The sequence below is a fragment of the Panthera pardus genome, unplaced genomic scaffold (assembly GCF_024362965.1).
Source record: "Panthera pardus isolate Hobbes unplaced genomic scaffold, ASM2436296v1 HiC_scaffold_24, whole genome shotgun sequence".
Taxonomy (NCBI): domain Eukaryota; kingdom Metazoa; phylum Chordata; class Mammalia; order Carnivora; family Felidae; genus Panthera; species Panthera pardus.
The window spans coordinates 62,262,713-62,334,801 of record NW_026526810.1 but is presented as its reverse complement, the minus strand read 5'-3'; the positions used below and the strand labels follow the sequence as shown (position 1 = coordinate 62,334,801).

Below are 72,089 nucleotides of genomic sequence, written 5' to 3'. Positions count from 1 at the left end.
AAATGATACTTCCAGGCTTTTTCTATGCTCTACATTTATATTTACCCATGTAAATACATAGGCTCTAGTTCATTTCTTTTCAGTGTTTTATATCTATTTCAGGGTATTGATCAAAGTCCAGACAGGAAGAGATGTCACATTAAAATTGATGGTTGAAGCGAGTTGACTACAGGATTCTATACAAGGCAGAGTTAGAAGAACCAACACTGTAAAGGCACCCAGGGCTGGCAAGAGCAGTGAGCTCTTATCATCCCTGGGGCTACAGAAGATAGGAAAGAAATGGTTTCTAAGACTACAACTAAAATCTGTAGCTGGAGAAGAGGGTGACCCAAAAGCAGCTGTGAAAATAACTGCTTCTGTCACTTACCACAGGCTGTTGAGACATCCTGTAGTTCAGCAGTGTTATCGTTCAAAGGAGTGGTGCCCCAACCAGCATGGTAACTGCACCACAGCAGGTCATTCCACTCCTCTAGCAGTGATGGAGCTTGTAGGTAGACTGACGAGTTCCATATGTATGTGAGTTTAGTATTACACTTCATTTGCTCTAACATGTGTTCCCGGGTTAAGATGCAGTGTTGTATAGATATAGTAATAATAAGGCATGCTATAAATCTGCAAATGACTAGGCTGTCAGACATGTTGAGAATGTATCACTCAAGAGTTTGATCAGAGAAGTGGAACCACTATGAGTGATTTAAAATAACGGATTTCTTGGGGTGCCTGGGTGGTTCAGTCGCATAAGTGTCTGACTCTTGATTTCAGCTCAGGTCATGATATCAGAGTTAATGGGATCAAACCCTACATGGGGCTCTGCACTGACAGCACAGAGCCTGCTTGGGACTCTCATTCTATCTCTCTCTACCCTTCCCCCACTCATGCTCTTTCTTTCTCTCTGTCTCTCAAAAATACAATAGGGGATTTTCTATGGGGATTAGACATTTATGCAATGTGAAAACTGCTAAGCAGTCTTAATTTACTGTTAAGGGAAATTTGTTGCCACTGAATGTCATGCTGGGCCTGAAGCCGGCAGAAACAGCAGTCTGAAAGGGAAAATGAACAGGATGTGAGGAATATCAAGGACAAACTTGAACCCTGTCTCTCACTGTTTCCAATTTTGATGATGCAGGTGACCTGAATAAACTGATGCCCTTCATTATAAAGATTCATTTTCATATGGCCCAGGACTTGGAGAAACTGAAGATGGAGATCCAGTAGGAGCTAAAGGAGCCACAGGCCTAGGTTATTGTCCCACACTAGCAAGGTAAGCCAGCAACATGTGTGAGCTATAATGTTACTCACCCTATACTGTCCTTTAGACCAAAGATGTCTACTTTCCACTTTCCAAATCTCAAAGTTTTCTTGTGGTGAACTCTAACACGGAAACATACCTGGAAGGGAATTCTGGAAACACAGTTCTGCTTTAGCTAGGTTGACAGAGTATGAAGCCATGACAACAGACTAATAAGTCAAATCCATTGTGAAATATGTATCTATTCCTGCTAGGATAAATCACTGCGTCCACGATAAAAAGAAATCCAATGTATTCAGTGTGCCACCAGGCAACTAGCTAATCCCCCCAAGGAATGGTGCCAAATTGATATCAGCCATTGGCAGGTTGGGACCCAACAATGGTAGTAAGATAGATCGCTTTGTTGAAGGGAGGTCCGTGGAAGTGAATCCATGCATAGCCTCCATTTCTGTTACCATAACCATTTTGCACATGAGCCCAGTGAGCAGCCACTGGAGTGGTTAGAGGCAGAGGCTAGCTGAAACCCACTGGATGGGTATCTAATCCAACTAATAATTAAGAGTCTTCACTAAAATGGATATCCTCTACTGGCTTTTATGTGAAAGTGTCTTCATTACGTATAGGCTTTAATTAACCAAATCCAGCAGTCCATTTACAACACTCCAGGTATGTCAATACATTAATATCTGAATACTAAGAGAGTACATCTATAAATAAACTCTACCTGATTTTGTCTCACATTTTGTCTTTTTCAGCCTAATAATCTTAGAATTCACTCACGTACATGTTCCCCAGACTTTTGCCAATATTGGCAAGATCCTACCATTCTTTTAGTGCAAAACTATATATTATCAGAACAGTCCTTGTATTTGTCTCTCAGAATATTTTGGAACCTAACTCTTGTAATGGTCTTAGACACAACAGTTCCAGGTAAAGCCAAAAATTTATTTTTATTCAAGGAAATACTGTTCACTCAATCTTCAATGAAGATATTTCTCTTTGAGGAAAAAGGGTAAGGAGTTGGGAAATCAAGTGACTGTGAAATTTCAAGTGACTGTGACATTTGCTTGTATATGGATTATAGCTTTGCCTTTCACTTAACTTCATTTCATTCAAGCACAAGTGATAATTTGAGTAAATATGTAATTGATAAACTGAGTAAATATATCTTCCTTGTCTGGGGGTATATGTCACATATGATCAAAATCCGATAGGGGAGGCTGGGTAGCTCAGTCGGTTAAGTATCTGACTTTAGCTCAGGTCATGATCTTGTGATTTCATGTGTCGGGCCCCATGTTAGGCTCTGTGCTGACATCTCGGTTTCTGTTTCTGACTCTGTTTCTCCCTCTCTCTGCCCCTCCCCTGCTCGCTCTCTCTCTCTCTCTGTCTTTCTCTCTCAAAAATAAACATTAAAAAAAATTTAATAAAAAAGTCCCATATCCCCCTGACAAGATATACAGGTAGTCCTCTATGTGAGCCAACCATTCCCCATATCCCACTGTGAGAGGCTGTTTCCTGGGACTTCTCTTTATACAGCTACTTGTATTAGGGTTCCACCAAGAAAAAATGTCTCACTCAAATGGAATAAATGGGGAAAATATAATGTACAAGGGAGTCAGCAGTATTAAAGAAAACTAGCAAAAAATGTTAAAGTATCCAGGACTTGTAACTCTAGGATGCCATTGCTATCCCTAAAGCTGATAGGCAATGGGCGGGAACACTACCATAAACCAGAGAAAGAGCTATAGCAATAGAATAAGGCCACCAACAAGAGCTGAGAGCTTTGGTGAAGGAATGCAGTAATTGTCGACACAAAGTTCAGAAGGGAGGAAACTGAGGGAAACCCTGGTTTCACTCTTCATGTCCTCCACATCCTGGCAGTAGCCTCCATTAGCTATTAGCATCCTGGCAATAGCCTCCATTAGCAGAAGCCAAAGGGCACGGCCACTGGTTAATGCAGTCCCTAAAGTTCAGTTTTACAGGGCACAGAGCAGAGTTGACAGAATGAAAATTAGATATGCAAAGACAATTAGAGAATAGCTATCACACAGTTTAACATTTTCACATATGTGAACATCTGGGTTTTACCAAATGTTTGTTTTTACAAAGTAATAACAAATATTGTTATGTATGTTCTTATATATGTGTCCAAGTGGTTCCAAAGGATAAGTAATGAGAAATGGAGTTTCAAGGAAATATTTTATGCACAGTTTCACTTTTAATATATACTTTTGGGTTCCTTGACCACGTGGAAGTCCTAAGACCACAACTATTTAATTGATGAACAGAAAGAATATGTTCAGATATTTAGTAATATGAGAGACTTATCAATTAGGAAAAGGATAAATTATATTAACAATGCACAGAGTTTATTGATGCCATCCCTTCTGCTGGGTTGGTGGACTCATGACCCATAAGGAGTGGAAATACCAGATCAGAGAAGCATTGGGTGTTATCATTATAGGGCTTGGATCCTTTATGAACCCAGAAAAATGTACCAACATCTTAGCCAATAAGCCTACATTCTAACTTCCCTATCACTTGGACCTTGTTTCCAGATTTTAAGACTGGAATCTTTGTGCCACAAAGCTGGGGAAATTCCTACATATGTCCCACACCACATATGGGCTTTCAGCCTAGAGAATCTATTTAATTTGAATTTCCCTAATTAATAATGAAGTTCAGTATTATTGATAATGTTACTTTATTTTAAACTTTTAAAATATTTTAAAATGTAAACTGCTTCTATGTCTTGTATATCAAATACTTACATCAGTTAGGGTCTCACCAGGAGAAAATTCCATATTAAAATGGAGTAAATGAGGAAAATTTAACTTAAAAATGTTTTGTAAATAAGAGGTAATCTGACTCTAGCTTTTTCCCTCGGGTTTGTCTCTTAAAAGAGCTGAAGTGGTCACAGTGCCTCAGCTCATATATATAACACCGGCACAAATCAGAATCATGGAACTGATGAAATCAAGACCTTAAGGATCATTGACAGTGGATGCAGTCTGTCAGAAATGGATTCTATCAAAACCTGATTGGAACCAGTTTACCCCCTTGTGGTTCCCTCATTAGTAACTTCTATAAATAATTGACACACATCACTTTATATGAGTTATGTTTTTAACTTTTTAAAAATTGTACTTTGACCACTCTCAAGGTTCCATTAAGACATCCAAGTGGACTCACTTTCTGGAACCAATAAAGTGGTTCCCAAGGAATGCTCCCCATGGGATGTTTAAGCCAGGTATATCTCTTCTTGATTTGTATAATGAATCCCAACCAGCACTGAAACATTACCTTCACTGACACTCTGATCTTTGTTTTGCTTTTCTGCTTTGGTAGTTTTTATTTGTTTATTGTTGTTTCTTGGCCAAATTTGGTTCCAATCCTTGTTTGTAGAGGGTTGATAGATTATTTTTCGTTGGTTACAACAGAGAATGGGAATTTAGTTTCATGATCTGATCATCTGGTAATCTCTACTGGGATAGTAAGGACCTATTCTCTACCAGATGAGAGATGAAAGATAAAATTTGGTTTGTTAGTTGGCTTTTTTTAAAAAATTTGTTTATCTCCATTTTTTTTCAATCTGTTAGTCTTGTTTCCATTGGATGTAGAATTTTTCTCATTTCCAGTAGAAATAGAAAAAAAGTTCCATTAGATATATAGTATGAGATTTTGTGTATCAACTTATGCTTTTAATTTTTTAGTAAACCTGAGCCTTGATCAATAGCTGAAATTATAGAACTGACCCAGTAGTTTTATATGTGACTATGTTTCTGTAATTGAGGAGCCTTTTCCTCTCATTTTATGATTGTGAAATATTTTTCTACTTGAAGGATATGTTAATAAGTTAAATATAAATGCCTTCTAAAAGAGTTATGTTAGTATTGCTTGTGGAGATTAATAAGTGGTGTCTTAAGTCTACTATTCCCCAAATCCCAAAAAGATAAAGACAGCTGAATTTCTACTTTTCTACTGTTTCATATATGCCATGTTTTTCAGAGAAAAATTCTCATAGAAATTATGACTCTGAACACTTTTTTGTATCTCAGACCATTTTTATATGAGAATCCAAATACAAATAATCAAAATAAATTTTTGAACACATACTGGTTTGATAAGATGCTTTTTAAATAGCTGTGGTCTTTTGTGATTTTATCAGAATGAAGCATAAAGGAAGCATTTAAAATTATTGGAAATGTAAAATCAGTTGTTCAGTCATTTGGGAATACAGTTTTATAATGAGTCTACTGAAATATAATTTCTTTTTTTTTTTTAATTTTTTTAACGTTTATTTACTTTTGAGACAGAGAGAGAGAGAGAGAGCATGAACAGGGGAGGGTCAGAGAAAGAGGGAGACACAGAATCTGAAACAGGCTCCAGGCTCTGAGCTGTCAGCACAGAGCCCAACGCGGGGCTCGAACCCACGGACCGCGAGATCATGACCTGAGCCGAAGTCGGGCGCTCAACCGACGGAGCCACCCAGGCGCCCCTGAAATATAATTTCTAAGATCCTTAGTTGTTTTAAGATTTTGGTTTAGTGTTAGTAAAGTAATTAGTGGGTATTCATTGGGTAATTTTTAAATGAGATTGAGTATTAAAACATTTGTCATGGGGTGTGTGTGTGTGTGTGTGTGTGTTGCTTTACTTATACCTTTATAAGGGTATATCTTTGGATCATGTTAGTAAATGTGTTCATTTTTACTACCCTAAGAATAATGTTTATTACCTTTAACAATGTGTAACTGGATGCTTAGGACAATAGGAGATTAGATTTTGAGCATTCCTGAGCCTTATTAGTCTACTAACATAATAATAATATATGACAGAGAATTGTCAGTTACCCACAAGTTAACAGACTCATCTCATTGATCAAATTTTAGTCAGGCTCCTCAGAGCACTCTTCTCCATTAGGCTTCAACCTGGAGCCCATCCTTGCTGGGCTTGCACAGGCCAATTATAACTAGAATCCTGGTAAGTTAGTTTAGAGAAAACTCCTCACCTTTGATAGCTAGTCAAATTTCTAAACCCCTACTCTCAATATCTTATCACTCTGGCTTGCCTCTAGCAAGAATCCTGTTAGGTCAGTTTAACAAGAAGTCTCCCTATGCTTAATATCTCCTCTTAGTAATTTCTGTCCACCAACCACCCCTCCACATCTGTTCTTCGGCTATAAATCCCCACTTGTTCTAATTGTTTTGGAAGGTGAGTCTGGTTCTATACTGAGGTCTCTTTTCCTCTATTTTAAATGTTCCTTGTTAAAACCAGTTTTTCCCACTTAAACTACTGTCAGGCTCTGGGGTTTTTTTAGTAGAATACTGTCTGTGAAACCAAAGTTAATTAAAGTCATAAAATAGATGATTAAGACTATGAGAAGTATGGGATGTCTGGATGGCTCAGTTGGATAAGCATCTGACTCTTGATTTTGGCTCAGGACATGATCTCATGATTCATAAGAATGAACCTCACATCGGGCTCTGCACTGACAACGCGAAGCCTGCTTGCAATTCTCTGTCTCTCTGTCTGTCTCTCTCTCTCTCTCTCTCTCTCTCTCTCTCTCTCTGCCCCTACCCTGCTTGCACACATGCTCTCCCTCAAAATAAGTAAACATTTTTTAAAAGACTTGTATGAGAAGTAATCATAGCCAAAAAATATGGTTGATTTGCAAGGTAATAGGATCTGGTTTTGTTTATCCAATGGGGGAAATGGATAAATTTATTCTAAGATAGAATGTCTGGTTATTCCAGAATCTGAAAGAGGAAGACACAACCCAATGTAGATTAAAAAAAAAAAACCGTAGAAGATTCAGGAAGTAAATTCTATTTGCCTTGGTTTCATATATTTTTTAAATAATGAGACTGAAAATAAACAATGATATATGTTAATATTTTGGCAACTTGCAAAGCTCAGCTTTAAATAGTTTGTTTTTTAAAACAGGAATGCTTTATGACCAAGTACTATATTGAAACATGGCTAGACTTGGTTTCTCTCTGTTACATGGACCTGATAAATTTCTTTTGGTATATTCATTCTACTCTTGACTAAAGGCAGTAAATGTTATTCTTTACCTTCTGTGTAATCTTCCAATTTAGCAGAGATCCTTTAGCTCATAATAATAACTTTTTGTGTCTTGTCTTTTGGGTTTTTTTCAAGTTTTTATTAAAATTCTAGTTAGTTAACATGAATGGTAAAATTTGTTTTAGGAGTAGGATTTAGTGATTCATCACTTACATATAACACCAAGTGCTCAACATGACAAGGGTCCTCATTGATACCCATCACCCATTTAGCGCATTCCCCACCCACTTTCCTCCATCAACCCTCAGTTTGTTTTCTAAAGTTAAGAGTCTCTTATGGTTTCCTTCCTTCTCTCCTTTTTTGTTCTTTCCCCTATATTCATGTGTTTTATTTCTTAAATTCCATGAATGAGTGAAATCATATGGTATTAGTCTTTCTCTGATTTTTGTTTCTTACATTGACTTTATATGCTCCATCATTTTTAAAAACATAGTTGCCAATGAAAGAGCTTAAATTCTTTCTACTGTTTATTTTAAATACATTTTTGTTCTGATTAATAAGTGGCTATGCTATAACCATTCTCATTCTCAGAACCTCTACTACCTATCCCGCTATTGTGGGTTGTTTTGTGTCCACCAAATATGTAAGTTGAAAGCCTAACCACCAATACCTGTGCATGTGACTGTGTTTGGAAATAGTCCCTGCAGATATAGTTAAGATGAAGTCATACTAAATTAAGGTGGATTGGGAAATAACTCCCCCTGTTGTGAAGGCCTTAAGGAAGTATGCCTCCTTATATTTCTAAAAATTACTTCATATAAATCTTATTCCTTAGGAATTTAGATTTGAGATTACTATAATCATTGTTTTAAAAATACTTCCTGTGTAACTATCTCTTTTTCAAAAGTAAATGTCCCTCCCTCCTGAGTGAAAGAGAAAAATAGACTCAGTACCAGTGTGTATAATCAAAGCAAGGTAAGACAAACAAGAGCTTCTCACTGAGTTTGACCATCAATAATGGACATCAGTAATCAACAAGGGCTCTTCACAACAGCAGACATTCCTTAAGAGATCTTCCTGTAATTCACTAGCTGTCTGCATACTCTCCTCATTGCCACCTGCATTTCTTGGTTCCTGAATGTATAGATGACCGGATTTAGGAAAGGAGTGAGAATAGCATCAAAGATGGCCAGAAACTTATCCAGGTGTATGGAGGGAGATGGCCATGTATAAAAAAAAATCAAAGGACCAAAGAACAAGAATACCACAGTGATGTGAGCTGACAGTGTGGAGAGAGCCCTGGATGAACCAGCCGAAGAGTGTTTCTGAACAGTGAGAATGATGATGATATAGGAAATGATCAGTATGAGGAAGGAGCCAACAGAGATGAATCCACTATTGGCTGTGACCATAAACTCTAGTCGGCCGGTGTCCGTGCAGGCAAGTTTGATGAACCGAGGAAGGTCACAGTAAAAGCTGTCCAACACATTAGGACCACAGAAGGGTAAGTTTACCACAAACGCCAGTTGAACCATGGAGTGGATGAGGCCAGTCATCCAGGCAGCCACTAAAAAGAAGAGGCACATTCTTGGGCTCATGATGGTCAGATAGTGGAGAGGCTTACATATGGCAACATATCTGTCAAAGGCCATGGCGATGAGCAGCACCATCTCCACACCACCAATGACGTGGATAAAGAAGATCTGGGCGATGCAGCCACCAAAGGAGATGACTTTACGTTTTCTGAAAAGATCATAAATCATCTTGGGAGAAGTGACAGAAGAAACTCCCAGGTCAATGAAGGAGAGGTTGGCCAGCAGAAAGTACATGGGGGAGTGTAAGTGAGGGTCAGAGGTCACAGTGAGCATAATGAGGGAGTTTCCCATCACGCTTGCCACATAAAACGTGGAGGAGAACACCAAGAGGAGAAGTTGGATCTCCCAGGAATCGGTGAGTCCCAGGAACACAAACTCTGACACCACAGAGCGATTCACTCCATCCATTGGCGTTGTTGGCACAGCTACCTGAAGAAGGACAATAGGAGAAAATGTAAATGATGATAATTATGTTAATATATTAGGAGAGATGGCCACAATTATGAAAGCCTGTTTCTACTTTAGCATTAGAACTGACCTAATATGCTCATGGCCTCTCGAATGTGATTACCCAGAAAAATCAGTGGCTGTCGTGTGGAGCTGCTCTCTACCACCAAGTTGTCTCTGCATTTGATACCCTCTGCTTCCTCCCAGGGTTGGTGCTGCAATTACTCATGAGCTATAAGATAGTCAACATGAGCCAAAGCTTTTGATTTTGGGTCCCAAACTAATACAATCTGGCCCCAGTCACACAGAACTAATCACTATTGCAATCCCTTCCAAGTCTGTAAAACTTCATGTGACACACAGACCCTCCTTCTCTTCCATCCCAGTCCCCACCTCTGGGAACATACTCATCTTTAATATTACTGAAATGTTAACCACATCCACAGAATCTTGCTTTATTAGTAGTAGCACTTAGTTTACTGTCACTTGTTTATAGTAAACTGAGAACAATCCTAATTCACCCATTCAACTATGAGCTTCTTGAAAGAAGGAGTTATGACTTATTCATAGTTGGACTTCCTGAAGCAGTGGAAAATGTCTGCAGAGTGGGGCTGGTCTATGAACTGTATGTTATCAATTAATATCATATACCAAAATTTCTGAGTATTTAGAAATTTCTCTAGATATTTGATATTAGAGTGATACCCAGTTTTCTAATTGTGTATTTTATAAAAGTGTTAGTCCATTAAAGAAAAAAATTGAGGGGCGCCTGGCTGGTACATTCAGAGGAGCATGTGATTCTTGATCTCATGACCCTGAGATTATTGGGTGTAGAGATTACTTAAATAAATATTTTTTATAGAAAAAAAGATAAAAGCTTAAACTTCAGCACAAGTAATTCAAGCAACACTGCCTTAGTATACTTTATACTTGATGTGAAAAGCTTAAAACTATGAAATGAATCATAATGTGGAAATAATTTTATGAAATCTCTAAAAAACTAATCACATTATAGTATAATTATTTTATTTAGAGATACAGCATGGCTTAGTAGAAAGAATGTGGGTTTTGGATTTTTATTTCGAATATTTATACAAATGTTCAACAACTGGGGGCACCTGGGTGCTCAGTTTAGGAGTTCAACTCTTGATTTCAACTCAAGTCATTATCCCAGGGTAATGGGATCGATCCCTGCAATGGGCTCCATGCTCTCTCTCTCTATCCCTCTCTCAAGCCCTCTGCCCCTCTCCCCTGCTCACACTCTCTCAAAAAACAAAAACAAAAACAAAAACAAACAAAAAAAAAACATGCTCACGACTAATAGGTTGATCTTGGGCAAGTTGCTTAAAGTCTTTGAGCTTCAGTATTCATTTATGAAACAGCAATTAGTAAAATAATTAATGTATCTTAATCATATGGCTATGTTAAGTAATCAGCAATGCTAAGTTTACTTCTCTTTATTTCACTTGCCCATAACAGCACTCAACGAACGCCTGAGACATGATGAATGAATGAATGAATGAGAAAATAAAATACTGTTGACCAATAGGGAGCATCAAACTTCCATATCATAAAATATATTATATTTCAATAATTAATTATTAATATAGTAATCACATTCTCTTAGTGGCAAAAAATAAACTATCTTATACAAATGCAGTTGATTTGCTCTCAAGGAACACTGTTTCTTAATAGTACTTACCATGAAGGTAAATTATTATTTGTTTAATTTATCCTTCCAAACTGGTCTGCAAGCCCCATGAAGTTATGGATCACATCTGTCTTATTCAACCCAATGTATGAAAAATTCAGAATCACTCCAGATACATAACAAAGGCAAATAAATATTTGCTGAAAGGGTGAATAAAATGTACTTGTTTGGGTTAGAGACTGATCATAAGAGTAAAGAAAGAAATTCAGGAAAGTGAAAATTTTGTCTGACAAAAAAAACAAAGTAGGAATATAACTAAAAGGAAACATTCAGTGAAGTCAAAGAGACTGAAACCAGTGAAGTCAACTTTGGGACATACTGATAAAGTGAATATTTCCAATTTAGGAAAGTCTCTAGTCATTATAGATCAGAAAATAAATACCCCAATATGTTAAATTACTTGACCAAAACCATAAATTTACTTAGTGTTAGAGCCTGTATTAGAACCTAGGTCTACTGACTCCAAGATCACCCCTTTTTCCAATTTCCTGCTTTCTTTCATTTATCTGTGACTTACTGAGGATACAGCCTGGGCAAAAACACGTGGCAGGGTGATAGTAGATATTGTTGGAGGAAAGATGAGCCCTTCGTAGCTGATGACTTCCCTTTATTGTCGTGCTGGTAAGTGCTACCTCAGTCTCCATGATTAATCATCCCTGACAACTGTCTGTCAACAAATTAATGTACCTCAGTGTCTTGGAAAGCTTGGCTGTTTTCTAAAGCATTTGTTCTTATTCTAACTGTTCAGGCAAATACTCTTACTTGGAACAAATGTTTTTTTGGATGAACTTATGATATAAAGTGCTAGTTTAACGTGTTCCACTCAACCTTTTCTTCCCTGGAGGGGCTGAGACCCTTGAACAGGGTCCATCATGAGTGAACTACTTAGAAGTTGCCATAATGTTGTCTGTATTCAAGTTCTACCTCCTTCATGAAATCACTCTTGACTCCTCCAACCTGGGTAGCTTTCTGTTCATAGGGTTTCATTTTAACTTCACAAATGAACTATAGGACCACTCTACCTATAATATTTCTTCACAAACCCACAGTACCTACAATAATGCTTGGGGACATAATAGGTCTTCTGTAAAAAGCTTGAGTGTCTCTTTTGAGTCCAAGTGTGATTAAGTTGAGTCCAAGTGATTAAAGTTGATCATCAATCTCAATGTAGATGTTGGGACTCCAGACTTCATCTGCGACTTCATGTTAAATGTAGGCTCTGGGTTTTTTGTTTGTTTTAATATTTATTTATTCTGAGAGAGTGTGTGTGCACAAAAGTGGGGAGGGGCAGAGAGAGAAAGAGAGAATCCCAAGCAGACTCTGCACTCAATGTGGGGCTCAATCTCACCAACTGTGAGATCATGACCTGAGCCAAAGCAAGAGTTGGACACTTAATCCACTCAGCCACCCAGGCACACCAAATATAAGCTCTGTTTATGATTGCATCATTCTTTGAATTCATCTCTGTTTTAGCTCTTAAATTTTATAAGGATTATTTCTATTACTTTTTAAAGAAGCTACATGGGATAATGAAATAGGCCACAATATCTGAAAAACAATATTTCACGTTGTCACCTAATAACTTGGTGACCTTGAATAACATTTCATCTGAGCCCTTTCCCATCTGCAAAATGGAGAAAATTAATGTCTTATAGAACTGAGCATATGAGAAAATACATGTCACCAAATCTAGTTAATTCTTTCTCTTTAATGCCTGTGGTAATGGAAATAACCTATATGTCCATAGTGAGGTCATATATAAGTAAATTCTTGTAAATTAATACAATTGAATGAATTAATTGGAAAATAAGTGAATGAATCAGCTATATATTTGTCACCATGGAAAAATCTCAAAAATATAACATTGAATGAAAAAATAAAATTATAAAATCAAATATATAAAGTGAAATAATTTTTTTAATTCCAAAAACCCTCAATAATTATTACATATTAAATATAAATATATAGGTAGTAGAAATGTAAAAGTTTGAAAAAGAAGGATATCTACCTAAAAACCTCAGAATAGTGTTTTTCTCTGGGGAGGGAAAGGGAGAAATCTGACAACGTGAGTGATTTCAGTTGCTTTTGTAATGATCTGCTCAAAAGAAATCTGATAAAACAACAGATGTTTCTTGCTAAATCTTGAAGTTATATGCCAATCATACAGTTTTGAGTACTTTTCAAAGGGTTGGAGTATGTTTCACAATTTCATTTTTAATTTAACACATCTGCCATGTATTTGCTTCTTTCTCTTCTCACTGCCCCTTCTTTCAACAGTTATCACTAGATCTGCCACGCTGCCTCATCAAGATCCTCTCCTTCAAATGTTTCTGCTCCTCCAATAAAAATCTATCTGCTCTCAACCCTGGTCATAATAGTATTTCATGAGTCCTCTTTTGCCTCTGGGTGAACCACAGACTCCTAATAAAGCATTCAAACTTGTCTGGAGTCTGGGCCTTTCCAACCTCATTTTCTATGTCATTTTCTTACATCCATTCTTGTACCCTATGATCCAGCAATATCTATTTATTATCTGACAATGCCACATAATACATATGCCCCCATGCCTTCAAATATACTGGTTCTTCTTTAACTTACCTTCCACCATTTCCACCCACTGCTCTTCTTTCTGGAAGAACACAATCCATACTTCAAAGTAAACCATGCTATAATGTTTATTTATACTCCTTTCCCCATCACCTCTTCACACATTAAGCAGATATATACCATTCTTGTCCATGTTCCCACTCATAGCACTTTATTCAGGCCCCTAAGCATCATTCACCACCTTACATTACAGTTAGTTTTATATGTAAATGGATTGAGGGGAGGAATTGTGTTTATCCTTTTTTGTAATCTCAACTGCTAACACATGTTAAAATAAAAAAAGATGGAGAGAAATACTAAAGATATTGCCTCTGTCAAAATTGGATAATGGTTCCAATGATGTGAAAACATGACCTAGACATAATAAAGGTGGCCTTCAACATGGGAAAATCAGATTGCAATTGAAATAGTAATAGGTATAGCAGCTTTATATTTGTAACATCACAATTCAACAAACAGAAAGGATAAAACTGGATGATTTTAAAAACATGAAAATATGCCTGATGAAAAGACTGGGAAGAGTTCTGAAGAGACAGAAGAAAATAGAAAATAGATTATAAAGGTTGAAAAAGAATTAAGGAAAAATAAAAAATGATATCAAACTTAACACTAAAATGGAAGAAGAATGAAGGAAAAAAGTGTAGGGGCACCTGAGTGGCTCAGTCAGTTGAGCTTCCCACTCCTGAATTCAGCTCAGATCATGAGCTCATGGTTCATGGGATTGAGCTCTGCATCAGGCTTCATGCTAAGAGCGTGGAGCCTGCTTGGGATTCTCTCTCTCTCTCCCTCCCTCCCTCCCTCTCTGCCCCTACCCAGGTCATGCTCACTCTGTCTCTCACGCTCTCTCTCTCTCTTTCTCAAAAATAAATTAAAAAAATATATATATAATGGCAAAGAGAACACAAGGCACACTTTAAGAGGTAGATTACCAGATAGGATTTATATTACTTTCTCAACACACTCTCCAAAAATTCTGTAATTATAAATGCCTTATAGCATTATGTCTGCAACTGTCTTTTTTAAATGTTTTATTTATTTATTTTGAGCGTGAGGAGGGAGGAGCAGAGAGAGAGAGAGAGAGAGAGAATCCCAAGCAGGCTTCACACTGAGCATGAGTCCTGATAACAGAGCTCGATGTCACCACCATGAGATCATGACCTAGGCTGAAATCAAGAGTTGGACTTTTAACTGACTGAGCCACCCAGTCTGTAGGTGTCTTTTAAATGCTTAGTCTCTTAGAAGACTTTCTCCATGAGTTAGATCAGTTACATACACCTAGCAGTGAATTTATTTGCCTTTTGGCTCTCCAATCCCCTTCCACTACACAAGAACTAGGAATTTGAGGAAAAGTGAATTTAAAGGGGAAGGAGTTATAAATATGGAACCTAATAGGGCAACTCTGAGTGTTCTTTAGTTACCCTCGAATGTGTATTGGGGGAAAAAATAAAAGTCAAAAGTTAGTTTTTACCAGATGTACTAAAAGGAAGAGAAATGCATAAACAAATATCAGAGAATACAGAAATTCACACATCAAAGTTTTAAATCCACTTGAGGCATAGTCAGGATCCAGTTTTCCACCCTGAGCAATAGTCATAGACAGGATTCTAGATGGAAACACCAGCATATGATATTTATTCACTTAGAAGTCATCAAATACCTACAATCAACCTCCGGGTTCATTATATTCTGAAACCAGCTTCTCATAAATTGGCTGTGCTCAAAAGGGCAAGTTTCTAGATTGTTTTTCTCAAATACATTAATTATAACCATCTGTTTTAATTAATTAAATATCCATGATAAAAAAGAAAAGGCATAACTCTTTGCCTTTTATTGTGATTAACCCTTTTTCTTGACCCATACAGAATTTATCAATCATCCAGAAACAGTTTCCCAGATATTGAATCCTTTATAGATGAAAGAAATGTTGGCAGCTGGGGTTCCAAATGATAGAATTATCCAGCTTGAAGGTAGCCACATCTCCTAGGTTTGAAAATCAAAACCATCATTCATATAAATTTCCTTCCCAATCTAAAAATATTGAGAGGTTAAAACCTCCATCAGCTAAAATATCCTGCACTTCATTTTTCAAATTACCACAAAATCCTTTTTAATATCTAAGTAAAAGTATGCTTCTCCTAACTTAAAACAATTTCTTTTACTTTTTATAAGTGTGTGCAATATGAATAGTTTTTTGTGTCCCTTTAACTTTTTTGTATTTCTTATGCTATGCTTTTTATTCCTGCCAATTAACTTTTTATATACATAACTTCAACAAGCTAAGTCACCTGTTAGCTTTCTGAATGTTAAATGAAACAAGCCAGTCAGAAAAAGACAAATACCATATGATTTCACTCAGATGTGGAATTTAAGAAATGAAACAAAAAAGAGACAAACAAACAAACAAACAAACAAAAAAAACTGGTAGTTGCCAGAGGAGAGGGGGATGGAGGGATGGGTGAAATAGGTGAACAGGATTAAGAGGGCATTTATTATGATGATCCCTGAGTAATACATAGAAAGGTTGAATTATTATATTGTATCCCTAAGGCTAGTAAATATAACACTGTAGGGGCACCTGGGTGGCTCAGTTGGTTAAGCGTCTGTCTTCGGCTCAGGTCACAATCTCACAGCTGTTGAGTTCGATGCCCACATCATGCTCTGTGCTGACAGCTCAGAGCCTGGAGCCTGTTTCAAACTCTGTATCTCTCTCTCTTTCTCTCTCTTTCTCTCTCTCTCTCTCTCTCTCTCTGTCTCAAATAAACATTAAAAAAAAAAAACAATGTATATTAGTTACACTTGAAAAAAAATTAATTTTTAAAAACTTAAATCCTTTCATATTTCCCTTTATAATCTTTCTCATCTACTCCCCACTCAAAAAACAAAAAATCACATTTCTCAACTTTCTCTAAACCCTTCCACATTCTACTTACAGTTTATAAAATTAATGTAAAACATTCTAAAATTCTAAAGCACAGAAGACAGCAGAACTAATTTGATCTCCTGGTAGTTTTCATTTTGTTTTTAAATTTTTCACAGCATATTTTAAGATGATATTTACATTGGAAATAATTTGTTTAGCTTTGGGTCTTTGGGTGTCTCCTCTATTTAGTGATTTATGAGACTCTTTTCCATCTTACAAATGTTTCAAGTACTTTATAAATTTGCTTCCCTTTTCACAGAAAATAAGTTTATACTTCAACTTATGTGAAAAGCTAATGGGTAGCACAACAACCCTTGTTTTCTTAGTTATGTGTGTCACCAGTATTTCTTACCTGTTTGTCAAATTGCATGGGATAAGAATCATTTATATAATCATCACTGATAACAGAGAGCTGAATCCTAAACATTATAAAGCCATTTAACTTTTTCTAATATCTTTCACATGATCATATCACTGTGTGATTCTAGTTAAAAGTTAAGGTCAGCTAACCTCCAACATGTCAATACCCTTTGTCACAATTATTCTCCACTACTAGCCAATTAGTTACCCCAGATGCCATCTACTCTGCTTTAGGATAACACTCATGTACTCGAGGATATGACTCATGTTCATAGCAATTCCAACAACATAATCATGTCTGACACTAGAGCTCTCCTTATTATTAAATTTATTATCATCTTTCCATTTTACCTGTATATATAAAAGAGCATTTTCATGGAGTCTTAGACTTTCCTTCATTCTCTAACACAAAATGACACAAAATCCTGCCATGTGTAGAAATAAAGCTAATAGTTCCAGACAACAGTGAGCGAGTGGCACCGCAGGCAGGAATTTAGAAGGAGCCCATGGATCAAGGGACTTTATCCCTAGGGACCTTTGGGTTTGGCCAAAGCAACCAAAGTTTCTAAAAATTTGTAATAAGATACCAAAGAAGAAGAAAAAATATATTTATCAATATAGAAGTATAGAACATACTGTGTTCAAGGTCTTGTTACCTTGATTTATAACTCTCAAATATTTTAACATATGGCTTACAGGCTTCCATTTTTTCTCTTGCCCCAGCCCCCACAAATGTCAAAAGTAAGCTCTTTTCCATCTGCCGGTTCAATGACATAAGGAGCCCAAAGTAGTCAAAGACTAGATTCATCTGTGTTCCCTTTGGAAACTTTCTTTCCTGGAGCCCTGAGACCTCTGAACCTACTAAACCAAAGCCCACAAGAATAAATGTAGGAAGCATACATTTCTCCAATGAATTATTTCATCTTATTACAAGAGTGACTTTTTCCACTTTGGGCTTATATATTCCAGCTTTAAGACAGATAGCAATGTATATATCGGGCAGTGGTTTAAGATGTATACTGCATCAAATAGCTTCTTAAAGTTGCAAGGTTTTACACCAACCTCTTAGTATAAAAGCTAAGCATTCACCAGGCCATTCCACAATTCTATCAGTGAGTTGTTTCTAGGTTATGGAGCATAAGCAAGTCTAGTGAATTCTATAGGTGTGTAAACCCATTGTCACACTTTATTTTCTATAAATGTGTCTCCAGAGCCAATATGGAATAACACATAAGACAGGAAAGGTATTCTATAAATCTATGAATGGTAGTGCTAGCAGAAGCACTATGGGTGGGGAAAAAATCAGAACCCAGAATAAGTTTATATCGCTATGATGACAGGTCTCTAATCCTTCCACAAAAGGTGGACAGTGGGTTTCCTGAGAGTATGGTGAGGTATGGTACCATAGAAAGTATTGAGGCTTTACTTTTACATTGGCAGCTTAAGCACACAGCACTAATGGTACACAGATCACCCTTAGTGAAGAGAAGCTCATGTTGAGTCTACAGAGAGACTTCAACTGTGCTGCTATGGCCACTGTTTGGTGTTTCCTAGGGAAATGGATTCTGAGATGAAGATCAACACACATGGAGTTTGTTAGGGAAGGCTATTAGGATCAATTAATTCCATTTGAAAGTAGGGAATTGAGCAGAGGTGGCAGAGGCAGAAGTTGCCAAACTTGTGGGAGCTCTGCACCTGGAATGAGATTCCAGAATTGTCCCAAGTGGACTGTTAACCTATTATTGACGCATACTAACGCAGAAAGTGAACACAGCCTTGGGTATGTCAGCTCTCTTTTTTTTATTTTTTTTAATTTTTTTTATTTTAGAGAGAGAGCGCATGCAAGTGGGGGAAATAGAGCACACAAGTGGGAAAGGGGTAGAGAGAATCTTAAGCAGGCTCCACACTCAGCATGGAGCCCAACACAGGCCATGAACCCATGACCCTGAAATCATGACCTGAGCTGAAGTCAAGAGTTGGATGCTCAACTGACTGAACCACCAGGTGCCCCACTTTTCTTTCTTCTTTTTTTCAGTTCTCTTTAGTCAAGGGCATTCCCAAAAAGGCAAATTGATGTCAGATAACAACCTTCCAACAGTAGGGAATAAATCTTTCCGTCCTGAATAAATCTTTCTGTCCTGAAGGAAGGGATCTGGGTGGGAGCTCATAACACATGTGCCATCTACTGCTAGGTCACTTGCATCACCTTGATTCATATGAGTTCTAGGAACAGCTCCTTCAGGACTTTGCTGAATCTCTTATCCTATGGGCATCCTACAAAGGGAAAGTTAATGGTGTGAATTAAAACACCTTTGGGGTACATGGTGAAAAATTAGAAATTTTTCTAATTTCATTGTGTATTTCAGTAGTATGATCCAAGCAGTAAGACTCTGCACAGAGCCTGAAACTCATGCAGAAGAACCTTTTCCAGATTTGGGCTCCACTCTGAGCTGACAACTTTCATGTCATCTGGTACATATGTTAGAGTGGTAGTACTGGATGTAAACTATGTTTCCTTCAGAAAGGGAAGAAGCCATAGTATTTTCCATAGAAGCTGCACCATTTTACATTCGCACCAACATCTTTACCAGCTCTTGTTATCTTTTATCTTTTTGCTAATAGCCTTCACAAGGGTGAGAGGTGATCTATCATTTTAGTTTTGATTTGCATTTCTGTGAAAATTAGTGATGTTGATCATCTTTTCATATACCTGTTGCCCATCTGTATGTCTTCTTTGGAGAAATGCCTATTCAAACCTTTTGCCCATTTTTTAATTGGATTGTGTTTTTGTTTTTGTTTTTGTTTTTGCCACTTAATTGAGTTTCTTATATGTTTTGGATATTAACCCCCTTATCAGGTAAATGGTTTGTAAATATTTCCTCCAATTCTATAATTTTTCTTTTGACTCTGTGATTATTTGTTGTCGTTGTTGTTGTTGTTGTTGTTGTTGTTGTTGTTGTTGAGGTTTTTTTGGATGGTGGGAAGTTTTGCTGTACAGGAGTTTTTTTAGTTTGATTTAGTCCAACTTTTCTAATTTTGCTTATGTTGCCTATGCCTTTGGTATCATATCAGAGAAATCATTGCCAAACCCACTGAGGGTATTCTATGTTTCTTCCATGAGTTTTACAGTTCCATTTCCTATATTTAAGTCTTTAATCTATTTTGAGTTGACTTTTATATATGGTGCAAGGATCCAATTCATTCTTTTGCATGTGGATATTCAGTTTCCCAACCCTTTTGTTGAAGAGACTATCCTTTCCCTACTCTGTATTCTTGGCACTCTTGTCAAAATTTAGTTGATCATTTATGTGTGAGTCTATTTCTGGGATCTGTAGTTTGTTCCATTGGTCTGTATGTCTGTCTTATACTAGTACCATAGTGTTTTAACTATTGTAGCTTTGTAAAGTATTTTGAAATCAGGAAATATGATGCCTCTACTTTGTTCTTTCTCAGTATTTCTTTGGCTGTCAGGATCATTTGTGGTTCAATATGAATTTTAGGGTTTTTTTTCTTTTTCCATTAAAAATGGCATTGGAATTTTGATAAGGATTTCATTGAATCTGTGGATCTCATTGGGTAATATGGATGATAACAATATTCCAATCTGTGATCATGTTCTTCCATTTATTTTCATCTACTTTAATTTCTTACATCAATGATTTGTAGTTCTCAGTGTAGGAGTCTTCTACCTCCTTGGTTTTACTCTTTTTGATGCTATTATAACTGTGACTGTTTTATTAATTTATGTTTTAGATAAGTCACTGCTATCATTTGGAAACACAATAGAATTACCATATGATCCAGCAATTTCACTTCATGGTATGTAGTCAAAAGTATTTAAATCAGGATCTCAAATAAATATATGCACTCCTATGTTCATTGCAGCATCATTCACAATAGTCAAGATGTGGCAACAACCTAAATATCCATCAAAAGATGAATGGATAGAAAAAAAATTGGTATATACATGCAATGAAATATTATTCAGGCTTTAAAGAAAGGAAATCCTATAATATGTGACAACATGATGAATCTTGAGTACATCGTGCTAAGGTGAATCCAACTAGTTACAAAACAACAAATACTGCATGAAAAATCTTATATGATAACACAGTCAAACTTACAGAAAAAGAAAGCAGGGTGGTGGTTTCTGGGGCTGTAGGGAGGGGGAAATGGGAAGGTATTAGTCAAAGAGTACAGAGTTTCAGTTCAACAAAATGGTAAGTCTTAGAGATCTAATGTACAGCATAGAGCCCATGGTTAACAATACTGTATTGCATACTTAAAATTTTGCTAAGAGGGTAGATCTTATGTTAAGTGTTTTTGTCACATAAATACATAAACGTAAGGAAGGAGGAACTTCTGGAAGTGATAGCTTTGTTTATAGAATAGATTATAGTGATGGTTTCATGACTATATACGTAACTCTGAATTCATCAAGTTATATATTTTAAATATGTTCAGCTTTTTGTAAGTCAGTCATACCTCAATAAAGTAGTTTTTTAATTTTTTTAATGTTTATTTATTTTTGAGAGACAGAAAGATACAGAGCACGAGTGGGGAAGGGGCAGAGAGAGAGAGAGAGAGAGAGACACAGACACCAGAATCCGAAGCAGACTCCAGGCTTTGAGCTGTCAGCACAGAGCCCGACGCAGGGCTCAAACTCACAAACTGCAAGATCATGACCTGAGCCGAAGTCGGATGCTCAAGTGACTGAGCCACCCAGGAACCCCAAGTAAAATAGAAAGAGTAAACCATTTGGAAATGATGAGTTGAAGTAGCCATGGCTTTAGTCCCTTATATAAGCAGAATCCACAGAATGATATTACAATTCACTTTTTGTAGGAAGGAAATAAAGCAATAGATCAATGTTTAGGGCCATTCAGATAAAAATTTGTAATCTTCTACTTCCTAATACTAGTCTGGTGTTGCTAACAAATGATTAGCTTAACTTGGAGTTACTGGGACATAAGAAAATTTGCAGAAAAGTGTATCAATCTGATTATCCTAGAAATTTCTCCACTTGTTTATTCTCCAAAAGAAGGGTAGAAAGAGCTCCAGACACTACTCAGAATAGCAGAAAGACATATAGGTATGAGCATGGGAGCTACACGTTCCCAAAGTAGCTGTTTTTACTGCTATCAATGCAGCAAGGCTTGTAGAAGACTGTTGTTGCTAGGACTTAAATAAAATTTTGCTAGTGACTATGAAATTCTTTCCCTTTAGAGTTAGGAAACCAAGGTACAGGAAAGATAAATGGCATTGCTGAAGCTAAGGAACAAGTTGGTGGTAAATCCAGAATTAATACCTTTGACCCTTGGTTTCCATTCAGTCCAGGTTATTTCTACTACAACATGCTTCTTTTTCTATGATGGTTCAATCATTGCATCTAGTCTGTGGCCCAGAAAATCATAATATATCAAAGCTAGTTTCTTCAGATTGTCCAAATTCTTCACATTTACTCCACTAGACTCAAATCTTCTGCTCTTACTTTATACTTCATCTGGAGATCAACATTTAAAACATCTGTGCAGTTCCAGTGAATAACTTTTCCAATATGGAACATGAAGTCATGATTTGACTCCACTTATCCTGCTGTCTTCTATATTTATTTTGGTTGTGAGTTATATGTTCCAATTCCCCTATTTAATTACAGAATTGATTCATTTCCAATTCATTAGATTCCTCTCTCTCTTCTCTATTTCTTCATGGAAGAGTTTACATCCATGTAACCTACCTGGACCACTATCCAAACCATAATGGAGTCGAAAGACCACAGAATCCAGAACTCTTACTTTTAGAGTATTATTAACATGTATCATAAAAAAGACAGCTGAGTAGCAGCACTGAAATATATACACGATTTCATTTTTAATATATACTGCTAAATGGTCCTGTATGGACGTCTCATGATCACAATGTTTATTTGAAAGAATACATTTAAATATTTACTCTTATTAGATACTTATTGATTAGACCAAAGGGTATTACATCACTGAATGGACACAGCTTACTAATGCCTTCTTTCAATGATCAGTGGACTCATGATGAGTTAAGGAATGGAATTACCATAACTGAGAAGCACTGGGTGTATCATTCCACATATGAATGAAATCATATGGTATTTGTCTTTCTCTGACTGACTTGTTTCGCTTAGCATAATACACTGTAAGGGGCGCCTGAGTGGCTCAGTCAGTTAAACATAATACATTCTAGTTTCATCCATATCATTAGAAATGGCAAGATTTCATTCTTTTTGATCACTGAGTAGTATTTTATTGTGTGTGTGTGTGTATGTATATGTGTACATGTGTGTGTATACACACACACACACACACACACACACACCCCATATCTTTTTATCCATTCATCAGCCAATGGACAATTGGGGTCTTTCCATAATTTGGCTATTGTTGATAGCACTCTATAAACATTGAGGTGCATGTATACCTTTGAATCAGCACTTTTGTATCCTTTGGATAAATACCTAGTAGTGTACTTGCTGGATCATAGGATAACTCTATCTTTAATTTTGAAGAGCCTCCATACTGTTTTCCAGAGTGGCTGCACCAGTTTGCATTCCCACCAACAGTGCAAAAGGGTTCCCCTTTCTCTACATCCTTGCGAACATTTGTTGTTTGCTGAGTTGTTAATTTTAGCCATTCTGATAGGTGTGAGATGGTATCTCACTGTGGTTTTGATTTGTATTTCCCTGATGATGATTGATGTTGAGACCTTTTCATGTGTCTGTTAGTCATCTGAATACCTTCTTTGGAAAAGTGTCTATTCATGTCTTCTTCCCATTTCTTCACTGGATTGTTTTTTGGGTGTTGAGTTTGATAAGTTCTTTGTAGATTTTGGATATTAACCTTTTATCTGATATGTCATTTGCAAATATCTTCTCCCAGTCTGTCAATTGCCTTTTAGTTTGTTGATTGTTTACTTGGCTGTGCAGAAACTTTTTGTCTTGATGAAGTCCCAATGGTTCATTTTTGCTTTTGTTTCCCTTGCCTCCAGAGACATGTCTAGTAAGAAGTTGCTACAGCTGAGGTCAAAGAGGTTGCTGCCTGTTTTTCCCTCTAGGATTTTAATGGTTTCCTATCTTTTTTCCACTGAATATTCTTTCCTGCTTTGTCAAAAATTAGTTGGCCATATGTTTGTGGGTCCAACTCTGGGTTCTCTATTCTATTCCATTGATCTAAGTGTCTTTTTTGTGCCTGTACCATACTGTCTTGATGGTTACAGCTTTATGATACAGCTTGAAGTCTGAAATTGTGATGCCTCCAGCTTTGGTTGTCTTTTTCAACATTGCTTTGGCTATTCAGGGTCTTTTCTGGTTCCATACAAACTTTAGGATTGTTTATTCTAGCTCTGTGAAGAATGCTAGTGTTATTTTGATAGGGATTGCATCGAATATTTGGACTGCTTTGGGTAGTATCAACGTTTTAACAATATTTGTTCTTCCAATTCATGAGCATGGAATGTTTTCCGTTTCTTTGTGTCTTCTTCAATTTCTTTCATAAGCTTTCTATAGTTTTCAGACAACAGATCTTTTGCCTTTTGGGTTGGGTTTATTCCTAGGTATCTTATGGCTTTTGGTGCAGTTGTAAATTGTATTGACTCCTTGATTTCTCTTTCTACTACTTCTTTGTTGGTGTATTGAAATGCAGCCGATTTCTGTATATTGAGTTTATGCCCTGCGACTTTGCTGAATTCACGTATCAATTCTAGCAGTCTTTTGTTGGAGTCTTTCGGGTTTATCATGTGGATTATCATGTCATCTGCAAAGAGTGAAAGTTTGACTTCTTCTTTGCCAATTTGTATGCCTTTTATTTCTTTTTGTTGTCTGATTCCTGAGGCTAGGACTTCCAGTACTATGTTGAACAGCAGTGGTGACATTGGACATCCCTGTCATGTTCCTGACCTTAAGGGGAAAGCTCTCAGTTTTTTCCCCATTGAGAATGATGTTAGCTGTGAGCCTGTCATATATGGCCTTTATGATGTTGAGTTATGTTCCTTCTATCCCTTCTTTCTTGAAGGTTTTTATCAAGAAAGGATGTATTTTGTCAAATACTTTTTCTGCATTTATGAGAGGATCAATCCTTTCTTTTATTAATGTGGTGTATCACATTGATTTATTTGTAAATATTGAACCACTCCTGCAGCCCAGGAATAAATCCCACTTGTTCATGGTGAATAATTCTTTTAATGTACTGTTGAATTTGATTTGCTAGTATCTTTTCGAGAATTTTTGCATCCAGATTCATTGTGGATATTGGCCTGTAATTCTCCTTTTTAGCAGGGTCTTTGGTTTTGGAATCAAGGTAATGCTGGCTTCATAGGATGAGTTTGGAAATTTTTCTTCCATTTCTATTTTTGGACTGGTTTGAGAATGAGTATTAACTCTTCTTTAAATGGCTGATAGAATTCCCCTGGGAAGCCATCTGGCCCAAGACCCTGAACAGATACAAAAAGATCAAGATCATACCATGCATATTTTTCAGATCACAATGCTATGAAACTTGAAATCAACCACAAGAAAAACTTGGAAAGACTTCAAATACATGGAAGTTCAAAAATATTCTATTAAAGAATTAATGAGTAAACCAGGAAATTAAAGAAGAAAAAAAAGAATTCATGGAAGTAAATGATAATGAAAACACAACAGTCCAAACCCTTGAGGATGCAGCAAAGACAGTCCTAAGAGGAAACTACATTGCAATACAGGCCTATCTCAAGAAGCAAGAAAGGTCTCAATTACATAACCTAACCTTACACCTAAAGGAACTAGAAGAGGAGCAGCAAATGAAGCCTAAAGGCAGCAGAAAAGAGAAAATAACACAGATTAGAGCAGAAATAAATGATATAGAAACAAAACCAGTAGAACAGATTAATAAAACTCAAAGCTGTTTTTTTTTTATTTTTTTAGTTTATTTTTGAAAGAGACAGAGCGCGAGTGGGGGAGGGGCAGAGAGAGGGAGACACAGAATCCCAAGCAGGCTCCAGGCTCTGAGCTGTCAGCAGGTGCTCGAACTCACAAACCACAAGATCATGACCTGAACCAAAGTCTGATGTTTAACTTACTGAGCCACCCAAGTGCCCCTAAAAGCTAGTTTTTTTTTAAATAAATAAAATTGATCAAGACTTATCAAAAAGAAAGAGGATTCAAATAGATAAAATCATGAACAAAAGAGGGGAGATCACAACCAACAAACACCACAGAAATGCAAACAGTTATGAGAGAATACTATGAAAAATTATATGCCAAGAAACTGGGCAATATGGAAGAAGTGGAAAAATTCCTAGAAACTCACATACTACCAAAACTAAAACAGGAAGAAATAGAAAATTTGATCAGGCCCATAACCAACAAAAAATTGAATCAGTTATCAAGAATTTTCCTTGGGTTTGGCTTCTTAAAATTCTAAGGTCACTGTGCTTCACCTCAATTATGGCATAGATCGGAATCATGGAAATGGTGAAGTTGAGAATTATGAAGACCATTTACAGGGGGATTCATTCAGTCTTAGGAATTAATTCCATCAAAATTTGATTGAAGCCAGCTTACCATCTTGTCTTCTCATTCGTGAGATAATACTTCATACATGATCATTTTATATATCAATCATGTTCTTAACTTTTTGAAAATTATACTTTGACAGTTTTGGAGATCCACCAAGATATTCAAGTGGACTCACCTTCTGGGGACAATAAACTGTGTTTTCTGAGCTATGCACTTCATAAGACATTTAGACTTAGTTACGTCTCTTCTGGGTTCTTACCTTCACTAACATTTTGATCTCTGTTTTATTTTTCTGCTTTGGTAGTTTTTGTTTGTTAGTTGGTTTGTTTCTGGTTATGCCAAGTTTGTTTCCAGTGCTGGTTTTGCACATGACTAATAAGTTGTTCCTCATTGGTGACAACAGAGATTGTGAATTTGGTTACATGATTTAATAATTTGGCAGTCTCTATTAGGATAGTGAGGATCCATCATGGGTTGAATTCTGTACCCCCCATCAAGATTCATGTTGAAGTCCTAACGCCTGGTAATTCAGAATGTGAATTTAGTTTGGAAATAAGGCCATTACAAGTGTAATGAGTTAAGAGTAGGGTGAGCCCAAATCCAATATGACTAGTGTCCTTTTAAAGGGGGGAAATTTGGACACAAACAGACATGCCTGGAAGAAAACTAATGGGGGCGGGGGGGAGGGAGACAGAGAGAAGATAGCCATCTACAAGTCAAGGAGAAAGACCTGGAACTGATCCTTCCCTCACAGCTCTTAGAAGGAACCAATCCTGTGACCACCTTAATTTTGAACTTCTGGTTTCCAGAACTGTGAGGTAATAATTTCTGTTTCTGATACCTAGTCTGTGGTGCCTTCGTTGCAGCAACTTTAGCAAACCAATACAGGACCTATTCGCTATCAAATGAGAAATGAGGAGAATTTGGTTTGTTTGTCTGGGTTTTTTTATCTATTTCTGTAAAAATATGTCTTGTTTCTGATGGAAACAAAGTTTCTTTGAGCTCCTATGTCTGTATGTGTCTCTACTTTTGATGTCTTGGTAGATAGGAATCTACCTTTGATCTGTAGGTAAGGTTGTAAAACTGAATCTAGGAGCTTTATGATGCCTTTGTTTCTGTAATTGATAAAACTTTTACTCATTGTATGACTATGAAATATTTTTCTACCTCAAGGAGCTACTAATAACGTTTATACAAAGCCTCCGAAAATAAAGGTTTTGTAAGAATTGGTTTATAGAAGTTAACAAGTGCTGACATGAATCTAGCATATCCTTTATCCCAAAAAAAGTTTTAAAAAATGAACTTCTATATTAAATATGCTAGTTTTTTTTCAGAAAAAAAAATTCTTATAAAATTTATTAACTCAGAAGCATTTTTATACAATATTCTAAAATCACATAATCTAAATAAATTCTTGGACAATTCAGACTAATTTGATAATATGTCTTACAGAACAGCTACAGATCTCCCTGATCTTCACAGTACAGACCATAAAACAAGCACTTAAAATTAGAAAAGATGTAAAATTCTATGTTCAACTAGTTTATTATACTTCTGACAGTTCTGTAGTGTGTCCACTTAAACATAATATCTAATATCCTTAGCAATTTTAAGACCTTGATTTAGTGTTAAATAAAGTAATTATAGGATATTGTTTGCAAATTGTTAAAACAAGATTAAATAGTGGAGCACCTGGGTGGTCCAGTTGGTTGGGCGTCTGACTTCGGCTCAGGTCATGATCTCACGGTCTGTGAGTTTGAGCCCTGTGTTGGCCTCTGTGCTGACAGCTCAGAGTCTGGAGCCTGTTTCGGATTCTCTGTCTCCCTCTCTCACTGCCCCTCCCCTGCTCACATTCTGCCTCTCTCTCTCTCTCAAAAATAAATAAACATTAAAAATTTTTAAAATAAGATTAAATAGTGAACCATTGGTCACAGTGTGTGTGTGTGTGAGAGACAGAGACAGAGACAGAGAGACAGAGAGAGAGATTTATGTCTTTGTAGAGTATCTATATCTTTTGATCAAGTTAGTGAATGTGCTCATTTAAGAATAACATTTATTGGGGCGCCTGGGTGGCGCAGTCGGCTAAGCATCCGACTTCAGCCAGGTCACGATCTCGCGGTCCGTGACTTCGAGCCCCGCGTCAGGCTCTGGGCTGATGGCTCAGAGCCTGGAGCCTGTTTCCGATTCTGTGTCTCCCTCTCTCTCTGCCCCTCCCCCGTTCATGCTCTGTCTCTCTCTGTGCCAAAAATAAACAAAAAACGTTGAAAAAAAAAATTTTTAAAAAAAAAAAAAAAGAATAACATTTATTGCCTATAAGAAAGTGTAAGAAGGATATGTGTGGCTGCTGGGCATTATATTTAGTGTGTTCATAAGCTTGCTAGTTTACTAAAATGATCATATATGACAGACAATTCTCAATTCCTTCAAAAACACAGTGAAGTAGAAATTAGTTGTGTTGGTTAAAAGTTATCATTGGGGCACCTGGGTGACTCAGTCCATTGAGTTTCCAACTCTTGATCTCAGCTCAGGTCTTGATCTCAGGTCATGACTTCAATCCCTACATTGGGCTCCAAGCTGGGAGTGAAGCCTACTTTAAAAAAAAATTATAATTAATATGGGTGACTGAGAATATACCAGAAGTAACATGACCAAAAAGTATCACTGACTATGCAAGTAATAGAATCTGGTTTGTTTATCAAGGAAAAAAAAATACATTTACCTTAAGATAAAATGTTATTCCTGAATTGGAAAGGAATAGTAAAAGATAAAACCAAATGGATACAAAAAAAAAAAAACAAACAAAAAAAAACAAACCTTCAGGAAGTAAATTTTATTTGCTTTAGTTATATATATATATATATATATATATATATATATATATGTATATATCTTTATTTTTTAATTTAACTCTAATTCAATGGGTTACATATGTCCTGATGTTTATAGCAGGATTATCAACAATTGCTAAATTATGGAAAGAGCCCAAATATCCATCAACTGATGAATGGTTAGAGAAGATGTGGTATATATACAAAATGGAGTATTATTCAGCCATAAAAAAAAAAAATGAAAATCTTGCCATTGGCAATGACCTGGACAGAGCCAAAGAGTATTATGCTGAGTGAAATAAGTCAATCAGAGAAAGACAAATACCATATGAATTCATTCAAATGTAGAATTTAACAAACAAAACAACTGAACATGGGGGAGAAAAAAAGAGAAAAATCATGAAACAGAGCCTTAACTGTAGAGAACAAACTGATGGTTATCAGAATGTTGGTGGGTGGGGGGTGTGTTAAATAGCTGATGGGAGTTAAGGAGGACACTTGTTGTGATGAATACTAGTGTTATATGGAAGCGTTGCATCACTATATTGTATACCTGAAACTAGTATTACACTGTGTGTTAACTAACTGGAATGTAAATTTAAAAACTTGAAAGTAAACTATATATGTGTGTATGTGTATACATATATGTGTGTATATACATATGTGTGTATACACACACACATATATATATAACTTTAAATAATGAGTCTGAAAAGAAGCAATGACAGATGTGAAAATTTTGGCAAATTTTGCACAGCTCAGCTTTGATAGGCTTATTTGAATAAACTTAGAAATGCTTTGCTATCAAATACTACATTAAAGCAAGACTAGATTTGTTTTTGCTATTAGAATTACATAACATTTATCTTGTTTTATTCATTCTTCTCCTAACTAGAAGCAGTACATGTAATTCTTTGTCTTCTGTGTAATTTTCTTAGTATGCAAAGCTTCAGTGGTTCACAAAGTAGGTTGTGAACAAGTTTTTAATAGAAGACAAAAGGAAAGGTAAGGAAAGAGAAAAGAAACTTTCATCAAAAGTAAATAACATTTGTGAAACTTTGGTTCAGTTCTTTATGGAGATGGGGCAGGATATATACTGTAATATATACTCTAGGTCAGTATCAAAAAGCGTGAAAGCCATTGCTCTGGGTGACTCTACCCTTGCCATTTAGCTATTCTCCTCTCATTGACATTCTATGGCTGAGCTGCTTTGGCCAAAACAAGTCATTCAAGACATGAAACCTGTGGAGGAGGCAATTTATACATTCATAATCGAGAAATAGAAATTTAAAGGAGACAGCAGTAATGTATGGTGACAGATGTTAGATAACTTTATTGTGGTGATAATTTTGCAATATATACAAATATCGAATCATTTGGTACACCTGAACCTGGCATAATGTTAAGTTTCAATTATACATCAATTAAAAAAAGATAAATTAATTAATAGGACAGCAGTAAGGGAAGTTAGAAGGGGACAGAGCTGCAAGTGAAAGGAAGTGAGAAAAGAAGGAGGAATGGTGGCACAGGGAGAAGGAGAAGTAAGGAAGCTGAAAAATGAGAGGGAAGGGGGCTAGAGATCTTCATAACCCAGAGACCATATGTGACTGAGGAAAAATGAAGAGGAAGAAGCAGAAGGGAAAAGGGAATGAAGATTTAATGGGTTTGAATAACATAATACTAATCAAGGAGAAAGATCCTGGTGTTTTCCCAGTTCTTTATATTCTGAGAATACATGGCTTCTACCCAGACATGTACCCATTGGGATTGTATATGTGTGTTCTTAAAGATTGTGTGTGCTCTCAAAAACACTTCCGTCCTTGCACAGGCCTGACAGAGACCCACAGAAGGGGTAGAATATGGACAAGCTGCAGCATACAATAAGAAGACTTCATTCATTTCTGTCAGCAAACCCCAACTGAGTACCAGTAGGAATTCCTTTCTGTGAGACAGACTCCTGTCAAAAAAAGGAGACAGCTCTCCCTGTTCTGAAGGCCTTAACGAAGTCTACCGTCTTTTGTATTTCCAACAATTACTTCATATAAATATTATTCCTTAGGAATTGAGGCTCAAAATTATTGTAATCTTAAGTTTGAAACACTTCATATGTAACTCCTCTCTTTTCAAAAGTAAATGTCCCTCCCTCCTGAGTGAAAGAGAAAAATAGACTCAGTACCAGTGTGTATAATCAAAGCAAGGTAAGACAAACAAGAGCTTCTCCCTGAGTTTGACCATCAATAATGGACATCAGTAATCAACAAGGGCTCTTCACAACAGCAGACATTCCTTAAGAGATCTTCCTGTAATTCACTAGCTGTCTGCATACTCTCCTCATTGCCACCTGCATTTCTTGGTTCCTGAATGTATAGATAACTGGATTTAGGAAAGGAGTGAGAATAGCATCAAAGATGGCCAGAAACTTATCCAGGTGTATGGAGGGAGATGGCCATGTATAGACAAATATCAAAGGACCAAAGAACAAGAATACCACAGTGATGTGAGCTGACAGTGTGGACAGAGCCCTGGATGAACCAGCTGAAGAGTGTTTCTGAACAGTGAGAATGATGATGATATAGGAAATGATCAGTATGAGGAAGGAGCCAACAGAAATGAATCCACTATTGGCTGTGACCATAAACTCTAGTCGGCCGGTGTCCGTGCAGGCAAGTTTGATGAACCGAGGAAGGTCACAGTAAAAGCTGTCCAACACATTAGGACCACAGAAGGGTAAGTTTACCACAAACGCCAGTTGAACCATGGAGTGGATGAGGCCAGTCATCCAGGCAGCCACTAAAAAGAAGAGGCACATTCTTGGGCTCATGATGGTCAGATAGTGGAGAGGCTTACATATGGCAACATATCTGTCAAAGGCCATGGCGATGAGCAGCACCATCTCCACACCACCAATGACGTGGATAAAGAAGATCTGGGCAATGCAGCCTCCAAAGGAGATGACTTTACACTTTCTGAAAAGATCATAAATCATCTTGGGAGAAGTGACAGAAGAAACTCCCAGGTCAATGAAGGAGAGGTTGGCCAGCAGAAAGTACATGGGGGAGTGTAAGTGAGGGTCAGAGGTCACAGTGAGCATAATGAGGGAGTTTCCCATCACGCTTGCCACATAAAACGTGGAGGAGAACACCAAGAGGAGAAGTTGGATCTCCCAGGAATCGGTGAGTCCCAGGAACACAAACTCTGACACCACAGAGTGATTCACTCCATCCATTGGCGTTGTTGGCACAGCTACCTGAAGAAGGACAATAGGAGAAAATGTAAATGATGATAATTATGTTAATATATTAGGAGAGATGGCCACAATTATGAAAGCCTGTTTCTACTTTAGCATTAGAACTGACCTAATATGCTCATGGCCTCTCGAATGTGATTACCCAGAAAAATCAGTGGCTGTCGTGTGGAGCTGCTCTCTACCACCAAGTTGTCTCTGCATTTGATACCCTCTGCTTCCTCCCAGGGTTGGTGCTGCAATTACTCATGAGCTATAAGATAGTCAACATGAGCCAAAGCTTTTGATTTTGGGTCCCAAACTAATACAATCTGGCCCCAGTCACACAGAACTAATCACTATTGCAATCCCTTCCAAGTCTGTAAAACTTCATGTGACACACAGACCCTCCTTCTCTTCCATCCCAGTCCCCACCTCTGGGAACATATTCATCTTTAATATTACTGAAATGCTTAACACATTTACAAAGTCTTGCTTTATTATTACTAGCATGAACACCAAGCTTTCTTTGCATTTAATACCACTCTGCTTCCTCCCAGGGTAGATACTATGATGTTTTTCATGAGATACAAGATTGGTCAACTTGAGTAATAAGAATTCAACCACCAAATTCTTTTGATTTTTGTTTCAAGACCAATATAACCTGGCTCCAGTCATATAAACTTCACCACTCCTCAGCTATTTCATTCACTTCCAAGAATACAAGACTTATTCTGACAAACAGACCCTTCCTCCTAACTCCCCACCTCTGGAACATATTTATCTTTAAGGCTTATTAAATTTTAACCACATCTGTGAGGTCTTGCTTTATATCGCTAGCATTTATTTTGCTATGTCTTGTGTTTTAATGAACTAAGTACAACTTCTAACTCACCAAAATACTGTAAGCTCCTTGAAGGCAGAGATTATGATTTATTCATATTTGGATTCCCTGAAGTAATGAAGAAGTGGTCCACACAGAGGTGCAGGTCCATAAATTCTCTGTTCGGAGTTTGCATCATGCTAAGTGCAGAAATTGAGAGTGCTTAGAAACTTCTCCAGCAATCTTACATCACAGCCAAATCGATAAGTAGGAACTTATATTTTCTAGAGTGTCAATCCATGAAGGATTGTTGGGGGGGTGGGGGGAAGGAGAGCAGGGGAACCTACTCCTTCACCATTTAAGAAGCACTGCCATAGAATACAGGACATATGATCCGAGAGGCCTAAACCATGAAGGGCATCATGGTATGGTGAAAAGTATTTTGTTCAAACCTCCATATAAATTACCTTGTAATTTTAGTTTTATTTAGAGAAGCAACATAACATAGTGGAAAGAATATGGATACTGGATTCACAAAATCAAGACTTATACTCTGGTTTACCCACTAAGTAGATATTGAGTAAGTTAATTAAATTCTTGAACCTCAGTTTATCTATAAAATTGCAATTAATAATACTAATTTTTCTAAGTTGTAGAAATAAAGTTTTTCATCATGTATTCAATATGTAAATATTTGGCAAATATTGATAGCAAATATTGATTTAGCAAATATTGATTCCCCTTTATTTTGCTCATCCTTAATAGTGTTCAATACATGAGATAAATGAATGAATAAGAAAATTAAATGGCATTGGCCAACACAGAGCATCAAAATTTCTTTATTAATTAATTTGTTTTTTTTTTATTTAAATCCAAGTTAGTTAACATATAGTGTAATGATGATTTTAGGAATAGAATTATTAAGGATTCACCACTTCCACGTAACACCCAGTGCTCATTCCAAAAAGTATCCTCCTTGATACCCATCGCCCATTTAGCCCATCTGCCTCCCCAACCAGCAACCCCACCAGCAACCCACAGTTTGTTCTCTGTATTTAAGAGCCTCTGATGGTTTGTCTGCCTCTGTTTTTATCTTATTTTTATTTCCCTTCCCCTGTGTTCATCTGTTTTGTTTCTTAATTCCACATATGAGTAAAATCATATGATATCTGTCTTTCTCTGACTTATTTTGCATAGCATAGTACACTCTAGTTCCATCCACATTGTTGGAAATAGCAAGATTTCATTCTTTGTGATCTCCAAGTAATATTCCAGTGTGTGTGTGTATGTACACACATACACACACACACACCACATCCTCTTTATCCATTCATCAGGCTATGGACATTTGGGCTCTTTCCATACTTTGGCTTTGTCAATAGTGCTGCTATAAATATTGGGATATATGTGCCCCTTTGAATCAGCACTCCTGTATCCTTTGCATAAATACCTAGTAGGATCATCAAATTTTCATGTCTCAAAGATCTTTCAGCAATACATTATAATCATCTCCTTCCACATAACACAATATTCATAATATTTTAGCAGTCAAAATAAATACCACCTTATGTAGCTTAAATATATTTCCTCTCACAACTCACTGTATTTCTTCATAGTACTTACGACAAATGTAATTTATTGATTTTTTTCTTTGTTCTCCTTCCTGATGTACTGCAACCTCCACGCAGTGAAGAACTACATCTGTCATGTTATCCAGTGTATCCTAAAACTTAGAATCACACCAGGTACAGAATAGAGATATGTAAATATATCAGGAAATAAGTATTTGCTGAAATAAGAGGATATATTTAGATGATTAAAAATATGTTTAATTAGATAGGGAAGGTGGCAGCATAGGAGGATGCTGGCCTCACTGCATCCTGCTGATTGCTTAGATTCCACCCACATCAGCCTAAATAACCCAGAAAACTGCCACAAGACTAGCAGAACGGACTCTGGGAGCCAAGCATAGACAAGAGGCCCACAGAAGAGGGTAGGAAAGGCGGAGAGGCCGTGCACGCTAAACGCACTGGTGGGAAGGAGCCGGGGCAGAGGGGCAGCCTGCCTGGCAAGGCAGAGTCCCTGACTCTGGCTTGCAAAAGTGGAGGGGCTGGACTGTATGAGCTCTGACAGCCAGTGGGACTTAACATCTGAAAGGTTAAAAGTCAACAGCTCTGCTCCTAGAGAGCGGAGAGGGTGAGAGGACATTGGGAGGGAGAGTTGTTGAGCCCTGAGAGACAGAGCTCAGCTCAGCGAGGAACAAAGTCGCTGGACAGCGCCATCTCCCTCTCCCATCCAAAACCCCAAAGGGAACCAGTTCACTGAACTTGCTTGCACCTTACAAACACCCAACACTGTGCTTCTGTGAATCCATCCCTCCGACAGGTCTGCCTCCCTCCTGGTGCTGCAGGGCCCCTCCCGCAGGGGACCACCTATGGCAAAGCGAGCTGAGGCTACTCCTCCCACCCCTGTGCACCTTGCGGATCCACCCCAGCTAATATGCCAGATCCCATTGAAGCAGCACCCCAAGCCTGGCAGTGTGCAAGTAGCCCAGACAGGGGCCACACCACTCCACAGTGAGTACTGCCCCCAGGAGAGGGGAAGATAAGGTACACACCAGTCTGAATGTGGCCCCAGTGGTGGGCTGGGGACAGACATCAGGTCTGACTGTGGCCCGCCCACCAACACAAATTAACTCCAGACAGCACAGCGGAAGTGCCCTGCAGTTCCGTGCCACCCCAGGGACTATCCAAAATGATGAAATGGAAGAATTCTCCTCAAAAGAAACTCCAGGAAGTAGTGACAGCTAAGGAATCGATGAAAAACAATTTAAGCAATATAATGGAACAAGAATTTAGAATAATAGTCATAAAATTAATTGCTGGGCTTGAAAAAAGTGTAGAGGACAGCAGAGAATCTATTGCTACAGAGATCAAGGGACTAAGAAATAGTCATGAGGAGCTAAAAAATGCTATAAATGAGGTGCAAAATAAAATGGAGGCGACCACAGCCCAGATTGAAGAGGCAGAGGAGAGAATAGGTGAATTAGAAGATAAAATTATGTAAAGAGAGGAAGCTGAGAAAAAGATTTAAAAAATCCAGGAGTATGAGGGGAAAATTAGAGAACTAAGTGATACAGTCAAACGGAATAATATGTGTATAATAGGAATTCCAGAAGAAGAGAAAGAAAAAGGTACTGAAGGTATACTTGAACAAATCATAGCTGAGGACTTCCCTGAACTGGGGAAGGAAAAAGGCACTGAAATCCAAGAGGCACAGAGAACTCCTTTCATACATAACTTGAATCGATCTTCTGCATGACATATCATAGTGAAACTGGCAAAATACAAGGATAAAGAGAAAATTCTGAAAGCAGCTAGGGATAAACAGGCTCTAACTTACAAAGGGAGACCCATAAGACTAGTGGCAGACCTGTCTACTGAAACTTGGCAGGCCAGAAAGGAATGGCAGGAAATCTTCAATGTTATGAGCAGAAAAAATATGCAGCTGAGAATCCTTTATCCAGCAAGTCTGTCATTCAGAAGAGAAGGAGACATAAAGGTCTTCCCAAACAAAAACTGGAGGAATTCATCACCACTAAACCAGCCCTACAAGAGATCCTAAGGGTGATTCTGTGAGTTAAATGTTGCAAGGACCTCAAAGTACCAGACATATCACTACGAGCATGAAACGTAGAGACATCACAGTGACTCTAAACCCATATCTTTCTATAATAACACTGAATGTAAATGGACTAATTTATATGGTTAGTATAATGGTTATATATATATATAATGGTTATATATATCAGATATATATCTGAAGGTCTATCCTTCAGGAATAGCTAACAATTATAAATGTCTATGCACCAAATACAGAAGCCCCCAAATATATAAAACAATCACAAACAGAAGCAACCTTTTTAATAAGAATGTGGTCATTGCAGGGGACTTTAATACTCCACTTACGACAATGGATAAATCATTTAGACACAGTATCAATAAAGAAACAAGGGCCCTGAATGATACATTGGATCAGATGGACTTGACAGATATATTTAGAATTCTGCATCCCAAGCAACAGAATATACTTTCTTCTCGAGTGCACATGGAACATTCTCCAAGATAGATCACATACTGGGTCATAAAACAGCCCTTCATAAGTATACAAGAATTGAGATCATACCATGCACACTTTCAGACCACAATGCTATGAAGATTGAAATCAACCACAGGAAAAAGTCTGGAAAACCTCCAAAAGCATGGAGGTTAAAGAACACCCTACTAACGAATGAGTGGGTCAACCAGGCAATTAGAGAAGAAATTAAAAAATATATGGAAACAAACGAAAATGAAAATACAACAATCCAAACGCTTTGGGGTGCAGCGAAGGCAGTCCTGATAGGAAAATACATTGCAATCCAGGCCTATCTCAAGAAACAAGAAAAATCCCAAATACAAAATCTAACAGCACACCTAAAGGAAATAGAAGCAGAACAGCAAAGGCAGCCTAAACCCAGCAGAAGAAGAGAAATAATAAAGATCAGAGCAGAAATAAACAATATAGAATCTAAAACAACAGTAGAGTGGGTCAACGAAACCAAGACTTGGTTTTTTGAAAAATAAACAAAACTGACAAACCTCTAGCCAGGCTTCTCAAAAAGAAAAGGGAGATGACCCAAATAGATAAAATCATGAATGAAAATGGAATTATTACAACCAATCGCTCAGACATAAAAGCAATTATCAGGGAATACTATAAAAAATTATATGCCATCAAATTGGACAACCTTGAAGAAATGGACAAATTCCTAAACACCCACACGCTTCCAAAACTCAATCAGGAGGAAATAGCTTGAACAGACCCATAAGCAGCGAAGAAATTGAATCGGTTATCAAAAATCTCCCAACAAATAAGAGTCCAGGACCAGATGGCTTCCCAGGGGAGTTCTACCAGACGTTTAAAGCAGAGATAATACCTATCCTTCTGAAGCTTTTCCAAGAAATAGAAAGGGAAGGAAAACTTCCAGACTCATTCTATGAAGCCAGTATTACTTTGATTGCTAAACCAGACAGAAACCCAGTAAAAAAAGACAACTACAGGCCAATATCCCTGATGAATATGGATGCAAAAATTCTCAATAAGATACTAGCAAATCGAATTCAACAGCATATAAAAAGAATTATTCACCATGATCAAGTGGGATTCATTCCTGGGACGCAGGGCTGGTTCAACATTCGCAAATCAATCAACGTGATACATCACATTAATAAAAGAAAAGATAGGAACCATATGATCCTGTCAATCCATGCAGAAAAGGCCTTTGACAAAATTCAGCACCGTTTCTTAATAAAAACCCTTGAGAAAGTAGGGATAGAAGGAACATACTTAAACATCATAAAAGGCATTTATGAAAAGCCCACAGCTAACATCAACCTCAATGGGGAAAAACTGAGAATTTTCCCTGAGATCAGGAACACGACAGGGATGCCCACTCTCACCGCTGTTGTTTAACATAGTGTTGGAAGTGCTAGCATCAGCAATCAGACAACAAAAGGAAATCAAAGGCATTAAAATTGGCAAAGATGAAGTTAAGCTTTCACTTTTTGCAGATGACATGATATTATACATGGAAAACCCGATAGACTCCACCAGAAGTCTGCTAGAACTGATACATGAATTCAGCAAAGTTGCAGGACACAAAATCAATGTACATAAATCAGTTGCATTCTTATACACTAACAATGAAGCAACAGAAAGACAAATAAAGAAACTGATCCAATTCACAATTGCACCAAGAAGCATAAAATACCAGGAATAAACCTAACCAAAGATAAAAGATCTGTATGCTGAAAACTATAGAAAGCTTATGAAGGAAATTGAAGATGATATAAAGAAATGGAAAGACATTCTGTGCTCATGGGTTGGAAGAATAAATATTGTCAAAATGTCAATACTACCCAAAGCTATCTACACATTCAATGCAATCCCAATCAAATTGCACCAGCATTCTTCTCGAAACTAGAACAAGCGATCCTAAAATTCATATGGAACCACAAAAGGCCCCGAATAGCCAAAATAATTTTGAAGAAGACCAAAGCAGGAGGCATCACAATCCCAGACTTTAGCCTCTACTACAAAGCTGTCATCATCAGACAGCATGATATTGGCACAAAAACAGACACATAGACCAATGGAATAGAATAGAAACCCTAGAACTAGACCCACAAATGTATGGCCAAGTAATCTTTGACAAAGCAGGAAAGAATAACCAATGGAAAAAAGACAGTCTCTTTAACAAATGGTGCTGGGAGAACTGGACAGCAACATGCAGAAGGTTGAAACTAGACCGCTTTCTGACATCATTCACAAAAATAAACTCTAAATGGATAAAGGACCTGAATGTGAGACAGGAAACCATCAAAACCCTAGAGGAGAAAGCAGGAAAACACCTCTCTGACCTCAGCCGTAACAATCTCTTACTCGACACATCCCCAAAGGCAAGAGAATTAAAAGCAAAAATGAATTACTGGGACCTTATGAAGATAAAAAGCTTCTGCACAGCAAAGGACACAACCAACAAAACTAAAAGGCAACCAACGGAATGGGAAAAAATATTTGCAAATGACATATCGGGCAAAGGGCTAGTATCCAAAATCTATAAAGAGCTCACCAAACTCCACACCCGAAAAACAAATAATTCAGTGAAGAAATGGGCAGAAAACATGAATAGACACTTCTCTAAAGAAGACATCCGGATGGCCAACAGGCACATGAAAAGATGTTCAACATCGCTCCTTCTCAGGGAAATACAAATCAAAACCACACTCAGATATCACCTCACGCCAGTCAGAGTGGCCAAAATGAACAAATCAGGAGACTATAGATGCTGAAGAGGATGTGGAGAAACAGGAACCCTCTTGCACTGTTGGTGGGAATGCAAATTGGTGCAGCCACTCTGAAAAACAGTGTGGAGGTTCCTCAAAAAATTAAAAATAGACCTACCCTATGACCCAGCAATAGCACTGCTAGGAATTTACCCAAGGGATACAGGAGTACTGATGCATAGGGGCACTTATACCCCAATGTTTACAGCAGCACTCTCAACAATAGCCAAATTATGGAAAGAGCCTAAATGTTCATCAACTGATGAATGGATAAAGAAATTGTGGTTTATAGACACAATGGAGTACTATGTGGCAATGAGAAAGAATGAAATATGGCCCTTTGTAGCAACGTGGATGGAACTGGAGAGTGTGATGCTAAGTGAAATAAGCCATACAGAGAGAGACAGATACCATATGTTTTCACTCTTATGTGGATCCTGAGAAACTTAACAGAAACCCATGGAGGAGGGGAAGGAAAAAAAAAAAAAGAGGTTAGAGTGGGAGAGAGCCAAAGCATAAGAGACTGTTAAAAACTGAGAACAAACTGAGGGTTGATGTGGGGTGGGAGTGAGTGGAGGGTGGGTGATGGGTATTGAGGAGGGCACCTTTTGGGATGAGCACTGGGTGTTGTATGGAAACCAATTTGAAAATAAATTTCATATATTGAAAAATAAAAGAAAAAAAAAGAAAAGAGAGAGGACCCAAATAGATAAATCATGAATGAAAATGGAATCATTACAACCAATCCCTCAGAAATACAAGCAATTATCAGGGAATACTATGAAAAATTATATGCCAACACACTGGACAACCTGGAAGAAATGGACAAATTCCTAAGCACCCACACACTTCCAAAACTCAAACAGGAAGAAATAGAAATTTTAAAAAGACCCATAACCAGCAAAGAAATTGAATCAGTTATCAAAAATCTCCCAACAAATAAGAGTCCAGGACCAGATGGCTTCCCAGGGGAGTTCTACCAGACATTTGAAGTAGAGATAATACCTATCCTTCTCAAGCTGTTCCAAAAAATAGAAAGGGAAGGAAAACCTCCAGACTCATTCTATGAAGCCAGCATTACTTTTATTCCTAAACCAGATAGAGACCCAGTAAAAAAAAGAGAGCTACAGGCCAATATCCCTGATGAATATGGATGCAAAAATTCTCAAGAAGATACTAGCAAATCGAATTCAACAGCATATAAAAAGAATTATTCACCATGATCAAGTGGGATTCATTCCTCGGCTGCAAGTCTGGTTCAACATTCGCAAATCAATCAATGTGATACATCATATTAATAAAAAAAAAAAAAAGAACCATATGATCCTGTCAATTGATGCAGAAAAGGCCTTTGACAAAATTCAGCATCTTTCTTAATAAAAACCCTCAAGAAAGTTGGGATAGACAGAACATACCTAAACATCTTAAAGCCATTTATGAAAAGCCCACAGCTAACATCAACCTCAATGGGGAAAAACTGAGAGCTTTCCCCCTGATATCAGGACACAACAGGGATGTCCACTCTCACCCCTGTTGTTTAACATAGTGTTGGAAGTGCTAGCATCAGCAATCAGACAACAAAAGGAAATTAAAGGCATCAAAATTGGCAAAGATGAAGTCAAGCTTTCACTTTTTGCAGATGACATGATATTATACATGGAAAACCCGATAGACTCCACCAGAAGTCTGCTAGAACTGATACATGAATTCAGCAAAGTTGCAGGACACAAAATCAATGTACATAAATCAGTTGCATTCTTATACACTAACAATGAAGCAACAGAAAGACAAATAAAGAAACTGATCCCATTCACAATTGCACCAAGAAGCATAAAATACCTAGGAATAAACCTAACCAAAGATGTAAAAGATCTGTATGCTGAAAACTATAGAAAGCTTATGAAGGAAATTGAAGATGATATAAAGAAATGGAAAGACATTCCCTGCTCATGGATTGGAAGAATAATTATTGTTAAAATGTCAATATTACCCAAAGCTATCTACACATTCAATGCAATCCCAATCAAAATTGCACCAGCATTCTTCTCGAAGCTAGAACAAGCAATCCTAAAATTCATATGGAACCACAAAAGACCCCGAATAGCCAAAGTAATTTTGAAGAAGAAGACCAAAGCAGGAGGCATCACAATCCCAGACTTTAGCCTCTACTACAAAGCTGTAATCATCAAGACAGCATGGTATTGGCACAAAAACAGACACATAGACCAATGGAATAGAATAGAAACCCTAGAACTAGACCCACAAATGTATGGCCAAGTAATCTTTGACAAAGCAGGAAAGAACATCCAATGGAAAAAAGACAGTCTCTTTAACAAATGGTGCTGGGAGAACTGGACAGCAACATGCAGAAGGTTGAAACTAGACCGCTTTCTGACATCATTCACAAAAATAAACTCTAAATGGATAAAGGACCTGAATGTGAGACAGGAAACCATCAAAACCCTAGAGGAGAAAGCAGGAAAACACCTCTCTGACCTCAGCCGTAACAATCTCTTACTTGACACATCCCCAAAGGCAAGAGAATTAAAAGCAAAAATGAACTATTGGGAGCTCATGAAGATAAAACCTTCTGCACTGCCAAGGAAACAATCAACAAAACTAGAAGGCAGCCAACAGAATGTGAAAAGATATTTGCAAATGACATATTGGACAAAGGGCTAGTATCGAAAATCTATAAAGAGCTCACCAAACTCCACACCCGAAAAACAAATAATTCAGTGAAGAAATGGGCAGAAAACATGAATAGACACTTCTCTAAAGAAGACATCCAGATGGCCAACAGGCACATGAAAAGATGCTCAACGTCGCTCCTCATCAGGGAAATACAAATCAAAACCACACTCAGATATCACCTCACGCCAGTCAGAGTGGCTAAAATGAACAAATCAGGAGACTATAGTTGCTGAAGAGGATGTGGAGAAACAGGAACCCTCTTGCACTGTTGGTGGGAATGCAAACTGGTGCAGCCGCTCAGAAACAGTGTGGAGGTTCCTCAGATAATTAAAAATAGACCTACCCTATGACCCAGCATTAGCACTGCTAGGAATTTACCCAAGGGATACAGGGATGCTGATGCATAGGGGCACTTGTACCCCAATGTTTATAGCAGCACTTTCGACAATAGCCAAATTATGGAAAAAGCCTAAATGTCCATCAACTGATGAATGGATAAAGAAATTGTGGTTACATACACAATGGAATACTACATGGCAATGAGAAAGAATGAAATATGGCCTTTCATAGCAACGTGGATGGAACTGGAGAGTGTGATGCTAAGTGAAATAAGCCATACAGAGAAAGACAGATACCGTATGTGTTCACTCTTATGTGGATCCTGAGAAACTTAACAGAAGACCAGGGTGAGGGGAAGGAAAAAAAAAAAAAAAAGAGAGAGAGGGAGGGAGCCAAACCATAACAGATTCTTGAAAACTGAGAACAAACTAAGGGTTGATTGGGGGGTGGGAGGGAGGGGAGAGTGGTGATGGGTATTGAGGAGGGCACCTGTTGGGGTGAGCCCTGGATGTTGTATGGAAACCAATTTGACAATAAATTTCATATAAAAAATATGTCTAATTAGGAGCATCTGTGTGGCTCAGTCAGTTAAGTGTCCAACTTCAGCTCAGGTCATGATCTCACAGTTCGTGATTTCAAGCCCCGCGTCGGGCTCCATGCTGACAGCTCCGAGCCTAGAGCCTGCTTCAGATTCTGTGTCTCCCTCTTACTCTGCCCCTCCCCCCCTCACACTCTGTCTCTTTCTCTCAAAAAATAAACATTAAAAAAATCTGTTTTAATATATCCAATTATATAATTAAGATAGGTAAAGAGTTTGTGCATAGTTCCTAAGCAACAGAGAAAAACAGAAAATAAAGGATTGTGAAAGTGAAGAAGAGTTAGGAAAAAGAGAAGAAATAAACAAGATTAAAAGGGAAATCTAAAAAGGTTGAAGGAATTAGGAAAATATATACATAACAAAGAAAAGAAGAATAAAGCTTACTTTAAATTAAATAAAGATAGTTTATGAGGTATGATTTGCAATACTTTCTGGACCCATTCTTGACAAATTCTGTAATCACAAATATAGTATTATATCTCCAGGTGTCTTTTAGGTGCTAAGGCTCTTGGGAAAGTGTCTCAAAAGCCTTTATCAGCTATGCACATAGAGCTGTGAATTTATTTGTCTTTTGGCTCTCCAATATCCATCAACTGGGTAAGAACTGAGAATTTTAGGGAAAATGACTTTAAAGCCAAACAAGCTATGAATATGGAATTAGATGTGCTCAGAGGATAAAAATATATTCATTCAAATATCAGCGAATACAGAAACTTGAAAAGTTTAGGTCATCAGAGTTTTAAAGTGACTTGAGACAGGGTCACATCCAAATCTCAGTCCAGAACAAAAGTCATAAAGAGGTTTTTAGATAGAGACACAAGGATATGTTTATTCACCTAGAAGTCATCAAATACCCATAGGGAAAAACTCCTAAGTGATGATGTTCTGAAATCATCTTCTCTTATTTATTTTCTCTTCTTTGAAATAAATTTTCTTAACCACATTAATTATAGCCATAATTTTATAACTAATTAAACATCCATGATGCAAAAGACAAGGCCCAACTCTGTCTTCTTTTTTGTGATTAATCCTTTTTCTTGGTCCATATGGAAATGATTAATCCTCCGGACAAATCTCCATATATTTAATCCTGTATAGGTGAAGGAAATATTGGTAACTATTCTAGTTCTAAAGATCTAAATAATAGAGTTATCAAGTTAGAAGAGATCTACAGACAGCTGTTAGGTTTGAAAATAGTGCTAATCTAAATCATCATCCATATAAATTTTCTCAATATAAAAATATTGTGAGTTTAACATCTCCCTAAGCTCATACTTTCTATATTTATATCTTTCAAACTATCACCAAACCTTCCTTATACTCAAGTAAAATATTCCTCTGCTTTTACTTTTTATTACTCTAGGAAAAATAAATCTTTGTCCTTTTCAAATAACCTTCTCTCTACCCAAATGCAACAAAATCAGTCACCCCTAAGCTTTTTGTTTGCAAGATTCAACAAACTCAGTATTTTTTATATTTCCTCTTAAGACCTTTTTCTCACTCCCAACCAAAAAATTCTCATTTGTCAACCTTCTTTAAGCCTTTCTTCATTCTACTTACAACTTAGAGATAAAATTCATGTAAAACACTCTAATTCTAAACCATTTAAGGGACCATAAAACTTAGTTCAATCCCCTAGTAGCTTTATAGGTTTTTTTTAGTAGTCCACATTGCATTTTAAAATGACATTACATGGGAAATTATTTATTCAGCTTTGGAGTTTCTGGTCTCCATGTCTTTTATTTTTATTGAAATGTCTATGCAGTCCTTTTCCATCTTATAAACTTAACAAGTTCCTAATAAATTTGCTTTCCTTTTCACAGAAGATGATCAGTTTATACCCATCTATTTTGAAAAGCTAATGGAGAGACAAATACAATTAGTCTTGTTTTTTTGTACCTTCATGTGCCATCAGTCTTTCTCATCTGTTAGTCAAGTGGCAGAGGGTTTAGGATCATTCATGTAATCAGCATTAGGAAAAGAGTGATTAATTGAAATCTATGCTGATCACAAATTTAGAAAACAATTTGACCATTTCTAATGTCTTTCACATTACCCAAGGTACAATGTGATTCTAGCTAAAAGTCAAGGTCCATTAACCTTTTCTAAAATGTCAACCAAATTTTTCACAATTATTCTTCTATACTGTTCAGTTCCTTATTCTAGACACTATCTGCTTGAGGATAACACTCATAAACGAGGATATGACTTGTATTCATAGCAATTCTAACAACAAAATCGTGTCTAAAATTAAAGGCACTTTTTTGCATTGCTAAATTTATTTCCAGCCTTCCAGTTTACCTGTACAAAGGGAACAGCATCTTCAGGGAGTCTGAAATTTTCCTGTGCTTTCTAACACAAAGTGCCATATAAAATCCTGCCATTAGAAGAAATAAAGCTAATTACAGCTCAAGAATACAGTAACCAAGTGACACTGCAAAAACATGATAGTTTAGAAGGATCTCCTGGATCAGGGGACTTTACCCCTAGAGAGCTATTTGGTTTGACCAGACCAACCAATGATCTAAAACTCATAATAAGACACTAGCGAGGAAGAAGCAAATAAGAGTGGAATATTTTTGTTTAATATTTATGCTATTTCATTGGAAATTTTATAAATATTTATGATTACCCATTAGAATTAACCTCTGAAAATAGGTAAATATTAACTCAAAAAAACCCCCACAAAACTATGGTCATCTTAATCATCTCCAAAAAAGGCACTGTGCTTATTTTTTCAGTATAATTTAAATAGAAAAATATACACTCAACTTCATTTTTATGTAACCTTTATATTGAGTAATTATGGATGTATACAAATATATGAAACTATACAGAAATTTAAGCTCTTAAATTTGAGCTTAAAAGTGAATGAAACAGGGACCACTGGGTGGCTCAGTCAGTTGAGCATCTGACGGCTGATTTCCATTCAGTTCATGATCCCAGTGTCATGGAATCAAGCCCCCCATTGGACTCCATGCTAAACATGGAGCCTGCTTGGGATTCTTTCTCTCCCTCTGCTCCTCTCCCCTGCACTCACTCTCTCTCTCTCTCTCTCTCTAAAATATATATAGATACATATATACACATACATACATAAATGCATAAAAGAAGTTTTTAAAAAAGAAAGAAACAGCTGAAACATGTATCAACTGATGATAAATTAAAGATATTATGATATATCCATACAAATTCTCTGGTGCCATTGAAAAGCAAGTTCAAAGTTTACGTAATTAAAGACACCCATAACACACTGTTGAATGAAATTCTGGGTAGCAAAACAGCATATATAGTGTGTTGTTGTGCATATAAATAGATATACGTATCTGAACAAATAGACAATAAACTTTTAAAAATAAATACCTCAGGACAGTGGTATTGTTAGATGAGAAACCAAGGATTTTGATTTTCAGTTTCGTGTACTTGTATCAGTCAGGATCCTGCCCAGGCAAAAAATGTCACACCCAAATTAGGTAACTGGAAAAGAACTTAATAAATGCACAGAGTCACCTGCAGAAGAGTTGAGTGGAGGGACACCTGGGTGGCTCAGTCAGTTAAGCATCAGACTTCAGCTCAGGTCATGATCTCACAGTTTGTGAGTTCGAGCCCCGCATCGAGGCTCTGTGCTGAGAGCTCACAGCCTGGAGCCTGCTTCAGACTCTGTGTCTTCTCTCTCTGTCCCTCTCCCACTCATGTTCGTTCTCTCTCTCTCTCTCTCTCTCTTTCTCTCTCTCTCTCTCTCTCTCTCTCTCCCCCATCTCTCTCAAAAATAAACATTAAAAAAAATTTTTAATAAAAAAATAATTTAAAAAAATAGAAGAGCTGAGTGGAACTGAAGGGGCAAATGGAAGCTATTCTTTTACTCTCTGAATCCACTCTTGTCTTTTATCCAGGGGACAAACAGAATAGGGAAGATAATATTAGGACAGAGAGTGATTGGGGGAGGGGCAGAGAGAAAGGGAGACACAGAATCTGAAGCAGGCTCCAGGCTCTGAGCTGTCAGCACAGAGCCCAACGCGGGGCTCGAACTCACCAACCGTGAGATCATGACCTGAGCCAAAGTTGGATGCTTAATGGACTGGGCCACCCAGGTGCCCCCTGGCAGGTCATCTTACTCAAGTACAGTGAATAACCTCAATTATGCTCTTATATTGGCATGAATACTGTCATTCTCTGTGCTTTTCTGAGAAGTCCAGCTATGTACCTCTCCCTAGAATTCCATGCTAATGATTTTATAAGCTCATTTCTTAGTTTCTCAAAAAGCCAAATAATTAGGCCTGCCACAAAATGGCAAGATTTGTGCCATAATCTATTGTTTCCTTCCAAGGGAAGCATATAACGAAAGGTATTCCTTGAAGTTCTTTCTATTATAAGGGTTTTCCTTTACCACTATCCTTCAAGGCAATCTCTGAGTAGTTTAAATCTTTATTTATTTTTGAGAGAGAGAGAGAGAGACAGAGTGTGAGTGGGGGAGGAGCAGAGAGAGAGGGAGACACGGAATCCGAAGCAGGCTCCAGGCTCTGAGCTGTCAGCACAGAGCCTGACGCGGGGCTCGAACTCACAAACTGTGAGATCATGGCCTGAGCCAAAGTCAGACGCTTAACTGACTGAGCCACCCAGGTGCCCCCAATCTCTGAGTAGTTTAATGCAATGGCCGTTTACTTACAGCTGATGCTAATACAACGTGCATAACTATTCATAAACCAGTCTGTTTCTTCTCATCCATTGTTAATTGGTCATAGAGAATTTCCAATATCCTAAGAGAAATATGGTGAAAAGAATAGGAGAATCTGGAAGTCTGAGCTTCCTGCTCAGGCCTCAAAAGGCTACTTGTGCCTTCCAGACTGTCTATCAAGCTTTTTCTTGCTCCAGACACAACTCAAATTTTCCCAATATATAGACTGAAGCAACATGTTCAAATATGGTATATGTTTCCTCCAAATGTAAAGAAATTCACCAAGGATTGGGCTTCTTTCTCTGGTGGGTATCAGAAGGTGAAGATACTCTAGAAGAGATATTCTGGTATACTCCAAACCACTTGGAGATATCACTGATGTTGAAGGTCCCTGAAATTTTTATGTATTTTTCTCATCATTTGACATACATGTGTCTTACAAAAACATCTAGGGTACCTACTACTTGTAGTTCACAAAGTCTAATTAGCATGATGTCATTAGAGTCATGGACAAACATAATATTCCATATATACTGAAACCATCAGCTACCTTCTCTGACACGTATCTGAGAAGGATCAGGAAAATTATGTCAAAATTTAGGTTCCCGGGGAAACAGATGTTGAGATAAAGATCAACACACAGGAAGCTTTTTAGGGAATGCTATTAGCATGAGTTAATTCCATTTGAAAGTAGGGAATTAAGGGGCACCTTGGAGGCTCTGTCAGTTAAGCATCCAACTCTTGATTTTGACTCAGGGCATGCTCTCACAGTTCGTGAGTTGAAGCCCCGCATGGGCTCTGCGCTGGTGGCCTGCACAGAGCCTGCTTGGGATTCTCTCTCTCTCCCTCTCTCTGCCCCTGCCCCTCTCTCTCTCATTCTCTCTCTCTCTCAAAATAAATAAACCTTAAAAAGAAAAGAAAGTAGGGAATTGAGCAGTAGGTGGCAGAGGGAAAATGTGCCAAACTTGTGGGAGCTCTGCACCTGGGATGAGATTCCAGAATTGTCCCAAGTAGACTGTTAATCAATCATTAAATGCAAACTAACCCAGAAAAGTGAGCATGTTCACAGGTATGTCAGCTCTCTTTAGTCAAGGGAATTCCCAAAAAAGGGCAAATGGATGCAAGACGTCAGATAACGTCTTCCCCAACAGTGGGGAATAAATATTTCTGTCCTGAATAAATCTTTCTGTCCTGAAGGAAGGGATCTGGGTAGCAGGTCATAACACATGTGACATCCACCCCTAGGTCACTTGCATCTCCTTGATTCATTTCAGTTCTAGACACAGCTCCTTCAGAACTTTGCTGAACTTCTTATCCTGCAGTCACTTGAGAGGAAACTTAAGGGGATGAATTGTAACACCTGCTCCTGAAGTGAATCATGAGCCCACAACTGGTACTCCTATCCCTCCTCTGCTATGTAGTCTAGAGTTCTTGGTTAGCAACTCTGCTGGCCTAAATGCCTCTTCTGATAAGGTGACCTAAGTCTTTATGCATAAACGTTCCAAAACCCTGTTTATTGTGTTCTTCTCAGGCTATGAATGTTGCATTTGTCTATTTACCATTAAAATTGGTTGAGGGAGTTCTAAAAGACACCCATATGAATCACCTGGTGCCAAACTGTATCCTTCCTACTCTCACGTATAACAGCAGCCTTACTTCTTCCTAAAGATCAATTACCCCTGCCAGGGTAGTGATTCCTCTTCTTGTCTGTTTATTCTTAGTGCAAAAAGCCTGAATTTCCTGGGCAATAGCCACAAACCAAACTTTAATGGAACTCTTTTGTTGTGTCTCTGATGGAAGTGTTTCGTCTTGTTATAGAAACCAGGACTTCTAAACACATAGTGCCCAGAGTTCCAAGATGGGAAGCTCAAATTTCCCAATCGTATCATGTATGCTGCCTAATGGGGACACAACACTCAATAATAATTATTTATTGTATGTGTAGTATATATCTCAAAATATCAAGTCCATGCTGGTACATCAGCTGTACCTGCAGTAAGCCATTCCAGTTCCTCTATTAGACCAGCAGATTCTGGTTGGTACAGTTTGATGGGACTAATAGATCCAACGTTCATGTGCCAATTCCCGCACCTGCTTTTCTTTAACGTGGATCCTTGCTTGGTATAATGTGATAATTTGTGTTATAATATGTCTATATTTCAATTACACTGTAATCCTTAGGGGAGATAGTTTGTCCAGAGCTATAAAGAATTGTGTTGTGATTATTTCAATTGATACTTGCTATAAACTTCACATCTTTTCTTTTTTCACTACCAATTTTTCTAATACTACAGGGTACGCCAAATAGGATTGTCTAAGTACAGGGTTATTTGCATAAAGTCTGGAATGCCACAAAAAAAAAAAAACTTTTCCAGATCTATACCCTTTCACATCTTTTAATATATAAGTTTGAGTGCTATTCCTGTTGTTGAATGTTTCCTCCAGAAATAGGAGAAATCTACCAGACGTTGTGCTTCCTTATTAGTAATAGAGGGTACAAGATTCAATAGTTTTCCTTTACTTTGAGAGGATCTCCAGACATGCTCAGACCATTAAACTCCTAGTTTTTTTCAAACTTGATTGAGGATAATTGACAAACAAAACTGTCTATATTTAAAGTTTATAATGTGATGACCTAATACCTACATGTATTGTGCAATGATTGCCAAGTTAACACATCCACCACCTCACATAGGTAACTCTCGGGTGTGTGTGTGTGTCTCTGTGTCTTTGTGTCATAAAAATGCTTTAGATCTACTTTTAGCAACTTTCAAGTACACAATACCATATTATTAACTATAGTCACCACACTGTACATTAGATCTTATGAACCTATTTTCCTATAACTGAAAGTTTATACCCTTTGACCTATATCTCCCCATTTCCACCTCCCCCAAACTTCTTGAAACCACCATTCTATTCTCTGTGTCTGTAAAATCAGATTCTTTTTGTAAAAGAAATTATCCCACATATAAGTGATAATGTACATTATTTGTCTTTCTCTATCTGGCTTTTATCAGTTAGAATAATGCCCTCCAGGCTCATCGATGTTATCGCAAATGGCAGGATTTGCCTTTTATGGCTAAAGATTCCATTTGCATATATACCCCATTTTATTTATTCAACGTGCACTGAAAGAAATTTACATTGTTTCCATATCCTAGCTACTGTAATAATGCTAAAGTGAAGACGGGTATGCAGATACCTCTTCAAGATACTGATTTCATTTCCTTTCAATATCCACGCAGAAGCAGAATTGCTGGATCATGTGGTAGTTCTGTATTCAGTTTTTTGATGAACCATCATATTGTTCTTTGTAAACTTTCATAATGCTCACTATAAATGAGCAGCTGTACCAATTTGCTTGTCATCAGAAGTGCAGAAGGGTTCCCTTTTCTCCACGTCCTTGCTAGCATTTGTCTCTTTTTTTGTAATAGCCATAATAACAGGTGTGAAGTGATATCTCATTGTGGTTTTGATGTGCATTTCCCTGATGATTAGTGAGGGTGAGCACCTTTTCATACACATATTGTACATTTATATGTCTTTTTTGGGGGAAAAATGTCTTTTCAGGTCCTATACCCTTTTTTAAATTGGATTAATTACTTTTTGCTATTACTTATATGACTTTCTCATTATTTTGTATAATAACCCCTTATCAAATATATGATTTGCAAGCATTTTCTGCCATTCTGTAAGTTGCCTTTTCAATTTATTGTTTCCTTTGCTGTGCAGAAGCTCTTTAGATTTGTTTCTTCTCAATCGTTTATTTTAGCTTTTGTTGCCTGTGTATTTGGTGTCTTACCCAAGAAATTATTGCCAAGACCAGTGTCAAAGACCATTTGCCCTGTGTTTTCTTCTACATTTGAGTCTTTGATCCATATCTTGAAATCCTAAAATTTTAATGATGTGAAATTTCCTCATTCTTTACACAACTTATTCTCTCCCTTGACAACACATACATATTACCAATGGATGAATGTACTTGCCATTTCCTCCTTATCTGGTTTGATGGCATGATGTCATTAATATAATAGACAATTATGATGACATATAAAATATCCAGTTGGCCTGGATCTCTTCAACTATAAGATAAAGGGTAAAACTGTAAATATATACTTATGACCATTTCATAAAAATGCTGTTTCTAATCTCCTTTCTGAAAGATATGGGGAAAAAAATGGACGAGATCAATGATCACATATCATATGGCCAAGGCTGTGTTAATCTGCTCTTGCAAAGTTACCACCCTTGGTAAAGCAACTGCAGTTAGGTCTGTTACAAGGGTGAGTTTACAATAGTCCATTGTCATTTTTCAGGATCTGCCTGACTTTTGTAGGAGTCACAGTGGCGAATTAAATGGACAGAGGATGGGGATCACCATTCCAATATTTTTTGGGTATTTTATTGCCACCACTGTCCCTACAGAATATAATGTACTTTTTGAAATACTGTCTGGATGTGTGTATGTGACAGTCTCAGCGCCTCACCCTCTACGATAGCTGAAACCCACAGGGCACGGAAACAGTGTGGGGGTTGTATCAACTACCAAGTACCTTCATTCAAATCATACATCAAGGAAGTGGTGCAGTGATCATGGGATGGGAGGGGGTATCATCTGGTGGACACACTATGCATTGCTCTAGACTAGGAGTCTGTATATAGTTAACTCCCACATGCCTTCATTCAAACAAAAGGGCCACAGTGACCCTTTAGGAATTTGAGTATGGTCATGGTAGAATCTAAGAAAAGACTTAGAAATGATAAGGAAGTGCTCAATGTTGATGACTATTTACCAGTAAAAAAAAAGGAATACATAAGAGATATAAACCTCTTTCTTTAAATAGATCTATAGGAAATAACTGGAAGAGTAGAATTTGTTCAGAAATTCAAATGCAAAATTGATTTGAAAGTGATGGGCCAGTGACATGGCAACCAAGGACATAGTTTCTGGTGCCTGGCTCTCTGGTAATTTCTGTCCTGCTCCTGGGCCAATTGCAGTCACCCCTCATTTCTTGGGTTACAGCTAGGGCACCAGGAGGATCAGAAGCAGTGATGTTGGTAATTCAGTCTAGCTTTAACTTCTACCATTCTAACATAGAATTAGCAATTTTATACACTGCCATATAGAGGAGCCTGATAAGGACACCAAGGAAGCAGAAAATGGAGAAATAAGAATCAAACAAAGTAGAAACAAAGAAAATTGAAATTGAGACTTAAAATTGTAAGCAGAAGGAAGATAAAATAAATCTTGGTTATTCAATTATGTGGCATGCTCCTAACCATGTAGGTGACAAAGCACATATGATTTGGTTTTTGACACTTTGATGTATAGACTATCAAAGAATAACATCGCTTCTAAATTAATGGTGAAATCGATATCATAATATCATAGATAGTACTTTTCTAGGCATATAACATCTTAAGTGTTGAGTATTTTCCTGAAATTGTAAAATGTCTTTTCTACAACCAGCATGAGGGAGAATCTATGATTTCATATCTTCATAGCCAGCAGTTCACGAGATCGTCCGGTAATGCACAACATGACTGCACAATCTCCTCATTGCCGCTTTCATCTCTTTGTTCCTGAATGTATAGATGACTGGATTCAGAAAAGGAGTGATAAATGCATCAAAAATAGCAAGATACTTATCCAGGTTGGATGTGGGAGAAGGCCATGTGTAGAAAAACATCAGTGGCCCAAAGAACAAAACTACCACAGTGATATGAGCTGACAGTGTAGAGATAGCCTTGGATGAGCCACCAGAGGAATGTTTCCAAACAGTAAACAAAATGAAGATGTATGAAATGACCAGCACGATAAAGGAGCCCACAGAAATGAGCCCACTATTCACAGTAACCATGAACTCCAGTTCTTGGGTGTTTGTGCAGGCAAGTCTGAGGAGCCGGGGAAGGTCACAATAAAAACTGTCCAACACGTTAGGGCCACAAAAAGGCAAGTCTACCACAAAAACTACTTGAATCAATGAATGGATGAAGCCAATGACCCAGGAAGTGACTACAAAGTATAGACACATCCTGGGACTCATGACGGTCAAGTAGTGCAGAGACTTACATATGGCCACATATCTGTCGAAGGCCATGGCTATAAGCAGCACCATCTCAGTGCCCCCGACAGCATGGCTAAAGAAGATCTGGGTAAAGCATCCAAGAAAGAGATGGATTTGCGCTTCTTGAAAATATCACAAATCATTTTAGGGGCTATGATTGAGCAAAACAACATATCAATGACTGAGAGGTTAGCCAGGAGGAAATACATAGGGAAGTGCAAATGAGCATCCAAGGTTACAGTGAACACAATGATAAGGTTTCCCATCATGCTTGCCAAGTAGAACAAAAAAGAGAAAACAGAAAGGAGAAGTTGGATCTCCCATGAATTAGTGAGTCCCAGGAGCACAAACTCTGATACTGTCGACTGATTCCTTCTATCCATTGCCTCAGATACCAGGATCAGTTTTCATGTTACCTAAAGGAAGAAAGAAAATAAAAAACAATTGCCTAGCCAAGTATTAGTGTTTACATAAGGAAGCCTACAGTCCATAAAAACAGTTATCCTATTAGCAGTTCACACAGCCAAATAAGCTTCATCTGATTTATATTGGTCTTCTACCTGGAGGAGGCAAGAGGTGCCCAATGCCAGTGTGGATCCAAAACTGCTACAACTAAATGAATTCCACCTCTGGACCTGTTTCCCTTCTGGTTTCTGGTTTCTTCTACTCTCACTCTTATTATTTCTTCCTGCCCTGCATTCTACCTCAGTAACATACAGGGTCAACTTCAAATACTTTTGACTATGATTTCTTATAAATGGATAGGATTTCAGCCACTCGTGTGAGCCACCTAACAATTCCTCATGCACAGCAAAGAACTTTCAAAGTCTCTGTTATTCCTGTTGCTTAATTAGACTTTAAACATTTTCCTTCTTTCCACTTTCAAAATTTCTCATTCTGTTCTCTAATGTCCCAATTTTCAGTGTCCCAGCTCAAATATCCCTCCCTGTGAAATCTTCCAAACCTGCCTAAGTCTCTCTACTCTGTACTGTTAGCATTTATTTCACTCTATCTCTCATGATTATATCCATTTCCATCTCTCAAGTTAACCAGTGTAGTCTCTTGGGTACAGGAATAATTTTAGTTCATATGGGTATCCCCTACCTCCATTAAAAACACCAGAGGTAACTAACACAAGTAGTTATTTAATGAGTGCATCACACTGATTGAATGAAGGGAAAAAATTAAAGGCAGTAAAGAATGACCCTGGAGTCAAGAGAGTCCATCATAATTCACTAAAGTTCATATTAATAGTATATTTTATGGTACAAGTCAGGAGTTATCACAGGATCCCAAGCTTCATTCACACAGTTGTCTAACTACACAAAATAATTATTTCAGAAAAGAATTCTATCATCAAGTGAAATATGGGATCTCAATTATTAATTTAAAATAGTTGATAGAGGGGCACCTGGGTGGCTCAATGCGTTAAGCATCCAACTTCAGCTTAGGTCATGATCCTCACAGTTCGTGAGTTCGAGCCCCGTGTCAGGATCTGTGCTTACAGCTCAGAGCCTGGAGTCTGCTTCGGATTCTCTCTCTCTCTCTCTCTCTCTCTCTCTCTCTCTCTCTCTCTCCACCCCTCTCCTGCTTGTGCTTTGTCTCTCTCTGCCTCTCAAAAATAAATAAATGTCAAAAAAATTTTAAATAGTTGATAGAAGTTCTTTGATATGTTTCAACTGGAAAAAATCATTTTATCTTTTAATGATACTCACTTTGAGAAAAAATTTTCAATTTTTAACATAATACATGTAATGACCTGAGGCAAATAATCTCCTCTGGTAGTAGACACACAAACAGAAATAGAGATGTGGGCACCTGGATGGCTCAGTAGGTTCGGTATCTGACTTGGGCTCAGGTCATGATCTCATGGTTCCTGAGTTCGGGCCCCTCATCAAACTCTGCACTGACATTGTGGAACCAGCCTGGGATTCTCTCTGTCTCCCTCTCTCTCTGTCCCTGCCCCATTTGCATGTGCATGCTCCTTCTCTCTTTCTCAAAATGAATAAACTTAAAAAGAAAGAAAGAAAGAAAGAAAGAAAGAAAGAAAGAAAGAAAGAAAGAAAGAAAGAAATAGAGATGGGGCACCTGGGTGGCTCAGTCAGTTGGGTGTCCAGCTTCAACTCAGGTCATGGTCTCACAGCTTGTGGGTTCAAGCCTGCATCGGGCTGTGTGCTAACAGCTCAGAACCTAGAGCCTGCTTCGGATTCTGTGTCCCTCTCTCACTCTGCCCCTCCCACACTCATGCTCTGTCTCTGTCTGTCTGTTTGTCTGTCTCTGTCTCTTTCTCATAAATAAAAAACACTAAATAAAGTAAAAAACAAAAAATTTAAAAAAAAGAAATAGAGATACATCCTCATTGAATACCCAAAGATAAGAACTCTGCCACATAAAAGCAGTCTCTTTTCTTTTCAAAATACATCTGGAATGGATAAAAGAATAACAGGAAAAGAACTGGGTGAAAACAGCCAGCCAATATATGAGTCTTCAATGAGAGAGGGTCATAACTGAGTTATAGAGATAAAGGGCAGGAAAAGAACTAAGGGACAATAGCAAGATCGGAGCATGGAAACGTAGGAGACAATTACAGTTCTTTTTTTTTTTCAATATATGAAATTTATTGTCAAATTGGTTTCCATACAACACCCAGTGCTCATCCCAAAAGGTGCCCTACTCAATACCCATCACCCACCCTCCCCTCCCTCCCTCAGTTTGTTCTCAGTTTTTAAGAGTCTCTTATACTTTGCCTCTCTCCCACTCTAACCTCTTTTTTTTCCCTTCCCCTCCCCCATGGGTTTCTGTTAAGTTTCTCAGGATCCACAATTACAGTTCTTTAAAGATGAAAATCTGCCCGAAATAAATTATCAGAGGTCCAACTCAGTGGTGGTTTTTGACTGAGTACAACTTCATGTTACACCAGTGAAACAATTTACATACAAAGAGATATACCTGAGGACTTGCTCACTCTCACAAAGTTAACTGGTGGGAGGGTCCACAGAGGATCAAGAACACCTGGCTCCATTGAAAGTTATTTGCCTTAAATAGAACTTTGTATTTGTTCTATATGTATTCATTATCTATTTCTGCAATAACAAATTACTGGAAACCTGGTAGTTTTAAAACACACCAATGTGACATCTCACAGTTCTGCAGATGAGAAGGCCAAAATGGGTCTTCCGAGCTAGAATCAAGGTGTCGGCAGAGCTGCATTCCTTCCAGAAGACCTAGGAGAGAATTCATGGCCCTCCTTCTTCCAAGGATGCCTGCATTCTTTGCTTCATGACCCCTCCCTCCCTCTTCATGGTACAGCACTCCAAACTCAGCAACTGTCATCACCTCTCCTCTCTGACTCTGTCCATCCTGCCTTCCCCTTGTAAGGTATATTCCGTGTGATTACATGGGGCTGACTCAGATAATCCAGGATAATTTGCCCATCTCAAAATTCTTAATCACATCGACAAAGTCCCTTGTGCCACGTAAAGTAACATATATTCACAGTCTCGGGGATTAAGACATGGACGCCTTCAAGACTATTATTCTGTACACTTCTCACAAGTGAACAAATAATTTTAGTGGGAAAAGGAAGACCTTATCACTAACCAGTGAATCAGATGGAGGAAATTTCAGAGAGCCTATCAAGAACATGGAAGAGATATTAAAGGATGAAGGACAGATGGTGCATCCAGACCTTTCCTCTGAAACTACACATAAGACACTTCTGACTCCAAACACATCTAGGACCAAGTCTGACCAACTAATATCCACCAATAATAAGGAACCTATCCTGGGATTATCCCAAGATAATCAGCCAACCAACGTGTTCTGGAAAAACTGGGTATATACTTTAGTCCTGAGTGGTTCTCTGAATGACTTTGAGATGATTTTCAGTCATGAATTTAGTAAATATTTTTGAGGACCCACAATGCCAAGCACCATTCCACACATTGAGGTTACAGCATAGGCAAGATTTTCTGCTTCTGTGAAGTTGATATTCATGTCATAAAATTCAATTTTGGTCTGTTACATACAGAGTCTTTTCTCTAGAAAGGATAAGAACCCTTGAAGAAACACTGTAATTCATCAAATACTGGGGAGTCTCAAACACTCTGCTTCCTTCTAGTTCAATGTCCACATTCACAGAATCTCTTCTCAGTATCCTGACTTTTTATATGAATTTTTACATCTTTGATATCTATCACACTAATTTTTCAGTGACTTTCTAATAAACATACATGGATTTTACCTCCCCAAATATATTGTAAGACACTTGGAGCAAGTTTTGTGTATCACAGTTGTTTGTACTGACTGAAGAGCAGCTCAGAAATTATGTTGGCTGTATTTCGTAACTTACACATTCATTCATTCAACAAGTATTTTTGTATCAGTTATCAGGACAATTTTAAGTAACAGTCACTTAAACCATTAAATGATTTGACTTAAAACCAAACCTCGATATCACGAACTATGAACTTACTAATAAAATTTTTTTCTATGGAGTGAGCAGAAAAATAAGGCAAAAAACATTCCTTATGATCACTAAGTAAAACAGTGTGTTAGCCAAAACTTTTCTGAGTCTTCTTTGGAAGGAGGAGTATGAAATAGGAATGCAATGAGAATATACTATGAGACAAAAATATAAGTGGTGCTTCCTCCAAATTGTAATGTGAACAGCAAAAAAAAATAACAAGTGAGAAGATAAAAGAAATACTGCTAAACCTGCCTATTAATAAAAATTTAAGGAATAGGGTTAGCAAAATCAGCAAAGGATTTATTGGGTCATTCAGGAAAAAAAACTATGTGATCTTTGTAAAGTTTACATAAATAGAGAGTCTAGCACAAGGGCAAAAAGGACAATTTTGGAGAAAAAGAAACTTACATTTTAAAAATCAGAAATTGATAGAAATGACAACAAGGAAGGCAATGGGAAATTGGGTTTTTGAATGCAGCAAGAATTCGAGATGGTCAATTAGATGGGAAAATATGTTAAACAGTAAGAAATGGCAGACTGGGAGCTTGTTCAGATATACAGTCTCAAAAGCCCCAATGCTCAGAATTCCTTCCTACTAGCACCTAGCATTAGAGTCGCGTTCTTTTTGACTAACATACTGCATCCCCTAGTTTTACTTACATTGCTAAGGGAAAGGTGCTGCATTAAGGTATTAGAGACAAACAAGGAAGTTACCAGATGGCTTTCCTCAGCTGAGATATTGTGTATGCAAGAAGTAAGTTTTCACAGTGAAGAAATAACAGATTCATTTATGCCTCATTCAACACCAAAGAAGGATGAGCTTAGATAGGTTGCTGCAGAAGTCAGGGAAAAACACAGATGAGCTCAGGAGGAGAGGGCCAGACCCCAGGAATGAGAGCTAACGCTGAGAAAAGAAGGATAAACGGGTTCAAAGACAAAATGTACCTACTTTACATCGCTTAAAGAACAAAAAAGAAAAATTACTACAAATAACAAATAGGAAATCTGGAAACTTACTCAGCTCCTGTCTTCAAGTATTCAGATTTCTTGAGTATCTCTCCAGTGGCTCTGAGATACAGTCTCTGAATGGCCTTTAGAGGAAGGTCCTAGGTTCAGTCACTTTGAGATATCACAGGCCTTCCATGGAAACAGGGCTGCTCCTCTAAGGCCATTGCCATTAGAAGATATTCCACTTTGCGTTCTCTACTTGTGGTCTACCTATTTCTCTCAAGAATCATGACAAGAATTACAGCCATCATTTCATTTAGACTATGTAAATGATCATGGTATGCAGTAAATTCAGATTCTGCAGCATTTAATGGAATCATCATCTAATGTCTTGATTTATATGGAATTAGAATTGGGCAACCTCTTAGAATAGACTCATGGGAATTTTACATTTTAAATTTTTGTGGGGAAGAAAAACAGAGAGATGCTCATTATGCCCAATGAATAAAATCACTCAGTTGGAAGAGATCTAAAAATGTGTTCTGACCCAGTTCTTTTCTTCGGTTTCTCCACCCAGGACATGGCGGTTTCTCTACAGTTTACCTGGTTTGAAAATTCATTTTCTTCCTTGGTGTCCCACTTTTTATTAACATAGCAATCCAAAGATTCATCCTTACAAAAAGAAAACCTCTCATTCTTTCAAGTAAACCGATGTCCACTTGATTCTTTCTCTGTGAATAGAAAGACATTGTCAGCACTCTCTCAGATAAATGTTTATTATCCTTGATCTTGGGAGAAGCAAATAAACATCACTCGTCTGTACCCTCTAGATTACCCACCTCCAGTCCTTTAGTCTTCCTTCATAGGATCATCTTCTATCCCTTCATCTTTGGCGCTATTTCACCACGAAATCACTGCCATTTCACCATAAAACATCTCACTGGAGGGACCTAGAAAAAAATTCTAACAAAAGTTTAAAGAATATAAACAAAAACGGGAGGATCGATTACTGGTTGTTAAAGATGATACATTTAGTTTCCTACTTTTTTCTCCATCCTTCCACCACCTAGTTTTAACCTACACTACATTAGTTTAGTTTAAGGTGAGTTAGATGCCTAGATACTTTTCTTCTAAGCAGGTTTTCTATTATCCTTTCTCCATCTTGATTCTATGAACTTGGGGGTGTGTTTAATGTCACTTATCACTTCTACCTAATGAACTTTCTCTCATATTTGAGTTCCCTGAAGATAAAGGTAAAGCAAGCTTGTTATCACGACCGCACACATATTTGTATTTACTTTGCGTACTAATAACTCTCCCTAAAGACCCCTTGGTACAGTTAACAATTCAGCCTGAATCCTGGGCCTGACCACAGTGTGGATTCCAGACTCTGCAGTGTATCTGCATTCTCACCCCCTGAATCTCCAAGTCATTTCCAAGTCCTTATTAAAACTTAAGGTTAATTCAGTTTTTCATGTTGACAACCATTCATGTTTATTTCCTGCTCTACTCATCATCTCCCCACCACTAACACATGTTTCTTTCTGCCTCTGGGCAAAAGCTAATTGAAATACACAAAAGCAAACCCTTACCTGAGTTTTCCTCCTGATTGAAGTTTACCTAGTTTGATCTTTCTCCTGTTGTCTATTTCATTCCATCCTTCCCTTGGAGCTATTCTCAGACTATAATCTCAAGCACACAGGAGGTGTATAAATGTATCTATATATGGAACACATAGCTAATTAACTGAACTGAAGGATAGTGACCAACTAATGTTATCCTGACCTGGGATTGCAAAACTAAAGTCAATTAGTCAAGGAAATTGCCTCCTAAAAAATATATTCATTGTGATCCAAGCAACAAAGGGAAGTGTTATAAATGAGTCAGGCGAGGGGCAAATGACACTAGATTATTTAAGAAGATCATCTCTGTTATATGGTTTGCTACTTTAAATCCTATCATCAATAATAAAAGCTTACTTAGGTAATTTGATAATATTCACCTTCTGAGAATGTTATGCAAATTGCATAGAACAGCTTGATAAATATCAATTTCCCTGCATTTAAATGAACTAGGGAACTGAAAGAAAAGGTGAAAATTTTTAAGTAAAAAAATAGCTACACAAGTAACATCTCACTTCTTTTTCATTAGGATCACATAATAAAGCAACTGAGCAAGTTTAACATCACTAGGGATGACGTGTATATTACGTACCCCTGGTATGATTTATAGTATTCTTTTCAAAAACCCAGAATCCCAGTCAAATTATGAAGAAAAAATTCAGACAAACCCAAATTGAGAGGACATTCTACAAAATATCTGACCAATATTCCTGAAAGCTGTCAACACCATGGAAAACCAGGTAAGACTATGAAACTCAAGAAACCAGAGATTGCTAAGGAATCATGACAGCTAAATGTCTTGTTTCCTTGATTGAACTCTAGAAAAGAAAAGGGTAAAATGAAAAAACTGGTGAAATCTGAATAACGTCTATCATTAGTTAATAGGCACGTACCACTGTTGATCTCTCCGTGTACCACAGAAATGTAAGATGATAACATTAGAAGAAACTGAAACTGATACTGGGTGAAGGCCATATGGGAACTCCCCGGACAACCTTTGCAACTTCTCTGTAAATCTAAAATTCTCCCAAAGTAAAAGCTCTATTTAAATGAACCAAAGAGGGTACCTGGATGGCTCAGTCTGTTAAGCGTCTTAACTCTTGATTTTGGCTCAGGTCACAATCTCACAGTTCCTAGGTTCAAGCCCTGCTTGGAAACGTGCATTGAGCTCTAAATGGGGTTCTGTACTTAACAGAGCAGAGCTGCTTGGGATTCTCTCTCTCCCTCTTTCTGCTCCTTCCCCAATCTCTCACTCTCTCTCAATAAATAAACTTTAAAAAATAAATAAGTGAAACAAAAGATCAAAAAAGAAACGTAAAATTGGGGCCAAATATATTTATTAAGTGAAAATCATTCAGGAATGTTGAAGCTCTGACAAACAGACATTCAAGATACAAAGTGAAAGATATACTGGTACACATTAGTGAAAACTCAACAGTCCAATGGAGATGTAAGACTTAGCAAATGAGGACACAAGATCTAAAATGATAGATGGCAACAAAAGACAAGGAGCCTGGCAACTTAAACTCGGAATTTAGATCTTCCATATAGTCCCTTTATGGTCTTGAACTAATTAACTAATTTTCCAGTACCTGAAACTTTTTAAAATAGGGAGAATCTATGAGATGATGTTTACTTTACTTGAAAAATTTAACAACCGTGCGACCCTCCCAAGTTGAATTTTAATAATTTTCCATGTTACTGCATGTGCTATACAAGCAATCTTTCAGCTCTGAGGTATCTTTCTATACTCTGTTAGGATGCAGGCACTGAGGCTCTGCAAACTCCTTTCTTTCTTGCCAGCTCTGCCCTTAGAGGGCACTAGAGGGCGACTGCAAGGCTAGAAACGGAACAGAGGACTTCTTTGCTCGCTCCTCTTTGCTGCCTGTAGGCTTCCTCTCTGCTCACTGTGCCTGTGAGCATCGCCCAACGCCCTGTTCACCTCAGCAACCCTGATTTCTTTCCAAGGCAGCAGCGGTGTTCCAGCCTTAGAGGTGCTCACTTCATCACACCCTCCTCAGGAACACCTGTGTTGGCCACCAGCACCCTTTCCTCAGAGGTGGTGACCCTGCCTTCCTCTGAGCTCAGAGACACAAGCAGCAGCCCCTCCTCAGATATTTGAGTTTCAACTCCACAGGTCCTTCCTCCAAGATCTTAATGGCTTTTTTCTTCCAAGTGTACTTATTCTAACTGCTACCCTTTATTTTCCATCCCTAGGGGTGAGAGCTACTTCGTACAAATGCTATGTCTGTGGTATCTCAGGGTTTATTCTTTTTCAAATAACTAGTTAACAGCTTTATATTTAGTTAACCATTCTTTATACCAACATTTTCCCTCATGATAACTGCTTTGGTTATTATCTCCTTGCTGGGCCCTGAAAAATCCAGATTAGCAATAGAATAATGAGGAAGGCTGACAGATAAGGAGCTGAAAATATAGAAAATCAATCAGCTGTATAATAAGAAACATAACATGAAGGAAAAATTAACATTTATCCTTAAACTGAGATAGTATGTTTACTGTGGGAAAAATAGGAAATGAGCAACACAGGGGTGACTTGGTGGCTCAGTTGGTTAGCTGTTCAACTCTTGATCTCTGCTCAGGTAATTATCTTGCAGGTTTGTGAAATTGAGCCCAATGTCAGGCTCCATACTGGGCTTAGAGCCTGCCTGGGATTCTCTCTCTCCCTCTCTCTCCACCCCTCCTCCCGCTTGTACGTGCACTGTCTCCCAAAATAAATAAACACTTTTTAAAAAATGAACAATAAACTACATATTGCCTTTCAAAGGGGATTGATTAACATTTATACTAATTGTGTTTGCCACCATCTACAGGTATGACCCCTGGTGAGATAAGAAATCCATGACCTGTAAGTCTCTTCTATAACCAGAGTCCAGGGAATGACATCACAGTTCAATCCTCCACATGTTTAAAAGACATTAACTTACAAACTGAGAGCAGAGGCTCCTCATTGCCACCTTCATATCTCTATTCCTAAAAGTATAGGTGACTGGATTCAGAAAAGGATCGTGATAACTGCATCAAAGATGGCAAGGAATTTCTCCAGATGAGATGTGGGAAATGGCCACACATAGAACAAGATTAATGGCCCAAAGAACAAAACAACCACAGTGACATGAGCTGACAAAGTGGAGAGGGCCTTGGACATACTACCTGAAGATTTTCTGAACAGTCACCAAAACAAAGACGTAAGAGATGATTAGAAGTAAACGGGAGGCCACAGAAATAAAGACACTGTTGGCAGTAACCATGAATCCCAATGTGTTTGTCTCTCTGCAAGCAAGCTTGATGAACTGAGGAAGGTCACAAAAAAAGCTGTCTAATTCATTAGGCCCACAGAAAGGCAAGTCTACAACAAAACCCCGTTGAGTCACTGAATGAATAAGGCCAATGATCCAGGAAGTGACTAGAAATAAAATGCACCTCCATGGGGGTCATGATGGTCAGGCAGTGCAGAGGCTTACATATGGCAACATATCTGTCAGAGGCCATGGCGATGAGAGCACCATGTCAATGCCCCCAACTGCACGGATAAAGAAGATCTGAACTACACAGCACCCAAAAGAGATGGTTTTGCATTATCTTAAAACATCATAAATCATCTTGGGAGCTGTGCAACAGCAAAATATCATGTCGGTGATGGAAAGGTTGGCCAGCAGGAAGTATGTGGGGGACTGTAAACCAGGGACAGAGGTCACACTTAGCGCAATGAGGAGGTTTCCCACTGGGCTCGCCACATAGAACACACAGGAAAAGAGGGAGAGAAAGAGCTGGATGTCCCCTGAGGTGGAGAGTCCCAGGAACACAAACTGCAGCACCGCCGAGTGATTGGCCTCCTCCATTGCCTCTGTCAGCAGTGACACCTCTCATGCCACCTGAAAGAGGAGGGTAAGGAGAAACTGATTCAGGAGAAATGGCACTGATCTTAATCCTGGGCCATAATATCATTGTCAGAAAACCTGACGAAGACTGATGTGTGCTCCTGCAGACCATTTCAGTCACAACGCAATTCAGATATCCTTGTAGTATACTGCGTCACAAAAAAGTACTGCAAAAAATAAGGATACCTGTACTTATTTTTATGGGTAGTTCTGTTGTATTTTTTCTGTCGTTTCAGAGATATCTCGTATATGACCACAAGTTAATAGACTTTTGTAAATTGCTCAACTCCATGAAATAATCAAGTGATGTAAATTTCATAATTTGGACATCTCACAGTATAAGATACCATATCCATGGTCACATTGGCAAGTTCTAGGAAAATCATTATGAGCTTTCTTTGAAGACCTGATATGTATATTTCTCATATCTATAAGTTAGCAAGAAAAAATGAGTTAGAGGAAGGAAGGAAAGAGAGGTGTGCAGGATGCCAGAGCGTGGCACTCACCACCCCATCGAAGGATAAGGGCTAGAGAGTGACACAGTTATGGGTTTGTGGAGGACATTCTGCCTAGGTATCATCATACTGTATCTTCCAAGTTATAGCAAAGATGAACACCATACCTGTGGTAACTCTGTTACTACACTCCTCCCTATACCTCCCAGTCTTAGCTGAACTGCCTCTTCTTCCCTGGACAGGCATCGAATGGTATTTACCCCTGCCTCACACACACACTCAAATGTTCCAGGCCACGGCTCCCCTCCACATTCTTCGTCCAGCCTGCAATGCCTGGGCCTTCGTTACATCTCTCTACTTCTTCCCATTCCTCAACAGCACACTCTGCACAACTCCTTACTCTATCAAGTCCTTTCTCATACTCTTCCTTGACATTTGTGAGGTGAAGGCAAATTTTTCTTACATTGTGGTGACAAAACCAAAAACACTAACACTAATAGTGCCCTGTTCCTACTCTAACTTTAAATTTGTTAACGTTTGTCTATGTTTGAGAGACAGAGCATGAATGGGAGAGGGGCGGGCAGAGAGAGGAAGAAGACAGAATCTGAAGCAGGTCCCGGGCTCCGAGCTCTCAGCACAGAGCCCAACACGGGGCTTGAACTCACAAACCCTGAGATCATGACCTGGGCTGAAGTCTGACATGTGTGACTGCTCTAACAAAGACCACTATTTAATTCTCTGTTGCTTGACATAAACGTTCTTATATATGTGTTTTAAATGTCTTTTTAGACTTTTTCTTGACGATGATATAGATGATATTCACATTAATAAAAAGCAGCTCATCTTGGTAGCAGTTAGATTCCTTTCCTAGGGATTATCACCAGTAACCTCCCCATGGATACAATTCATCCAAGCAAATGATTGATTCTAAATTACCCTCCTTGAAGCTGACAGTTATTCCATCCATGCTTTCCACATACCAGTCAATCTAAACTTTTTTTAGTTTTTACACAAGACCTTATTTTCTCTTCCACACAAAAATGGATATTTTTCATGCATCTGCTTAGCTCAGATTTAAATAGTAGTTAACTCCTAGTGTTGGTAAAAAGTTGGAAAACAGGATGGTACACTCGTGGATGACACTGCTTCCTAGCCAGTCTTTCACTTTCTGCCTATACTGAAAGGTTGTTAGAGGCCATACTTGGTATCAGTTTCCACTTTTTTTAATGTTTTTATTTATTTTTGAGGGAGAGAGAGAGAGTGGGAGAGGGGCAAAGAGAGAGGGAGACAGAGGATCTGAAGCAGGCTCTGAGCTGATAGCAGTTACTCTGATGCTGGGCTCAAACTCACGAACCGTAAGATCATCACCTGAGCCCAATTCAGCCGCTCAACCAACTGACCAACCCAGGTGCCCCCAGTTTCCACTTTAAAAAAATTTTTTTAACAGACACATAGACCAATGGAATAGAATAAAAACCCCAGAACTAGACCCACAAACGTATGGCCAACTCATCTTTGACAAAGCAGGAAAGAACATCCAGTGGAAAAAAGACAGTCTCTTGAACAAATGGTGCTGGGAGAACTGGACAGCAACATGCAGAAGGTTGAAACTAGACCACTTTCTGACACCATTCACAAAAATAAACTCAAAATGGATAAAGGACCTCAATGTGAGACAGGAAACCATCAAAACCCTAGAGGAGAAAGCAGGAAAACACCTCTCTGACCTCAGCCGCAGCAATTTCTTACTTGACACATTCCCCAAAGGCAAGGGAATTAAAAGTAAAAATGAACTATTGGGACCTCATGAAGATAAAATGCTTCTGCACAGCAAAGGAAACAATCAACAAAACTAAAAGGCAACCAACGGAATGGGAAAAGATATTTGCAAATGACATATCGGGCAAAGGGCTAGTATCCAAAATCTATAAAGAGCCCACCAAACTCCACGCCCAAAAAACAAATAATCCAGTGAAGACATGGGCAGAAAACATGAATAGACACTTCTCTAAAGAAGACATCCAGATGGCCAACAGGCACATGAAAAGATGCTCAACGTCGCTCCTCATCAGGGAAATACAAATCAAAACCACACTCAGATATCACCTCACGCCAGTCAGAGTGGCCAAAATGAACAAATCAGGAGACTATAAATGCTGGCGAGGATGTGGAGAAACGGGAACCCTCTTGCACTGTTGGTGGGAATGCAAACTGGTACAGCCGCTCTGGAAAACAGTGTGGAGGTTCCTCCAAAAATTAAAAATAGACCTACCCTATGACCCAGCAATAGCACTGCTAGGAATTTACCCAAGGGATACAGGAATACTGATGCATAGGGGCACTTGTACCCCCAATGTTTATAGCAGCACTCTCAACAATAGCCAAATTGTGGAAAGAGCCTAAATGTCCAACAACTGATGAATGGATAAAGAAATTGTGGTTTATATACACAATGGAGTACTACGTGGCAATGAGAAAGAATGAAATATGGCCCTTTGTAGCAACATGGATGGAACTGGAGAGTGTGATGCTAAGTGAAATAAGCCATACAGAGAAAGACAGATACTATATGTGTTCACTCTTAGGTGGATCCTGAGAAACTTAACAGAAACGCATGGGGAGGGGAAGGAAAAAAAAAAAAAAGGTTAGAGTGGGAGAGAGCCAAAGCATAAGAGACTCTTAAAAACTGAGAACAAACTGAGGGTTGATGGGGGGTGGGAGGGAGGGTAGGGTAGGTGAAGAGGGCATCTTTTGGGATGAGCACTGTGTGTTGTATGGAAACCAATTTGACAATAAATTTCATATATTTAAAAAAAATTTTTTTAACATTTATTATTGAGAGAGACAGAGAGAGAGAGACAGAGCATGAGTCCGAGAGGGGCAGACACAGAATATGAAGCAGGCTCCAGGCTCTGAGCTGTCAGCACAGAGCCGGACACGGGACTCGAACTCAGAAACTGAAGATCATGACCCCAGCCGAAGTCGGACGCTCAACTGACTGAGCCACCCAGGCGCCCCCCACCCAGTTTCCACTTTTAAACAAGGGAAGAATAGTGGTTTAATTCTGATCTAGTCCATGGAGACAGAGTGAAAGTGTCCACTTAACTGCTCCTACAAAAGGAAAATAGGTTACTAACGATGATCAGCAACTAAATTCCAGTGTGCATTTGTAGTGTCCTGAGTCCCACCCTGTTCAACACACACACAGCATTGACCTCTCACCACACCCCCACCACAAGCCTAGAATGTAAGAAATGACAGATACCTCAGAGATCCTCTAGTGACCAGCTGACTGCCTTCTCGGCCCAGGTCTGTTCATCCTTGTGCTGCCAGCACAGATAGCAAACAAATCATAAATAACATGGGCTCACCTCCAATTCAAGAATGCACGACAATTCTGGAGTAATTTTTAAAGTAGATCAATGGTTGGGGTCGCTCAGACAAAGATCTGTAACCCTCTACTTCCTAACCTGAGTTGCAAATTGCTGACGAGGTTGATTTTAACATAGAATTACCAGAAAACAATAAAATTCACAGAGAAACATCTCCATCTCATCCTCCTACAGGTTTCTCCACTAGTTTGCTCCTCCGGAGATGAATAGAAGGAGCTCAGGACAGAAGAGCAGAAAGATGTACAGGAATGCTCACTGGAGCTTCCTGCTCTCAAAGTGCTTGTTTTTACTGCTATCAATGCAGCAAGCCTTGGACAAGCTGTTGTTGCCGGGACCTGAATGAAACTGCTAGTGATTATAAAATCTGCTTATTTTAGAGTTAGGAAAACCAACGTAGAGAAAGGATAAACAGCATTACTGAAGCTAACCAACAAGCTGGTGGCAAATCCGGAATTAATATGGTTGACTCTTGGTTTTAGTCAATCCAGTTTATTTCCACTACCCCACACTTCTTTTGCTAGAATGGTTCCAGTTGAGCACCCAGTGAGTGGCCCAGGAAATCATAGTATATCAAAGCTAGTTTCTTCAGCATGGTCCAAAATTCTTATTCTGCTGCTACTATATTCTATATCTGGAGACCAACACTCAAAACACATCTGTAAATGTCACTAGAATAGCTCCTCCAATACAGTTCACAATGACATGATTGACTCCACTCGTCTTGCTGTCTTCTCTCTTTTGGTTGTGAATTTATCCACTGTCCTCTCCCTGTTGAATAATAGAATTAATTCATTTCTTCCAGTTGATTACATCTCCCTTTTCACTGCTCTGTGGGTTTTCACTTGAAGCTCTGACCAGTATCAAACACTGTGTCCATCCATCTAACTCACCTGAACCCATGCCAAAATGATCATGGACTTAGAGAACCACAGAATGCAGAGCTCTTACCTTTGAAATGTTATTGTCACCTGGCATAATAAGCCATATGTAAAACCTCCAAGCAGGAAACACAGCCAATTAGCGGCACTGAAAAGTTACTTGAGTGCTTCTGTAGAGACCTGGGATTGTCATCGTACTATGTTTAGTCAAGGGAGTTGTATCCTAGAACCATGGAATTTAGCCACAGCAAGCAAAGGGAAAGGTTAGTAATAGGTCACTTCAGGGAAGAAGAGAAGGAAACTAGGGATTTTTGTGGAAATTGTAGATTTTGTCTTTTTACCCCCTTGATTTTCTGATTTGCGAAGGAAGAAACTCCATAAGAATGAAAATGTACACCAAAGCACCTGGGTGACTCAGTCAGCTGAGTGTCCAACTCTTGATTTCAGCTCAGATCATGATCCTAGGATCATGGGATTGAGCCCTCTGTCTGCCTCCATGCTGACTGTGGGTCCTGCTTAAGATTCTCTCTCTCTCTCTCTCTCTCTCTCTGCGCCCCTCTCTCCTGCTCACACACTGTCTTTCTCTTAAAAAAAAAAAAAGAATGAAAATATACACCTTCAAACAAGTGAAAACAATGCTTATCATCTCTACAGGAAAGAAGAGAGGGAGAAAAAGAGGAAGAAATGTAGGGCTCCATTGTGGCACTGGAATGTGTCCCATTCAAAAGGATAACCAAAGTAGAAATAAAAGGCATCCAGGGGCATCTGGGTAGCTCAGTCAGTTAAGCATCCGATTTCTGTTCAGGTCATGACCTCACAGTTCGTAAGCTCAAGCCCCACATCAGGCTCAGTGCTGACAGCTCAGACCCTGGAGCCTGCTTTGGATTCTGTGTCTCCCTCTCTGTCTACCCCTCCCCTGATCATTCTCTCTCTTTCTTTCTCTTTAAACATTAAAAAAAAAAAAAAGGCATCCAAATTGGCAAGGAAGAAGTCAAACATTACTATTGGCAACCTACATGGTACTTTATGTAGGAAACCCAACAGACCCCACCAAAAAATTGCTAGAACTGATCCCTGAATTCAGCAAAGTCGCAGGATATAAAATCAATATACAGATATCTATTGCATTTCTATACACCAATAATGAAGCAGCAGAAAAAGAAATCAAGGAATGGATCATGTTTACAACTGCACCAAAAAACATAATATACCTAGGAATTAACCTAACCAAAGAGGTGAAAGATCTCTTCTCTGAAAACTACAGAACACTTATGAAAGAAATCGAAGAGGACACAAAGAAATGGAAAAAACATTCCATGCTTTCTAATTGATTGGAAGACCAAATACTGTTAAAATGTCTATACTACCCAATGCCATGTACACATTCAATGCAATCCCTATCAAAATAACACCTTCATTCTTCACAGAGCTAGAACAAACTATTTTAAAATTTTTATAGGACCAGAAAAGACCCTGAATAGCTAAAGCAATGTTGAAAAAGAAAAGCAAAGCAGGAAGCATCACAATTCTGGACTTCAAGCTGTATTACAAAGCTGAAGTCATCAAGACAGTGTGGTACTGGCACAAAAGAGACACATAAATTAATGGAACAGAATGGAGAACCTAGAAATGGACCCACAGCTATATGGTCAACGCATCTTCAACAAAACAGGAAAGAATATCTAATGGAAAAAAGACAGTCTCTTCAACAAATGGTGTTGGGAAAACTGAATGGCTACAAGCAGAAGAATGAAACTGGACCACTTTCTTCCACCATACACAAAAATAAATTCAAAATGGATGAAAGATCTAAATGTGAGACAGGAAATCATCAAAATCCTAGAGGAGAA

At 38.1% G+C, this 72,089-nt stretch overlaps 3 protein-coding genes and 1 pseudogene across 3 annotated transcripts; all 4 read right to left on the bottom strand.

Annotated features, from left to right (window-relative positions):
* Positions 1 to 8,337: 8,337 nt before the first annotated feature.
* On the bottom strand, positions 8,338 to 9,276 carry LOC109258483 (olfactory receptor 4F3/4F16/4F29-like). The gene has a single exon (XM_019435300.2). The coding sequence runs from the start codon at positions 9,274 to 9,276 to the stop codon at positions 8,338 to 8,340; it is 939 nt and encodes a 312-aa protein (XP_019290845.1).
* Positions 9,277 to 31,551: 22,275 nt separating this feature from the next.
* On the bottom strand, positions 31,552 to 32,490 carry LOC109258474 (olfactory receptor 4F3/4F16/4F29-like). Its single transcript, XM_019435293.2, has one exon. The coding sequence runs from the start codon at positions 32,488 to 32,490 to the stop codon at positions 31,552 to 31,554; it is 939 nt and encodes a 312-aa protein (XP_019290838.1).
* A 21,483-nt stretch (positions 32,491 to 53,973) lies between these two features.
* LOC109258477 (olfactory receptor 4F15) lies at positions 53,974 to 55,059 on the bottom strand. The gene is given in 2 exon segments (XM_019435296.2): positions 53,974 to 54,675; positions 54,678 to 55,059. Coding segments are annotated over 2 exon segments (936 nt in total). The 5' UTR covers positions 54,958 to 55,059; the 3' UTR covers positions 53,974 to 54,019.
* Positions 55,060 to 64,463: 9,404 nt separating this feature from the next.
* LOC109258478 (olfactory receptor 4F6-like) lies at positions 64,464 to 65,489 on the bottom strand (annotated as a pseudogene).
* Between the last annotated feature and the right edge of the window lie 6,600 nt (positions 65,490 to 72,089).

Bases quoted from the DNA above. Each gene is read 5' to 3' on its own strand.
- LOC109258474 (XM_019435293.2), bottom strand. From the start codon at position 32,490: ATGGATGGAGTGAATCACTCTGTGGTGTCAGAGTTTGTGTTCCTGGGA.
- LOC109258483 (XM_019435300.2), bottom strand. From the start codon at position 9,276: ATGGATGGAGTGAATCGCTCTGTGGTGTCAGAGTTTGTGTTCCTGGGA.